This window comes from Python bivittatus, unplaced genomic scaffold, assembly GCF_059951505.1.
Source record: "Python bivittatus isolate LINGU-HERP-01145 unplaced genomic scaffold, Pbiv_v1 ctg000060_np1212, whole genome shotgun sequence".
In the NCBI taxonomy this organism is placed as follows: Eukaryota; Metazoa; Chordata; class Lepidosauria; order Squamata; family Pythonidae; genus Python; species Python bivittatus.
The window spans coordinates 3,599,622-3,662,500 of NW_028277044.1; the positions used below are offsets into that span (position 1 = coordinate 3,599,622).

General features: G+C 40.0%; 1 long non-coding RNA gene and 1 pseudogene across 1 annotated transcript; one reads left to right on the forward strand and one right to left on the reverse strand.

Annotated features, from left to right (window-relative positions):
• Positions 1–15,220: 15,220 nt before the first annotated feature.
• On the reverse strand, positions 15,221–33,457 carry LOC148216421 (uncharacterized). The gene is made up of 3 exons (XR_015795422.1): positions 33,319–33,457; positions 24,665–24,844; positions 15,221–16,731 (listed from the first exon to the last, which is right to left on the reverse strand). It is a non-coding gene; the product is annotated as an uncharacterized LOC148216421 (long non-coding RNA).
• A 22,142-nt stretch (positions 33,458–55,599) lies between these two features.
• On the forward strand, positions 55,600–60,627 carry LOC103054553 (uncharacterized; annotated as a pseudogene).
• The last annotated feature ends 2,252 nt before the right edge of the window (positions 60,628–62,879 follow it).

Here is a 62,879-nt window from a genome sequence, read left to right on the forward strand (position 1 = left end):
GTTCATCCCAATAGGTTTGAAAATAAAAGATCATCTTTGACAGTTCCCCCTTCCCAATTCAAAAAGGATAAAGGAAGGGGGGAACCATCTCTCATTCTGCACATTAATATTATTCCTGCTAGAGTAAGAGAAAAATTGGAAAGGAACAATGGGAAAAGGTTAGCAAATATCAATAAAGTATATTATTTAAATATTTAAATTTCAACATTATACTTAAAGTTCATCCAAATCCAGTCTTAGAAATGCAGATGTCTCTACATCTTTGTCTACTGCTGTGTGTGTGTGTGTAAGCATTAAATGTAACTCAAAGTCATATGAATAAAAAATAATGGATATTATTAAGCATAACACCTTTTGCAAGTAAATATGGCTTGAGATTTTTCTCTTCCTACAGTAAAAAAGTATTGCATATAAAATCATCATGTGTTATACCACAGATGATAAAATATTAAAAAATATACGTAAACAGAAGATGGGGTTTCACTGTGAGCTGAAGCTCAGTATTTAAAAATCCCATTTTTCTACCTCTGTTTTAGTTAAGCCATTAGTTTTCCAGTTCATCAACCCAATTACAATCTTTATAGGATACCATTAAACTTTCCTGGTGTAGTATTTGCTGGCCTAGCATAGTCCACATAACACTACCATGAATCAGAGTTCCACAATCAGTCACCTCAAATGGTAAAGATTTCTTTTATTTACAGGAAGACATCTAACCACACATAGCAATCGGCACATGTAAAATAGCAGTGAGTACCTCTCGGAAAGGGATACTGTTAATATATAACAACTTACTCTTATTAAGAGTAGCTATCTACCATACATCTGCTGACTAGCTACTCTTCTTATAATACCCCATGCCAAATCTTCCCTCTTTTAGAAATATGTCAATAGGGCTAATCTACTTTTACATACATGAAGTTATGTCCATTTTACTATATTAAAATTCTTCATAACGGCACTATTATACATTTCATAATCCGGAAACCTTATTGATTTCACCCACTTTGGGTGGTACAAGAATTAGGTCAGCTGTCTGAATGGAGTTTCAACAAGTGCCATGCCTTGGTCCAAATCCTCTAGGTCTTGTATACTAATTTCATGAGATACAAAAACTTCTGTAATCCAAGTCACTGCCATAGATTGATCTTGCCTAAGATATCTTTGATTCCTCTGATATCTCTTGCTTTGTCTTCTACCACCTAGGACCAAGAAACCTCTCCTTTTTGAAAAATAGAACCTGGAATCCAGCTGTTGTCCATCCAGAGTTTAACTGATTCACCCAACCTCAACTGGATGAAATAATTAATATCTTTGTTACATTACTGCTTTGGGAGGTGTTTCAGTCAGACTAAGTGAGAATGTACTCCCTTTAGAACCTCAGGAGTCAAGTTGTCACTGTGAGGACAGTAGTTTCTACAACCTGTCCATTCATAGCTGGGAGGGAGTGAAAAGATGTGTCCCTCAAGTGAAGAAACATGAGGTGTGGATTGGTGCCATATAGAAGAGCTTTATTCACATCGGTTTCACTTCTGAATCATTCTCCCTGCTTGACTGATGGACTGCTAGAATTAGGGCTAGCATGGATTACCTTTATGGGTAAATTCCTGCATTGCTCAAATTGTAAAAGGGATATGATCACAAACAAGCTCAAAGGGAATTCCATGTTGTACAAATATGTTAACTTGGCAATAACTTCAGCAGAAAACGTATTCCAGAAGCCTAATATATTTGATACTTAGAATAATAATTATCTACCAGTATAATTGAGTGTTGCCTTGTCTCAAAAATATAGTTACTTTCATCCAGGGTAATCCAGGCATCTTACAAGGAAGAATAGGTTCTCTCACATTGCTATGTTGAAGCAATTGACACTGTGAATAACTTGCTATAAATTGCTTGATCTGTTTATTCATGCCTGGTACATGCCTTCAACTGCTGAATGTTTTGATGTGCTGGGAAAGAAATTTCAATATTTCCTTCCTGGTGCTTAAGGAGACTATTATTTTAGACCCCATAAAACATTTGCCAATAGCCATCTTGCTCATCTAAAATTATGACCAGTTTTTTCTCTGTAGGAAGGTTCTGCACATCATGCACCACTGGTAGAGTAAAATGCTGTATAGTTTTATTAAGTTATTTGGGATCCAAATGAATGCATAAAAATCCATCTTTTCTGTGTAATGCCTAGTCTGCTTACCCATGCTGTTGGAATAGTAAGTTGAGATATAACCCTTGATGCCTCTAATCTCTCCATAGTTGTTTTTAACTCTTGAAGGATAATCACACCTATGAACTTCAGCAACTCTGTACAGTATGCAATAAAAAACCAGGAAGGGCCCCAGGCTTTCAAAAACATCTAGGAGATACTTCAACATGTTCTCCTTAGTAGCTAAGGGAGTTTGTGTTAGTTTTATTGTTCTTTGTAAAACTTTTAATAAAACGTATTAACAAAAATAAAGTTCTGCATGCTGTGCTGCCTTGTCTTCTAATAGCATAGAAATCCAATCCAGCTTATTACATGCCTATTTCAAAGTGGGTTGTAACCACAGTCTCCAATTTAATACAGCCCCAACTAAATACTACCAGATTCACCAAGGGATGTCTCCTTTGTACAAAACCTGGTGATGATTTTGCTATCTGTTGAGGAACAGCATAAGCCTCAGCTTCCACATCGAACGTGAGTAACGCTGGTACTTTAGCCACAGGTATTGTGGAATGCCTCGGGCTTTTCCCATTTGTTGTCAGCAGCTAGTACGCTCCCCTGTTGTTCTGAATATAATGCCCTCACCAAAACCATATTTATTTCTTTTGCCGACTTTTTATGCAGACTTGGTTTCCTGAGTGTGTTTTGCAAAAGGATGTTTGTCAAAGCTTTGTAACACACAGCACTAAATGCTGGCCAATATCTTGGGTGTGAGCAATTCCACAACACCTGCACATCTGACCCTCTCCCGTTTATGCTGGGAGCTTACTAGCTGCTGACTTCGCCAGAAGATCTCAACTTCTTCAGCCTAGAAAGCTAAGTAAGGTGTCTGTTCCAAAGCCAAGTTAAGCTGCAAGGGATACATCTCCTTCCCAGAGGCACCCAACATTTGCATCTGAGATGTCAAGGTTTCTTCTGCTCTGTCTCTATCTACTGCTTTATCCAGAGACAAATCACGCTGATACAACAGGATCTTCTTCAGCTGAACACACACCACACGTAATCCGATCCTTTATAAGTGGCTCACAGAGTTCAAAAAATGCACATGTGTCAGAAGTCTTTTTAACTCCCTAACATATGAATCAACACTCTCCTCTGATCCTTGAGTTCTCAAAAAAGGACCTGTGTTTCTCAAAAGTAATGTTCCTCCTAGGGACAAAATATACAGCTAACTTTTCTAATATTATTTACTAACATTATTAGTTTGTTTGTTTGTTATCTTATCTTCCTCTTCTGAAAACTGAAGCATGCAAATCCCCCATGTCTCTTCACTAACAAGATCCAGTACCTGTTAGCAATCATATGCAATTGAAATGCCTGGAAACATTTATGTCAATTCTCCTGCTGTTATAAGGACACTGGGGATTAAAAGTGAAGCTATTTAGAATTAGCTCACTTCTGATACAGTATAACATTTGCTGGCCCAGCAGCATTCCTGGGGCTCTACCCTGAATCTGTGGATCCACAATCAAGTGACCTTGGAAGGTAAACAGTCTATCTATCTATCTATCTATCTATCTATCTATCTATCTATCTATCTATCTATCTATCTATTCATTCATTTAAAGAAGTCAGCCCAGCACACATAGCAACTGGACACAACAGTGAATACCAGAAAGGGATACTGTCAATATATATAAATTACTGCTCTTAAGGACATATCAGCTGATATGGTACCTGCTACGTGACCATGGTGTGCCTGAGCTACTCATAAAATGGGTCTAGATGCTCTGTGAAAGTTGGCATGCAGCGAGGCTTGGCATTATCACCCTAGCCATTCTTTCTCAACATGGACACCATCATATGAGACCTGTATCACAGTACCCTCTGGGTCTTGCTCTATTCTGACGATGTCCTGCTCACAGCTACCACCAGAGAAGAACTGCAGCGTTGTGTCCAGTCATGGAATGACTGTCTTAGCCAATTAGGGTTGTGTCTCAATATCAAGAAGACTGAATATTTAGAGACTAGCCCGAGTACCTCCACCATCCAGGTCAGTGGAGAAGATCTAGTGAAGACAAACTCCTTCCATTACTTAGGATCCCATCTGCAAAGTGATGGCAGCATTAATGAGGAAGTGCACATCAGGGTGAATGCAATATGGCTGTGGTGGAAGGAGATCACTGGAGTGCTTTGTGATAAGCTTATGCTAATCCATCTAAAATTGAAAGTGTACAGAATGGTGGTCCGCCCAGTAGCACTGTATGACACTGATTGCTGGCCAACCACCAAAAATGTAGAAGGCCCTCTACATGCCATGGAGATGTACATGCTCCATTGGTCATTAGATGTTTCCCTTCTCACCCACATTAGCAATGATACAGTCTGGCAGCAGATGGGCATTGCACCAATAAAAGAGAAAATGTGGGGAAAAATGCCTACAGTGGTATGGTCATGTTCTATGAGCCGCATCCCACACCGTCACCTGCACCACCTACCGCTATAACACTGATCAGAAATACCTGTGTGGAAGACCAAAGAAAGGGTGACAGGACACAATTAATGTGGACATGAAAAGTATACAGTTGGACCTGGCTGCTGCATTCAATCGCATGAAATAGCATTCATTGATCCGACAAGTGGACCCTGTAGCTGAAGAAGAATGCTGTTAAGGACAGCTACCTGGCAGGCATCTACTGATCAACAATTCTTCTTAAACATATATACCCATAGGCCACACCCAGAGCATGGGCTTCCTTGGGACTTAGATGCACAATCTTTACCTTTTGTCTCAGACAATGACTAAAATCTATCTTTCTTTTTATTACATATCGAAATGGGCAAAAATAAAGTTGCAAAATTATTTGAACATTGCACAGCATTCACACAATCAATTAACTGAAGCATTTCACATCAAGGCTTGTGAAGTAATTACTTAGTCTATCTAAACCAACACAAGCAATACCTATAACAAATCCAGTTGTCCATTTGAAGTAACTCCAGAATGAAAGTTTTTAAACCTTCCTAATCTAAGTGGACACCCGGAGCTATAGACAGTCTTTTGAAAGCCGTTCCTGGATGTTTAATGATTTCTTTGCAAAGAACTTCAGAAATTTATTTTGAGCTGGCTCTGATGTGTCTTTAAACTTTGTTTGTGGGGAAGTTCACTATAGTGAGGAAAGCTTATGTTTTGAGAGTGCCCCAATCAGTCCTGGTTGTTGAATAAAGTACTCACGCAACTTGTTATCCCTTTAATCTTACTGGCATATTTGTTCATTTAGGCTTCTTTTATATATCTATGTGACCTACATGAAGCTCCCATAGCAGTCAGCAGCAAAGAGAGAAGAGAGAGAAACTCCACAGAAAGTTAAAAAAAGCTGAATAGTTTTTCGCAGAACTGTATAGCCCGCATAAACCTTGGTCATGTTGACTTTTCTAATTTGCATCCTTCAACAGCAATCTAAATGAACCTATCAGGAATACGCAGACTGAATTCAGTGGCAGTTATCATTCCATAGACATACAAAGGATTGATCCGCAGTATCAATAGAAATAATATATTAATATATACTTCCATTTGGTTGGCTCTGCAGCCTTTAGAAAGGCAGTTAAGGCAGTTCTTTCCCCATGTGCTTGAGTCAGGATGAGTAGGATTCCCAACTGGAGAGGTATAGTGTATTTTAGTCCTGATTGCCATTTAATTGTTTTAGTTTGCTTTAAAGGCGTGTGTTATTTTTCTTCTGTGTTTTTGTTTAATGCTTTTGTACACTGCTAGAGTCACATTGTTTGAGCTGGGCAGTCATATAAATATTCTAAATAAATGAATGAATAAACAGATTTTTTTGGCATCTAACCCACAATAGAGACCACTAAAAGCTCTTTAATGCAGTTTAATGAGTAAAATGATCTTGATAAATACACATTACATTTGATGTCCGCCATGGATAGCAGTAACATATTTCAGACAACACTTAAAATTCACAGTCATACACTGGTAGCTCCATTAGCAGAAAGAAACTCATGGAACTGTCATATCGTCTGTCAAAAAGCTGTTTCATTTTCCTCTTTCCCATGTGTTAAGTTATGATTATTGCCAATATAGGTAAAAATGTGTGTATGTGTTATATGCTTCCATGCTGACTACAAAAGAATTTGTAATACAATGTTTTTCTTTTTGAGATAGTGATAGCTGGAGGATGTGGTCTGGCAGAGAAGTTTTATGATCCACTCACTCATTTGCAATATCTCAACTGACTTTTCACTTTAACAGTGAAAATTAAACCACACACTGTTGTCATATTTTTGCCTGATATGCCATATTCATTTCTAATAATGGCTTCCTTCAGAAGAAACATGAAAACCTTAAATGGCACAAAATGAATGCTCATGGAAAAATGGTTAACAGCTATACACTGTCTCAAGAATAAAGTTTAGCAAATATGGTGGTTCTTGAGTTATGTCTAACTTGAACTGTTTCTTTCTTTCTTTTCTTGAAACTCAACTAATGCAGAAGCCAGCTCTGCTAGATCAGTTGTTCATGCAGGGAGAAAACATTTTCTTGATATATGGCTTGATTACCAAACCCAGACTGTTAAGTATTCAAGCATGAATTGCAATCTGAAGATAAATCAGAGGTGTCAGATAACTCACATGACTCTACAGTGAATGTGAAGGGTTTTAACAGGATGAAGGGCTATGAAGACCTTTAACTTAAATTAAACAGATGTTATATCTGATAGAGCTTCTTTGGTAAATTTAAGTGGCTCACAGGTTAAGATCAGTGAATGCAAGGGAAGCTAAAAGTAATGATACAGAGTATTAAAGGGATAAAACTTTCCAAGGCCAATTGGTAAAAATAAGTACGTAAGTAAGTAAATAAAAAATATAAAGAATGGTAATGAACAATTTAATTAAGAGTGATAAAATTTGATTATATCTTAAGTTCCAGTAGTGAACTAATTAATTCCACATTTGCCAAGTGTATTAACTGAATTACTCCTTGGGAAATACATATATATTTTAACCATTCAAACAGAGCACAGAACGTATCTAGATTATTCTTGGATTAAAAAGGAATTTTGTTTTCTCCATTAGTTAATCATTTGTGTTCCTGCTAATTACATTAGCCACCAGTTGCCTTGTTTAGCTACCTTACACATATCCCAAAAGGGAAACTGACAGATCTACCTCCAGATTCTTAAGGGATTCAGGGGGAAAAAAATGCACAGCAGTATTCAGAGAAAGGATAGTTTTCTTCAGAACAGACAGATATTTATAGAGAGACTTCCAATAATCTGTCTCTATTGCCTGAGCAAGTCAGCTTGTAAAGGGGGGGGGGGGAACCCTTTATTCTGAGGAGTAAATAATCAAAACAGCCATTTTGTCATAATTCTTCATTATATAGTCCTCAATTATTTTATATTTTACATTATTATTTTATATTTTTTTCAGACACAGAATGGGAAGGACTCTTCTAGATAACCTAGATCAAAATTGCTTCAAATTTTGATATTTTGGAACAACTAGTCAAGCATGGAATTTAGTCAAAATCAGAGTAATCATGCAAGTAAGAAAGCTTGATGTTTTGCCTTCATCTTGATTTTAAGATTAATTTGTATCCTAGTGTGAACTAGTACATTCCTGGGAGGGATCAGATCTTACTTCCTGTCAATTTTACAGTACACTTATTTAAGTTTGATCTCATCACACTTTAGGATCCTGACACTTCAGTAGAGTTGGGCAGTTTCATGAGTTCTAGTTCCATGCTAGATTGCATTGTGTCATTAGTGAATATTAGCTAAGGGGAAGTACACCTGATGCTACTACAAAGATTTTGATTATAGGCCATCAAGTTGTTTTGACTCCTGGCAACCACTTAGATAGATTTTCTTCAAGACAATCTATCCCCAACCTGTTCTTTCAAGTCTCCCAGTAGTGCAGTTATCGCCACTGTAACTGAGTCCATCCATCTTGCTACTGGGTGTCCTCTTCTTCTCTTTCCTTCCACCTTTTCCAGCATTAGAGCCTTTTCCAGAGTGATGGGTCTTCACATTATGTGTCCAAAGTAGAATAATTTGAGCTTGGTCATTTGTGCCTTAAGTGAGAACTCTGGGTTGATTTGTTTGATGATTCATTGGTTTGTTTTCTTGGTTGTCCAGAGCATTCTCAGGAGTCTTCTCCAACACCAAAGTTCAAAGGCATCAATACTTTTCCTATCCTGCTTCTTTAAAGTCCAACTTTTGCTTACATAGAGTGTCACATTCTGATCTTTGTAGGTATAGATACCTCATGGCATTTGAATATCTTTTCCAAGGCCTTCATGGTGCTCTACCAAGTGCTAGTCTGTGGTGTATTTCCTGATTGCTTGTTCTTTTACTGTTGATGGTTGATCCTAAAAGGCAGAAGCTATCCACCACTTTTATATCTTCATTGTTAATTCTAAGGCTGGTTGTTCTACCTGTAGTAATTAGTTTGGTCTTCTTTATATTTAATTTTAGTCCCATTTTTTCGCTGTGCTCTTTGACTTTTAGTACTAGGGCTTCTACATACTTTACATTTTCAGCTAGCAAGGTGGTGTCAACAGCATAGCACAGGACATTGACATTTCTTCCTCCAATTTTAAAACCATACTCATTTTCTTCTAATCCAGCTTCCTTTAATATATATTCTGCATATAGGTGGAATAAATAAGGGGAGAGTTTGCAGCCTTGTCACACTCCTTAGCCAACCTGGAGCCAGTCCGTTTCACAATGTTCTGGACTGTGGCTTCCTGACCTGTACATAGCTTTCTCAGGAGGACAATGAGATGCTGACACAATCAAAGGCCTTTCTATAATTGATGAAACACATACTGATTTCTTTTTGGTATTCTTTGGTTTTCTCAATTATCCAGCATGCATATTCATTCAACAATAATGTCTCATGTTCCTCATCCTTTTCTAAAGTCAGCTTGAACATCTGGCATCTTTTTCCATGTGGGCTCTAATCTGCATTGGATGATTCTAAGCATTATTTTGCTAGCATGCAAAACCAAGAACACTGTACAGTGGTTTGTACACTGTTAAGTATCCTTTGTTTGGTATTAGAATGTAGATTGACCTCTTCCAATTTGTTGGTCACTGTGTCATTCTTCAGGTCTGCTGGCATAGCTTGGTTAGAACCTTGACTGATTCTTCTTCTGTCACTTGTCATATTTCAGTGGGTATTCCATCAGTTCCTGTAGCCTTCCAACTTGATAATGATCAGAGTGCAGAATAAACTTCATCTTCTAGTACTAGAGGTTCTTGTAAATAAGGAATATCCCTAAGGTATCTTAGATGTTGGCACCCCTACTGTATAGAGTTTCAATATACTCCTTCCATCTTCCTTTGATCTCCTTTGAATTGGTTACAATCTGTCAACTGGCATCCTATAGCATACCAATTTGAGGCTGGAACCTTCTTTTGAATTCAGAGATCTTTTGAAAGACTTTCCTTGTTTTTCCATGTCTGTTTCCATCTTCAATGTCTTTATAGATGTTGTAATAGAGCCTCTTGTCTCTTCTAACAGCTCTCTTGAAACTCTTTGTTGAGTTCGTTTCTGAGATTTTTCTCTTTCTTGGTTTTGGCTTCTGTTCTCTTCTCTTCTTGGCAATTTCCATGGTTTGTTCTGACATCCAGTTTGCTCTCTCCTCTTTTTTTCATTTCTGGCAGTCTCTTTTCACATTCATCCTTAATGACTTATTTATTCCATAATTCCTCTAGTTCTCTATCAATGAATTTCAGGACTTCAAAGCAATTCCTGATGCTTTCGTTGGAAATGATGGGTATATATTCAAGATCATATCATGGAAACTGGCTTTCCTATTCTTCTTTAGCTCAACTTGGAGCTTGCACATGAGCAGTTCACAATCTGTTCCACAGTCAGCACCTGGACATGTCTTTGATGCTATAATTGAGCTCCTCCACCTCCTTTTAGAAATAATATAGTCAATTTGATTTCTGTATACTCCATCTGGTGATGTCCATGCATAGAGGCATCATTTTGGTTGCTTACTACAAAGAATCTGATGAAATTTAAAATATTAACAAATCCCCCCCCCGCAAATACTTTGTCTGATGAAGAGTTCAGGACCATAAAAGTTTGCACGTATTTTGGTGGTGATCTTCAGGCTGACCTAATAATGTTTATCTTAAAATAGATTTTGAGAACTTTGCTTATGCTCAAAACATTGTATTTTTCTCCTGCAGGCTGTCCAAATAACATTCTAAGAAAATTTTAAATCAATCAGTAAAATCAAAAGGTGGTTTAGAATCATTTCAGCTTCAGCCGTCAATATTTCTGCCAGATGTTTTTAAGCCTTATTAAACATAATTTAAACAAAACAAAACCAAATATATCAGAAGAAAATCAGAAAAAAAAAAAAATCTAAGACAGTAATACTACACCCACTTGGGGATTACTAATGAGTAGACATGCATTAGGATTTCAGGAACAAAAAACACAGACTGAAAAGTCAGTTTGCCACACATCTTTCCCTAATGTATTTGGTGTTTAAATATAGTAGGAAGTAATAATCTCCTTCTGCTGGCACTGAACCATTAGGACTAGGCATTTTCAGAGTATACATATCCACATTTGTACACAAAAGCAAAATGCTCAGAAAATCCATACACATATCTATACGCAAATAGATTTAACCACAAGTCTAAAAAGCAAACTTGTGGAGTTAGCAGCATAAAATTCATAGGAAAAACAACAGACACTAATTTTAGGTTCAGCAACGAACAATGTGTATCTTCCGATATAAGGGATGACAGGAGCTTCAGTTCAATGACTTCTGAAAAACTACACATTGCCCAGTCTTGGTTTAGATATGCAACTAGCATTGTAAATAACCTCAGCAGTTTTTACTCGGGCAAAGGTGGGAGGAACGTTCTCACGAGCCACACTTCTCAATGTTCCTCATGTGGTGGGTGGCCTTTTATATGTTAAACATAAGGTGTGCTGGAAATTATGAGTTCTAGAAGCACTTACAGACTAAATATTCAATATTCTATAGTACCACTAATGACAAACTATTATAGCACTATGATTAATGAAGAGTTAAAATCTGTAGGAGGACCCATATTCTTGCATGAGGCTTCATAGGTATCTTGTTATTGTTAAAATGGCTATTTGGGATTGTGTCTGTAGACTGATAAAAACAGCCGAGCTGCTTTTCTAAGAAACATTTGAAGACTTATAGAGAAACTAGGGATATGACAATATTGATATATTTGCACTGGGAACTTGACTCCAACATTCTTACACCCCTCGTATCTCCAAGCATAAAATCGCTAAAGGAATGAATCTATATATTGTGATGTCGGGAGTAACTACAGCTTTTATCATTAGGATATCTATTTAAATTAGTAATGTAATCTGAATTGGTTTACACAAGACACTGGATGTCCTATCAGGTATTAGATCCAGGCTGCAAGAATCTAGATGACCACCAGATGGCAGCAAGGAGATACAGAAAACTCTTAAATTTAGTGGTCGTCCATGTATTTATAGTTCAGAACTGATAGATCTTCTAGAAATTCTCACCTCTGTTGATGTTGACAGCCCTGGATACACATGAAAAATCACATGTGCTATTTGTCATAGCAGAATATGCACGAGTCATCTTGTTTCCAGTGCTTTTCCTAACAGAAAAAATAATTCAGTATGTTTTTTTTTAATCCAATCTTCTGTGTCTATGTTTTTACTTCTTTCTCTGCTAAATCAGCAGTACAGAACATAAACCATGAACAATACCTTTCAGATTAAGATATAAGCAAATTCCTAACTCTCCTTTAGGAAGAAGGGATGATTTCATTTGCATATATGCTTCAGAAATAAGCATGCAAGCCAAAGATGCGGCTGCTTATTTTAAATCATTTTGCACCATTTTGTTTGTGCACCTTTTATAGAGATGTTTGAAGAATTAAATCTTTGGGAAATTCAATTAGAATATATTTTATCCACAACTGGACAAAAGTACAGAGAACATACTTCTCTAATAATATACTTCATATACAGGATGTATATGTATATGCATATGTATATGTATATACACACATACACACAGAGAGATACATACGTGTTCTGGAATAAAATTTAGAAATGTATATATTGAATGAAAACCTATTTAGAAATTGGCATGTTGAGAAAGATAGGCAATCTGTGTGTGTGCATGCATATATCACACACATATATCTACAACTGATTATTTTAATGCAGATGTTAAAAATAGAAATTCATAATGCAACAATGTAGTGGAAGACAGTTATGGATGAACGCAACTAGAAACTGCTGTTCCATATTTTACATTTTTACTGATTTATAATATAATAAAGAGAAGTTTTAAAGCATTGTTGAAATAATTGACTTATGCTATCCAGAATAATACAAATTCTCCCCATGGTCACACAGAACAAACATCCAACAAAATTAAGGCAAAATATTTCTTTCTGATTCATTTTATCATCAGGTTATGTGTTTGTCAAGGGAGTCTGCAAGAAGGGGTTAAAAAAGTCAAGATGGTGATTGCAGCAACACACTTCAAGTCTATCCCTTTTGTATGTGCAGGTTTTGCAAAGAATAAGGAGGAGGAGGGGGAGGAGGAGTTGTTTTCTACTTCCTACATTCCTATATTTCCACTTCCTATGTTCTGGATGTGAAGAGTCCCTAACACTGCAAGGCAATGATGAAAGCATGATTTCAAAGCTTGTGCCCTAGACATTGTCATAGACATTGTCATCAGCATTCCCCGACCTCTTTCTCTTCAGATATGCTGGACTACAACTTCCAGAATTCTCAGGCAGCATGGCTAAACCCTATTCTGACTGGGAATTCAAGAAGTGTAGTCCAATACATGTAGAGAATACAGGTTAGAGAAGGCTACTCTAGTTTTACAAGCTATGAATGTCTTGCGTAAAGTCAGTGTAAGATCATACTTCATGAGAGATTACAGGAGAAGACAGTAATTAAGAGAAAATAGCTAATTTTAGTTTAAGGTAAATCTGATCAAGTAATATATTAGTGATATAGCACATACAGTACTTCTGACTAGAACAAGGAAATCTCTCAAGACAAATTTAGCAATCTAAATGTTAACTATGTATCTCTTCTCAGTCAAACAGATTGCTAAATTCATATAAAGAATCAGCCTACCTGATTTTCATACTGAAATTCAAAACATTGCCAGTTTTTTCAGTTTTATCATGGAATGCATAATTCTTTGACACAAGAAATGAATAACCAGATGGTGTCTCCCTCCCTTTGTTCTTTTATCTTTTTATCATTTTTTTTCCTGATACACAATTAATTACAAAGTCACTTCAAGTAAGACTCTGGCAAATAAATTCAAAATCTTATTAAGAAACTTTCTTGTAGAGGCTGAGCAACTAATTAAAACCCAAAGGATACAGAAATCACTGAATATAAATATCTGATTATTACACCCCCCCAAAAATCTAGTAAATCATTAATGATCTTTTTAAAATTATGAAAGTTTAAAACTAAACAAGACACACATACGTACACACACACAAGCAATAGCTAATTTTCCATTTTTCCCCCCACTTATTGTACAAACCTGAGTTTTTGTTGGAAGTAGAAGCATTCTGGGTGTTTACATTAGCATTCCTAAGAGAAGAATGTAATTTGAGGAAGGATTCATGAAGCAGGTGTCAAGTCCACAAAGTCCAAAACCCAATTCAGAAGAATTCTCATGAAACCAGGCCTGGTTCAGATAAATGCTCCTTTATTGTGTAGTACATGCAGCTTGAAACAAAACATTGCTAAAACTAAAGCCTGGGTAAACTTCCCTCTATTTATCCCCCCTCCCCTTGTTGCCATGGCACCTCAATTCCTCTTCACCTGGTGGTGACCTCTTTCCTTCCTCCCAAGGATACATAGCTCCTTCCTGGCCATCAGGCCCCCACTGGCCTTGCCTGCAATCAGGTCGGGCCTCATTGCCCATATTCGGTTAAGCTCCTCACCATCTCCCAGTACTACTCCTATTACAACCATTAACTACTAGCCCCCCTCCCTAGTCACAATTGGCAGAAGCAAATCAATCAAATTCCCATTGACTGCTATGCTTTGTAAATTAACAATTGCTGGTGGATGCAGGTTCTGACAGCAGGTTTATAACAATAACAGATATTATATTTATCTCCAGGGAGTACAATACAGTGATATCTTTCTGATGCTGGAAAAGGTTGAAGGAAAGAGAAGAACAGCAACCAGGTGAATGGACTCAGTTACAGTGGCAATGAGTGCACTGTTGGGAGACCTGAAAGATCAGATTAGGGACAGATCGTCATGGAGAAAATCTATCTATGTGGTCGCTGGGAGTCGAAAATGAGTTGATGGCATACAATCAATCCATCAATCAATCAAATCTATATCCCGCCAGAAGGAAAGTTGAAGTGCATATGCTCCCATGTGGAAAGACAAAAGGAAGTGACCTCAGATTAACAATCTCTTGGACCAAGAGCAGGCAGAGAGATAGACAAAGAGGGGACCCATTTTGCTATCTATTCATTCTGCCCTTGTAGTCAGTAGGTCATGAAATGCTGAAGAGTTATTGCCATTGAAGTTGGGCCTCTGCAGGTTTCTGTCTTCTAATGTGCTGGTTTTAATACTGATGTCTTTTCATGATTCCTAACAGGTACTAAATTACATTCAGACATATTTGTGGTTTGAGGCTAAAGATGCAGATATTCTTACAGTGATAAAATATTAGCCTATTACTATAAAAGTTGCTTTCTATCTTCCTGGACAAATAAGAGCATCTTGGGTGGCATTTTTATTTACAGTAAGTCAGTTTTTCTCTTTCTCACTGTTACACTCTTGATTTTATAATTGTGGAGTTCCATTCACCTACTGTGCGAACTGAATAACAAATTCAGTTGTCCATTTTGGACAAAGCTGAAGTAACTCCAGAATAGTACTACTTTTACACCTTTCCAATGTAAGTGGAGACCCAGAATTTTAGAAAGGATTTTGTCACCCTTTCCTAGATGACCAAGAGAGAGTAGAGATCATGAAGCCTTTGGAAAATCAGGTTCTTTTAAGTCCCTCCACATGTAAAGGAATGGAAAAGATAATCTTGACAAAGGAATGGATGAATAGTTAATAGAAAAATGAGGAAACAGATTACAGGATTGCTACTTTATTGCATTGGGGTATAATAACAGTATCTTGAAAGTTTGCCAGAATTTCCCTCTTACACCTTCCCTTTCCCAGGACTGAATTGTCTTTTTCCCCTTAAGGGTCCATTGAGATTTCCTCCACATTTCTTTACAATTGCCCAAAGCAGCACTTTTGCTCCCAATTTTTAACTCCTAATTGAAAGGACCACTTCCTGATGTTTGTTTATTTATTTATTTGAACAATTTATATAACAATTTATAAGGTTGCTCATCTCATAGCCTGACCCTGGACAGCATACACGGATTCAAAGCAAAGAACAACAAATATAAGAATACAATACAATCAGCATAATACATGCTATTGTCACTCAGTAAATTCTGGAACCTCTGGATTGGATTATCCTGGAGGGTAAGTGGCCCAGTTCCCAACAGCTGTATTTGCATTAAGGATGGTAAGGAAGTCCAATTCCATTTATTATGCCTATCTTCACTCAGGTAGTGTTACTGCCAGTCCAGATAGGTGGGCAGAACTCAAGGGAGGGGGGGAGCAACTATGCTCTACTTGCCTCCTCCCAAGGCTAGAGTCTTGTGAGATTCATGCATCTGGCTTTTGACTCAAGTCAGTGCCTCATCTGAATCCACAACATACCTGGAAGCCAGGGAAAGAATAAGATACTTGCCTAGGTCATGACACCACAAACTCTGGACTTGCTCCTCCTTTCTCCATAGACATCCAATTCAAGGTTACAGAGTGAAATTGAAATCTAAACACATTGTTGTGTCTGTCATCTCAGCTGAACAAAAGCCATCCTTTTCTTGGCCTCCTTATATGAGGGTAGAATGAAAAAATAATGCCTGCAATGTTATAAGTTGCTGACTGATGGCAGTACTGACATGCTAGGATTATTTTCCTGTTTTATTTATTAAAACATCCCTATTTATACTAAAATTATGAAGGCATTATTTCTCATAGAACTCTTGTACAAAAATGACATTTACAAGACTAGCATCAATTTCCTGTTAGTTCCTTGGATCATTTGTCTTCCTTTCTCTATAGCTGTCTCTATAGCCACCTTCTTACTTATGCTATTGCTGCTGTCTACTCATCTCCCCATAGAGGTGAACATGCATGAAAACAAGTATTGGTGAAAAGCTTCTGAGAGAGCTAGTGATAATCAACACACCAGTGCGGAGCCAGAAGTAACCATCCTGTGATTTAGTCATAGGCAACTTCTTTTAATCCAAGCGGATGGAGATGATAATTAAGGGACAGGTCCAAGGATTCTCAGGGGGCAGATCTTTGGGTTAAGTTGGGGGACTCTTGTTATCTCTCCAAGGTTGCAGACCTATGATGATTTGTTAAATGCTAGGGCTGCTATGCATTAAGGAGACCAAGGTAGATATGCTGAATGTCCAAGCCTATTGAGAGAAAGAAAAATCAGTTTTGAAACTGCTAAGATGAACAATCTACTTCAGTTTACTTTATGAAAAGTGGGTTGCATACTATTCAGAAATAGGGAAATGATTCTGTACTTCTTACATCCCCAATTTCAAGCAAGCTGCTCTCTCCCATTTATACATTAACTTAATTAGCACTTAATTTGTGATTTCTGCTTACAGCCAAAACAGAATAAATGCAAAACCATATACCCTTTATATGTTTTTTTTAATAATAATGCATTTGTGTACACATTTATGTACAAGATTTTTCTTATACACTTAAAAAAAAAATAATGCCTTGGGATAATGTGTTTCTTCACAGAGTTATCTCCAAAATAAACATTCTTGTAGGGGTTATCTGAACTGAGAGCTGTATCAGAGAACTCTGACAGAGACATATTGACACATATTGACATATTCCATTTTCACTGCACATATCAGTTCTGGAATTTGTGACCCAGCTCAGACTAAACAAACTCCTCCACTATTACTATGTGTTGGTCTTCATATCCAAAAAGTGTGACTATAACAATGCTTGTGCAAGAAAACAATTTCTGTTCTTGTCTTTCTTCACACCATCTTTCAATAAGTTGAGGGAATAACCAAAATGGGATAAAATAGTGAAAGTGAGTGCTGAAAGTACACCCTGGAATGAACTTGGAATTATTTAGTCAATGATTAGACCTATGATATGCATGTACATAAATATACAAGGTTTGGTGGCATGGCAATCACTATATATTTGTTGGTCTTGAAACCTTTGCTTCAGATGCACAGAACTTGCTAGCAAGAAGTGGCAAGGCAACTATAGATATTAACAATATAATGGAGTGAGCAAACACTCCCTGGTGAGGTGCCATTGCACTGCAAGTGAGAGGCTCTCTCTTTACACTAAAGCATGAAGGTGGGTGGTGGGTTTACAAGGAGCAGAACCAGGCTTCCTTACTTTCAGCCAGCTTCTACCATGGACTGAGGCCAAGATGGATGGTTTGAAGTGATATCAGAGGAAAGCAGGCAACTCCAAACATAATCAAAGCCAGATGAGTTTAAGTGAAGGCATTTGATAGCAAACAAGCAAAAGAGGAAAGATGGATAAAACCCTCAGAAAGGCAATTTTCTATACCAGACCAACTCTTTAACCATGCCACTCAGGCAGTATTATCAGACTCACTTGTGAAGAAATAATTTTTAGAAAAGCCTTTCATTTCACTTTGATTTTTGTGTATGTTTGTATGAACAACAGATGGGCCTTTTAAAAAATGCCTTTTGAGAGAAAACTGAGCTTGTCTTTCAGAAGTGCTTCATTCATTTACTCTGGGGTCAATTGCCTTGAGAATTTGACTACCTATTGCTCTGAAGCACAGTGTTCCAGGAACGCTACCCCCAACCACCATCAATATATACTGTACTGCAAAGAGGTATTGTGAACATGGCTTTCATGCATTTCAATGGAATGCATTTGTGAATCAGAAATTCAAGAGTAAAATCTCTCATTCCATTCTCTCTCTTGTAGAGGACTCCTCATTTAAATAAATTGAGAATGATTCTACTCAAACAAAAGATGACAAAATGTTAGTACATTGATAAAATAGTGCTTAATGTCTGTTTCCAGCATCACATTACTCCCTCTTATTCTATCACAAATGGGAAAAAAAAAAAGACTGTATTTCATAATAGGCTGTTATTCTTTGGTGCTAATAATGATGCCTAGGAATTAACTGTGGACTGCCTTTTTCAAGAAATGTTGTTCAGATGTCTTCTTGTTTCTATTTTGAATGTGAAATCTCAGCCTATTTGAAAATGATGGGGTATACTTATGTAACAGGATTAGTCAGCTCAGTTTAATTTTTATTAGAGCAATCAAAGTCCTACAAAGTCAATTTGAATCAATACCCCCAATTTATCTTTCTCTGACATGTACTTCAAAGTAAAAGGGTGGAGGGAGAGCTACCCTCTGAGGCCAAATCTTCATCTTGACACTTCTTGAGAGACATTTTGTGTCAAGAAGAATTACTTATTGCCACTTCACATTGCCTGCTTTTCTATGTAACCCTGACTTAACAGCAGACATGCAAAGCACTGCAATGTGACAGAAACGTTGTGATAGCCATAGAATTTAACAAAGAAAAGTGGTATCTCTTGGAAAACTAGAGATTTTGAATTAGTGCTAGTGAGCAGAACTGAAACAGTTGTTACTATCTTCAAAATTATTCTTGCAGAAAGCTTATTTATAGCAAAAAATAGTTATTTACATAAATTCCCCCCCCATCTTTAATGAGCTAAAGATTTTTTTTAATGATAGTGTGGATACCTGTTCTGCCAATTTAATCCTGTTTTTAGCCTCTTGTGTGTCCTAATCTATAAATCTAGCAAATAGATTTGTGAAGGAGCTTAAAAAAGCTTTGTCTGACTTTCAGCTCAGTAGTCTGAACAAGCATACACTGTGGCTTCTCAGCAGATGATCTTTTTTTTTTTTCCATTACAGAAAGGCAAGAAAAACAAGATATCCATAGTTTCTGATGGGCCACATAGCTAATGGACCCCTGTTTGATGGAACCCAAATTGTAACATCCTGGTCTTAGAATTTATAAGTGGAATTGAATTCATTCTTACAATCCAAAGCTCGAAAGATTCTTTAAGTGAATGAGAATTCAAAGTGGATGGAAGCTGGCAGACAAACAAAAAGTCATCTGAGCATGGGTATCTTTGGAATACTTCCCAGTACAATTGATCCAATCCTTTTCATGGATTGATATCAAGGGGAAAAATTATTCTGCTCTACCTCGCCAGACAGAACTACTTTGTTTCAGTCTGGAATCTCCCATCTATCACTTTCACTCCAACATCTCTACTTTGCTGGTTGCATCAGTCCCAACTAAAAGGAAAACAATGCCCCTGGAGTGAGGGGTGGGGGGTGGGGTGGAGAGTGGGGGAGGGACAATTTGCAATCTCTGTAATTATTCCAGCCCCAACAATCTTTAAAATGGTTTTTCAACATTTTAAGACAGGAATTACAGGAAGGCAGTCACATAATCCTCAAAATAATAAATTTACCTTTATTTGAGAAACAAAATACCCACCCGCCAAACCTGGTAAGAAATCCCAGCCCTAGCTTTGTTTGTGGCATGATCCTGCTCTCTGGTGTTCATTGCCTCAACCCTTGGCCTTTGTCTCATCCCAAAATGTTAATTCAGATCAACCCAAAAAGTGTTCAACTCTGTCTTATATCAAATCAAATCAAATGTTTTATATGTTGTCTGCATACTGGGTACTTGTTATTCTTCCAAGTCCAGACAGTGTCATTGCCTGTCAATGGGCCACCAAGGTCAGAGGTCTCACACAGCTTTCTGATAGTACTGCATGGTTCAAAAATACTTTGGAGGAAGTGTTGCATGCTGCAGCCCTCACAAAAGAACTACCCTTCTTTGCTGTTCATTAAACTTGTTCAGGCTTCCACATCAGCCTGAGATAGTCTGTATACATATACAATATACAGACTGAGAGACATCATATTGTTTTTGTAAATTTGCTGATTCTAAAATTCTAAGTGTCACATCCTTTCTTTAAAGCCCTGTGGGGAGCTAACGGCTGTTATTTGCTATAAATTAGAGACTGTTTGGGGAAATTCTATTTTTTTCCCCTCTTTGGAAGGAAAGCTTTGGAGCATTTTCCATCTCTTCCTGCCTCTTTTTTTCAAATTATTTGCAACAACCCCCATGTTCTATTATTTCTACCCACACACTTTTCAAAAAACGCAGTCTGTCAACACTCTCAAAATGTTCTTTCTTGCTTTCCATCTTTATTTCTTGTTCATGAACTCATACAATACCCAGATGGTTGCTGGACCTTGAGTGTGTGCTTAAGCTTTCCATTCTAAAAACACTTTTGTGTTAAATGGATGGTGAAGTGTCTGAATTTTCATTTATAAACAGCTTTTGTTGCCAACACTCTAGCTTGCTGAAAGTGCAGCTCAGAATGCCAGATAATCTCCTGATGATGACTGATCCTGAAAGGTGGGGTTAGCAAAAGTGGAAAGCAAAAAATTCTTTATGGTATGACTCCTTTCAACAAGGCAGCTGAAATGCAGAAATGACTATGTGTGATTTTCATTATACAAATAGCATTTAATAAGGATGATTAAATCAAAATGTAATAATTCTCAGTGATAAGACGTCTTTGTGATAACCAAAAGGGGTGTTACTTTGGTCTCTCAAAATTGTGTTTATAGAATACATAGCTTTTGCAGAGTGCAAAAATTAAATTGAGGCAAGAATTTGGGTTAAGCATAAAAATTATACTGTTGCAGTAACTAAAGATCTGTGGGATCACTGTGAATTTCTGGAAACATTCTAATATGATTGTACCAAGGAACCAGTCAATTATCTCCTATTGTCTACAGAAATACCCAGTTGTCACTTCACACACAAATGATATCTGACCGTGTAGGACTAGAATCATATATTCATCAGTAAATTTTGCTACAGCCTTGTATGATGGTATTATAACATTCCCCTAAAATTGTAGAAGTGGGTTAAAGTTGAAAAAATAATTTGAATGTGTGGCTAAAATGAGAGGTGAACCATGCATTTACCTATGCATTCCTTAATATCATTCTCAACCTCTTGGCTATAACCAAAGATTTATTGTTCCTGAATGTTGAAAATTATTATGGCTAAAAAGAGCCACAGTGACTATCTTTGCACCAAACATGTGCAAAGACTGCATAAGCTAAATCATATAACAGGAAAAGTGGTTATAAGATGACAATGATACAATAGAGTTTGTTCCCAGTGATTAATTTTCTTTTGCAAAATTCTTGACTACTTTCCTGAAGAACAAAAATCAATGTTTGTGGTATACTTTAAAAACTGACAAAAAACATAAAATTAAGGGATGTGTTCTCCTATAGGTTTCTTCTACTTTAGAGTCAACATTCTACAGATATCTTTTGTAAAAGTAAAATAAATGTATAGGAAGGAAACATGACTATCATGTGCAATTTAGCTAAAAGTGAACACACTCCTTCACATTCCTCCTATTAAAACAACAACACCAGTAATAACTTTATTTTTTCATGATCTGTCCATCGCTTATATTTAACCCTTATTTTGAAAATATCCTTGCATTTTTATTTTTTGCAATTTTTTGCTTTTGTTTTTATTTATTTTAGCAATGAAAAGACAAAATGAGGGCCAGGAAGCAGATGTCAGCAGAGCTGTTCAGTTAGGGGTTGGATAAGGCTTGGTGGGAAAGTCAGATTAGGAACAAATGGTCTTCCTATAGAAAGAGAAAATACTGTGGCTGGATGCAAGAGAGACTGGAAAGAAAGAAAGAAAGAAAGAAAGAAAGAAAGAAAGAAAGAAAGAAAGAAAGAAAGAAAGAAAGAAAGAAAGAAAGAAAGAAAGAAAGAAGGAAGGAAGGAAGGAAGGAAGGAAGGAAGGAAGGAAGGAAGGAAGGAAGGAAGGGGAAGGAGAGAGGGAGGGAGGGACGGAGGGAGGGAGGGAGAAGGGAAGAAAAAGAAAGAGAGAGAGAGAGAGAGAGAGAAAGAAAGAAAGAAAGAAAGAAAGAAAGAAAGAAAGAAAGAAAGAAGGAAGGAAGGAAGGAAGGAAGGAAGGAAGGAAGGAAAGAAAGAAAGAAAGAAAGAAAGAAAGAAAGAAAGAAAGAAAGAAAGAAAGAAAGAAAGAAAGAAGGAAGGAAGGAAGGAAGGAAGGAAGGAAGGAAGGAAGGAAAGAAAGAAAGAAAGAAAGAAAGAAAGAAAGAAAGAAAGAAAGAAAGAAAGAAAGAGGAAGGAGAGAGGGAGGGAGGGAAGGAGGGAGAAGGGGAGAAAAAGAGAGAGAGAGAGAGAGAGAGAGAAAGAAAGAAAGAAAGAAAGAAAGAAAGAAAGAAAGAAAGAAAGAAAGAAAGAAAGAAAGAAAGAAAGAAGGAAGGAAGGAAGGAAGGAAGGAAGGAAGGAAGGAAGGAAGGAAGGAAGGAAGGAAAGAAAGAAAGAGTGAGTGAGTGAGTGAGTTCAGGGCCTTTGCCTTTGCCTTTCCCAGTCCCCATCCTATCATCTTCTTTTATTGCTCTTTGTGCTGGAAGGAGGAAGAAAATGTGGAAGCATACGCACACGTGCAAATACTTAATGTGTTTCTATATGTGAGAGTGGTTTGTGTGCAAGATAGAAAAATGGTACATGTGGAAGGATGATCAATTATTGTTATAAATTAAGTACTTCTTTAAAAGGCAATAAAGTTTGATCAGTAGTGATTAATTCAATTAATATTAATTTGCTTTGACTGCCTTTTTGGGAGTATAACTTTTGGCAAGTAGATGTGCACACATACCTAAATACAGTGTATGAGTGTATTACATGCACGTATTTATTGTGTTAGGGAGAGGGAAATCTCCAGTACTGAATTTGATTTCACCACAGTTAACAACCCCTAGCTGATTTGATGAGAAAGCTGGGCATTTCTAAGATTGTTGTTTGGGTGTTTATTGTCTGGGATGGAAGTGAAGAATCATTTTAAACTCTCAATCATGTCCTTTCAGTTAAACTTAGGGTATGTTCTGTATGAAAGATAATAATAAGGTGTAAAGAAAATATGCTCTTGGCTTTATGCAAAAAATCTGCATCCTCTGTAGATCAGATCTGGATATTAGCGTTATTGTTTATTCATGGGATTTAGATATCACATTGGAACTGATGGGAGAAGACCTGTGTTATCTCATTCTGCTTACCTGTTGTTACCTCCATCCCACACCTACACATATAACTGTAAATTGCTGTTCTAAGAATTATTAGGCAAGGCCAATGTCCTCTTTATGCAAACAAGTTGTATTCTGTACTTTCCTATACATAATCATATACACACATACCCAGTATTGTAGTGATGCACACATGGAGAATGGTCTTATGGCTTTGCTTGCTACACAGAAAAAAGTAAAGCTCACTCCTTCTCTTACCACTATGATGAGATGGGATTAAAAAAAAAAAAAATCTAGTCACAGAAATCCTTCATTTCATGTATGGTTAATATAATCAATGGAGTCATCATTATGTCCCTCTATCTGTGGCATAAACAAGTCCCAGGATTTGTATTTTTATTTCATAGCCTTGTGATATTGCATTCATTTGTTTTCCAGCCCACCAATGATACAACATAAAATCATTGTTACTGCTGCCAGTGTTTTCCCTCTTCTCCTAATACAATTTTTGCATGGGCACAATATAACAATTTTCATCAACACCGTGGTCAGGAGTTGGGATCTGCCCAGCTCTTTGGCAGTTGTGGGCACCCTCTCTCCCTTCCAGTCCCTTCTGCTTTGGCATAGCTGCGGGAAAGACTAAGCATCTGTTCACATAATGCCTAACCCGTGCTCTCTGAAGCCCTTGTCAGATCGTTTATGGGCTCCTCATATACATTTGAAGAAGCAAGATAGAAGGAATATTGAAGCTTTTGAACTTTGGTGTTGGAGAAGACTCCTGAGAATACTGTGGACAGTCAACAAAACAAACAAATGGATCATCAAATAAATCAACCCAGAGCTCTCGCTCAAGGCACACATGACCAGGCTCAAATTATCCTACTTCAGACTTATTATGTGAAGACCTAGCTCTCTGGAGAAGGCTGTAATGCTGGAAAAGGTGGAAGAAAAGAGAAGAAGAGGACACCCAGCAAAGGGGATGGACTCAGTTACAGTGGTGATGAGTGCACTATTGGAAGACCTGCAAGATCAGTTTAGGGATAGATCATTATGGAGAAAATCTATCTATGTGGTCTCTAGGAATCAAAAATGACTTGATGGCACATAATTGATCAATCATACATGAGCTTAGCATTCTCTGGAAAGAGCACTAGCTTTGTCTTGAAAGAGTGCTAGTACTGCACTGCACAGGTCAGTTTCTGTCATCAGAAAGTATATGACAAACCTTCCTCTGCTTCTGCCAACAAAGAGTCATACATGACCACACTTTTAGATAGTGTGGTCCCATTCTGTCTCCTCTACAGGCTACCTCCAGGTACTGGCCTTGGTCTCGTGTAATCAGCACCATAATTCTCTCGCAGCATTAGTTGAGAGTAGTTAAGGAGAACCATTGATGGTAGATCACCTGTTGGCAGGGAGGAGAAAAAATGAAGCTACAGAACTCTATCAAGGGCTGTCCTTAACGTATCCTACATTAAAAGAATTAGCAGAACCTTTTCCTAGTGATCCTGAAGCAGAATAGGAATGGCAGTGAAGATACAGTAATGCAATCTATGCTAGCATTTTTTTCCCCCAGCTGGCTCACACAGCCCTTTAATGCTGCCCCCGCTGTTCCCAATCTATCCTTTTTTTCCTGTTGCAATGGCTGTAACATTTTTGGCTCCAGTTCTCTCCTTTCATTTTGAATGCCAATCCCATATTCCATTTTCAGTGTTTTTGTATTATAGTCAAGTTTTCCCCTCATTTGTTTCCATGTACCATTTTTACCTTTATCGAGCTATTTCTCAGACCTATATGATTTGTGTCTTTTTAAACCAGCCAAAAAGGTTACATCTCAGGTGTCTCTGAACTACTGTGTTTTCTCCTGTCTCAGAATATTTGTCACCTTTTTTTTCTTTGCATATTTAACATCAGCCTTGCTTTATTTGTATATAAATAGAACAATCTTTTTAGTACAAAAATGAATGAATAGAATGCAAAGCTTGAACATATGGAAGGAAGAAAATAGCATGAATAGAGTGAGGAAGAAAGGAAAAGGAGCCAAAACAGGCTTCCAAAATGTCGTGAGCCATTCTCAGTGAATCAAAACAGGACTCATTAGTACAAGAAATGTACTAAGAATTTTCATGAGGAGGAAGGAAGCTTTTCAGAAAAGTGGCAATCATATTTTGGGGGAAAAAAGGGTACTTCTTGTCAACATAAGTGGCATCCTATCTCTGATATGAGCTATACCAACTGGTAGTTGCTTTCTCTCACAAGGTCTTCAACAAGGTCTAGCAGGGTTAATTCCCCTTTGCCAGTGTGACTGAAATGATGCCATCTGCCTCAGGATGCTCCCTGATGCAACATAGAAATCTGGATGGAAATTTTATGGATACAACTGTAAATATTTTAGCTCTCATATAGGCAGAGGGCGAGGATTACCATCTCTCTTCTTGCCTAAGCAGCAACCAAGGTGTGCACACACGCATAGATTTTTCACTCACTCTGTACCTGTGGCTGTCAGAGGAAGTTGACAATGGCATTCATCACAAGTGCTTATGCGATGAGTTGTTTCTATTTCGAAATATCTGAATCTGGCTCCTTTGTCATGACACTTCAGAGGTACTCTGTGTCTGGGCAGAAGAAGGAGAGGGCCCAGAGACTGCTAATTATTATAGCAGCAGTGGAACAAATATGTTTTATTTCCTGTTAAACTGTCTATCGCTGAATAGTTTAAGATTTTCTTCTGGTCTTCCTCCCTAGTCCCCCATTTCTTTCATTAAAAAATGTCTCTGTGGAAAAAAAAATGGCTCTACTCTGCAATGAAATGTGTGTGCGTGTGTATGTGTATCTGATTATCTTCCTTTCTTCCCTCCCTGTAAGTATCTTATTTGCTACTGGAGAAAGTTGACATAATAATATTTCTGCAAATCCATGGAAAAAATAACTGATCCAGATTTGTGGAAACAACACTATACAGACTTAGTACTGAAACTGAAAGTGTGAACGATGTTGCAAGTATTAATCACATATTAAAATATTATCATATTTTCCCATGTTGTACTAAGCATAATGTTTCTATGAAATCTATCCACATTTTCAGCTGTCACTGATGTTGTTTGTAGTGGGATTTATGAAACAAAGCAAACAGGGAAGACAGAGTTATCCAATTCATTATTATGGATTTACAAATAAAGTTGGACATCTTCCCATCTAACATTTGATTCAATGAGGCCAAATGAGTTGACATTAGTACACATATGTCTGAGTTCCAGAAGATGGCAGTCTTTGAATAAATTGTCTAGGTGGATAAAATTTTGTTTTTAAAATCCATTTAAGATTTTAGTAGAGGTTTCTTCATAAACACATAAAGAAATATTTTACAAACTGAACAACAACCAAAATAAGGCTGATGAGTTTTTGCATGGTAATAATTGGACCAGAATAAAGTATAATGATACCAACAGAAGAGAATATATGTAGCTCAGGGTTGAACTGTGGAGTCCTTGGGGCTCTCTGAGCTACATATATTACTCATATCATGAGTAATGTTTTGATACATGGCTGTAAAGAGTGATGTCTCAGCCCCCAGAACTTCTCCCAGAACACGTATGACTTTCAAGATGTAGAGCAAAGCCTAGTATGGCCTTCATGCCAGTAGAAGATGCACATTTTTTAATACATTCTACACAGAGGAAAGCCAGAGTCTGAATTCATTGTGAAGCATATATGAAAATGAAAATGAATGTAAAGTAACATAAACTGATACAGGATGGGTGGGTGAGCATACAATATATAAAAATATGCTTATAAACAATAAGAAGGAGGAGGAAATTGTATCAAGGGAGCAACAATACCTCCCTAAATATTGGTATAGAGTCTCTAAGCTATTACCAGGGGAAACAACCTCCCTGTCAACTTCACTAGGGTGACCATACCAGGAAATCCACAGGGAAGGCTAGAACTACTTTTATTGATATTAGCTGCTTCTTCTTCTTCTTCTTCTTCTTCTTCTTCTTCTTCTTCTTCTTCTTCTTCTTCTTCTTCTTCTTCTTCTTCTTCTTCTTCTTCTTCTTCTTCTTCTTCTTCTTCTTTGACTCAGGGAGGCGTCTGTCTGACATAATTCTGAATATTATCTTGTTTCTCAGGGCTTAAGAAAGGTTTCAGCTCCCTTTGCATAGGTAACAATTCTTGTCTATTTCCATCAAGGCAATCTTTCTTACTCAATACACTCTCAAAGGCAGAAAACCTTGTCCTCAAGTTTTTGGTGATTCCATTTTTACCTACTGTAGATGTGAAGATTCAGACTGCAACTCCATTACTTCATGGAAAAAACGTGGCTAGACAGTGGCTCATATTTCAGGGATGAGAAATTATTTGCAGCCTGAGGGCCACATAAAATCTCCCAAGGTTATACAGCAATTACAGGCAGAACTGGATGCAAGAATGGGTAGATGTATGAATCAGAACTGCTTCACATTTATGGCTATGCATGTACATAAAAGCATAGCTCAATTTATCCTCTCTGTTAAGTCAGTCTCTCCCAACCCTTACAATCCCACCAGGTGCTCTCTCTTTCTCTCTCTCTTTAACAAAGGGAAGGGTTAGATATAGGCCATCTCCTTCCACCTGCCTAGAATCCTGACTTCTTTTGCAAGGCACCTTGTCTAGGCTCCGAAGCAGGGTCAGACCAAGGCTATAGGCTAGACTGGGGTGTCCAACAAGTATCCTAGAAGAAGACAGTGGCAAACCATGTCTGTATTATTGCCAAGAAAACTGCATTGTTGATATGTCAGTGAAGTCCCCAAGGGGTCAAGTCTGACTTGAAGACTTTACTATTCACATGAGTTTTATATATCTATGAGGGCACCTGTAATGAGTCCAGAAGTCTATAGTGGATCTTAAAAAGATGTTTGGCCCTTGTTTGTGAAGTTTACCTTGGGCAAAATACTGAAACAGATTATTAAATAGTCACTTTGTCAGCATTTAGAAAAGAATGTTTTTGGTAGGAGCAGGTGTTTATCAAGGACAAATCATAAAAATTAACCTCCTGTCTGATAGAGTGACAAGCTTCTTTGATTAAGGGAATGCAGGTGAATTTAGCTTCAGCAAAGCATTTGGCTAAGTCTCCCATGAGATTGTAGTAGAAACAAATGGCAAAATGTGGGCTGGACAATGCTAGCATTGCAGAACTGGTTAAAAAACCATAGACAACAAGTGCACATTAGGGATTCCATCTCAAGTGGGAAGGAAGTGCTGAGCGATGTAACACAGAGCCCTGCCTATGTCATGTGCTTGGGTGAAGAACTGGAAAATATTGTTATTAAATTTGTACAATGTAAGATGGTGGGCTGACAAACACCATAGAGAACAGTATCAAGATTCAAGGGGAGCTTGACAAGCTCGATAACATGGACAGAAACCAGCAGGATGAAACTTGACAAGGACAAATGCAAATCCTTCATTTGGGTAGGAAAAAAAAAATCAAAGGCATGATGGCATGTTTCTGGGCAGCAGTATGTGGAAAATGATCTGGGTATCTCAGCGTACCACATGCAGAACATCAGCCAACAGTATGCAGCTGACCTCTTTTGCAAGGCACCTTGTCTAGGCTCCGAAGCAGGGTCAGACCAAGGCTATAGGCAAATTAAAAGAAAAAAGAAAAAAGGAAAGCAATAAAGCAAGCAAGAAAAGAGCAAACAAAATCTTGGGCTTCATCAACCAAAGTATAGTGTCAAGGGCAACAGAAGTAATCAGTCTTCTATTTTGCTTTGCTTAGATTGTGCTTAAAATATTGCATCCAGTTCTGGGAACGGCATATCAGGAAGGGTACTGACAAACTGGAGCATGTCCAGAAAACAGCAACCAAGATGATAAGGGACCTGGAAAGAAAAAGAAGGAGGAACACCTTGGAAGTGTTATGTATAATTAGCATGGAGAAAAGGAGACTGTCTTCAAGTACCTAAAAGAATATTTAAAAAATGAGGCCATATTGTTCAGAGTTGTTCCAGAAGAAAGACAATGCCCCCCCCCCAAAAAAAGACTTAAATTACAACAAGCACACTGGTTGGACTTCAGGAAAACACTTCCTAATACTCCTCAATGGCAGAGTTTAAACAGAAACTGGATAGCCATCTGTTGAAGACGCTGTAATTGTGGATTCCTGCACTAGACAGGGAATTGGACTAACTGAGCCTCATGGTCCCTTCCAACCCCAGCATTCTATGATGAATAAAAGAATAGGCTATTCATGCATGTGTTTGTGCAGCCCTATAATACAACTACAAGGATGAGAAAAAAATCCTTTGCTTAGGGTCCAATATTCAGGAATGTGAGCCATTTCAGCACAGAGAAAAGGGCCCATTGCCTGAAATAGACTACAAACACCTTGGGCGTAACACGAGTCTTTTCATTTGTTGCAGAGTTATTTTTCCTGCTAAATGATCAGTATGCTATCTGATCATTGGCCCCTCCTCCTCCTCTTATGCATTTTCAATAGGAAAAAAAAATGCATTGCATTCCCTCCAACGTCTGTTCAGCTGTTCTATGAAATTCATTGGCACTGCAAATTATAGGTGGGAAATTAAAATGTGGAAGAGCAGCTGAAACAGGTGCATTGCTGTCTGTGATGAGTTAAATGTGGAATAATCTCTAAAGCAAGAGATTATGACTGCTTTTTGGACCTGTGCTGTACACAAAGGTCTAAAAAAATTACCCCAAGTATTTGCCAAACTGTAAAATGTCTGTTTTTCTATTGACTCATCTGCATGACACTTACTTCAAAACTGGATAGTGCCACATGGGAAACGCCCAGAGAAAGCAATCTGAATACTCAGTCCGTGGGGGTAGTTGCTTAGTCTAGGAAATAAGACACAGTCCAGCAGTGTCTCTACAAATTTCCACATTTCCTAATTGTCTACTGTACAGAGATGGTGTTGTGGATAAAGCAAGGATGATGATAAAGCAAGGATGAGCTCCCTCTAATCACAGGCCATAGTTTTCAATGTTTGGGAAACATGGGGGGCGGGGGGGCGGGAGAGAGAGAGAGAGGCTTTCCCTGAGTGGTATATATTTACTCTCCCCAACCTTTTAAACTCAGTAATTTGAGAAAGTTATAAACAGAGATGAACCCTTCATTCTTAATTATTAGCTTTTTGAAATGTCCACATAGCTAAATCTTGAGTACCTCAAGGATGATAATCTTTCCCATTAGTCCCAAGCAGATGGTCAAAAATGTTTGTATCTCTAATCTAACAGTATCTGAAAGACCACAGTTGCCCACTCCATAGCTAAATATTCATTCAAAGTAACAACAAATTCTGATTTGGTTTAGTTTTGTCATCATATTGCCAGATACCATCAGCTGCATGTTCTTACATCATCTCCACAGTTGATAACTTCTACTTTTCCTGATATTTCATGGGCAGAGATCTGTGAGAAAAGTGGTGCTAAAACAACAGTAGAAATGTATTTATTGTATCTGTTACAATCAGCAGCATAAAAATAAATTAATCTAAAAATCAACATTTTCAAATGTAAGCAAACGAGCACCCTGTATAAGAGGTTCAAAACTGCTGATTTTGAATACTTCAAAATGAAGTAGGAAATATGGTGTATGAGTCAAGATAACAAAGTTACTCCCTCCCCCAATCTACTTTCCCAGGGAAATATACTGTCAACACAGCCAAAGAAACAAGACACAAGAATGTTGATTAAGGTGTATGGAAACAAGAATAGCACTAAGAAATCAGGTCTTTGGGATAACATACCTTGAGAAAGTAATACATCAATAGCAGCTTTATTTATAGAACACATCCTTTGTCTAAGTCAAGCAACCGTTGCTTTGCAATACCACCCCATTACCACATTATCCTTATCTCATCAAGGCAGAAAACCAATCAATTATGCTGCTATATGCAATCATATGTATAATCTAATTTTCATAATTCTATATAAGGTGTTGTATCCTTGCCCCTTTTCAGACATTTGCTTCATCTGTCTCTGGTCCAGTAACAAAACAACTTGTGTTTCAGTGAAATAGTGTGTCTGATCCCTATTACTAAAGTACTCATTGAATACATTTCTCCTACAAAAGCTTATGTTTGAAAAAGGGAAGGGAAGGGAAGGGAAGGGAAGGGAAGGGAAGGGAAGGGAAGGGAAGGGAAGGGAAGGGAAGGGAAGGGAAGGGAAGGGGGAAAAAAATCTCAATCTGGTAGACATTCCAAAACAGTTATCTAATCACCTAACAGCTTCCTTTTTTACAGCAAACAGGATTATGCTTATTTTCATGTGTCATTTATTAAATATTAGCCAGTTTAGTTTATTTAAATATATGGTCATAGACCAAGCATGATATTGAGCAGGGTGAAATTTGATAAGCATTAAGTAGATTAAATCAATGCAAATCCTCTTGTTTAAAATAAAAGAAGAAGCAAATTTGGTTTTAAAATGAAGTACAGTCATTCATATTGTTGGCAAAAATACTTAAAAAACATTTAGGTTAACATTTTGTACAAAATCCAATGAATTTTTAATTTTCCCATTACATGCACTGATAGTTATTGTTTCTGAATACCAAATAACTGAAAAGAAACCTGTATGTATTTCCTTTTTTGTTTATGTGCAAGATTAGAATTTCTTAACAGAAAAGCAGGATGGGAGGTAATATGCACGTAACATGCTATTCAATCACATCTGTGTGGAAGAGATAGGTACATCTGAAACAAAGTTCAGAGATATCAATTTAGAAACATTCCAAATGGCAAATAGCTATTTAACTCTTCCACTAAACAATGTTAAAATTATACCCTGACTGAAACATGCACAAGGTAGGAATATGCCCCAAACAAAACATTGGGCTGGATTAAGGTCAACTAAGCACAGCCCAATAATGGTGCCCCTCCGCCCTTCCATTACTTAACTGACAAGACTTTACGACTCATTAAGTGCTGAAAACTAAAGCTGGGTGTGTCAGTGAAAGAGTTACGGGCATGATAGCTGAGAGAGGGGAGAGAGAGAACCTATGTGGTGGCCCCCTACCCTTGCTCCCTTAAGCAACATGCTCATTTTGCTTAATGGTTCATCCAGGGCTGTTCTAAACTCAAAACATTCAAAACATTCCACTGGAGCGTTTCAATGTTATTCTGTTCTGATGGACAAAATACTTTAAGTATTTGTCATACATAACAATTCCAGCTTGAACCAAGCCAGTTGAACTCCCTCCCTCCCGCCCTCCCCCCAACCTTTATCCTAGAACCATAAAATAGATGAATTATTGTACATGCTGAATGTTTTCCACAAAACTTCAGAAAAATTGCAGGGCTCTCTGTGTATGTGTATATATTGCTACTCCTATCAGTGGCAAAGAAATCAAAAGTTAACTGAGCTTTTCAGTGTGCCTGCACGAAAGTTGCAGAACAGAGTCAGAAGAAGGAAAGAAAGAAAGAAAGAAAGAAAGAAAGAAAGAAAGAAAGAAAGAAAGAAAGAAAGAAAGAAAGAGAAAGAAAGAAAGAAAGAAAGAAAGAAAGAAAGAAAGAAAGAAAGAAAGAAAGAAAGAAAGAAAGAAAGAAAGAAGAGCTGCAATGCCCTCTTTCAACAAAACCATGAAAAATATATCAACAGCAAAAATACACTTCTCTGACTGTTTATTCATTCACAGGGTACATATTTTGTATTTGGTAAATTGCCTGCAAGGTTACAACAACAATAACAAGGCAACATTATTTTGCACTTGGCAGTCTGAAAACTCCACAACATCGCAACACTATCTATAATGCATACTTCTGCATTTGCCTGGGAAGAAAACAAAACAGACACAGAACATCAAGAGACATTACTGTATAATATATAAAGTTAACTTCCCCATAGCAAAGAATTTAAAAACAGCAATAAATTTACCTTCCAGGCAGGCAGTATTCTAAACAGATACCGTTCCAGATTCACTTCTGCCACAACGTTATATGGCCACAAAGCTAGTGAATCCTGTCTGACACACAATATAATCTGGGACAGCCAGCACTGGGCATAAATGTTTGGGGTAGGCAAGGCCAGTAATCCTGAGCAGGAGGAAATGGGCTAGCCTTTATTCATATGCCAGTGGCAGATTGGAAAGTCAAGCACATAGTACCCATATGGGTCCAGCACAATGCTGTAGAGTGTATGCCAATACATTCACACAATCTAATTGAAATTCAACTGACTTCCCTCCCAATAAACAAGTGGGCCCCATTTTATACAAGATGGATGCAATTTACCACAGTGCACAGAGGTGATGCTGTTGAACTCATTGAGGTATGTCATGTTCTTCTGGCTGCCTTCTCCAACCCATCTAATAACCCAAAGAGGCATTTGTGCATGCCCTAGGTATGTGCAAAGGTTCTTCTGACATTTTCAGTAGCTACTAGGAAGCGCTGGAAGAGGCTCCACAGATGTGCTGCACTTCTACAGAAGCCTCTTCATGCTGGAGAAGGCAACTGGAATGACACAAAGTGAAATAACTTGGCAACATTGTTTTCCTCTTTAGAAGTGGGGCATGTTGCATCATGAAACTTTGCTGAAAGTAAGGAAATGTGCAAAGGAAAGACTTATTTGTGGCTATACCCCCACCCCACCCCACCCCACTGGATTTTGTGTATATCAGATAGAAAGATGAGAAGACATCCTTTATTTCCCCTCTCATCTGAGTGAATTTTAATCTATATATTTATTTTTTTATATTTATTTTTTTATTTTATTTATTAAATTTGTATGCTGCCCATCTCCCCCAATGGGAGAGCCTAAAGGGAATTTTAATCTATACACCCTAAGGGGCAGGTCTACTCCAAATGGCTTGTCTTCAGAACTGCCCCAGAGCTTTGACGTTACAAATGAGCAAATCATAAATCCTAAATTTATAGGGGAGAAAAATCAGAAAATTCCTTCCATGATCATTGGTATGAAAGGCTCCTCCCCATTTACATCATTGCCTCATCCATTGAAAGAGTCATCTCTCCAAATCCTTTTTTTGTTCAGCCTAGTAGCCGTTGCCTTTTTCTGCATGATTTGATAGTACTCCCACCTGCAATTTCATTTCATCAACATAGCTGCTTCTGGGCAAGAAACAAACATGGGAACCCCAGAAGGTATTTCTGCAGCTTTTTCCTTACTGAGTGTAATGAGACTTTTCAACCCTAACAAGCAGTTCTTAGAAAAACCTTCCCAAAAGGTGATGGACTTGGCAGAACATCACTTAATTTCCTAGAAGAAATACCTGAATTACTTTAGGCCAAAATTTCATTGAATTTTTTTCTTTCACTTTCTCCTTCTATTATTAGACAAAAGGACAGAGAGCAAAAGTATTGGCAGCTTAATATCAGAAAATGAATTTCATGGGGTACTGTGATAATATATAAATTAATTTATTTCACTGTTTTTTAAGCATTAAGAAATATTCAATGCAATTTTAACATCAGCCAGCTTAAAAGGAAATATTCCAAACAACGCTCAGAGATATTCCATTTGCAAAACAAATTTGATGTGCATTTCTCTCACCAAAGATGAACTTAAAAAAAAAAAAAAAAGTATCCTACACTCATTAGATACAACCCATCCCTTCTAACTGACTAATTTCTAAGAAACTGGGAAGGACTGCATCAGCCCATAAAAAGAACTATTGGATCAACTATCTGAAGAGAAATGTCATATAAATAGCCATTAGAAGGCCACTGAAAGACTTTCTCATGGAAATGGAGAAAAAAGGAGCTATTAAACTATCTTTTTATTAGAACAGAACATTAAAAAAAGACAGATACCAATTCAAAGATTAGTGAAACAAAATAGAAAAGAATTATCCATGAAACAGCATGTAGTATCTTCCTGTCCTTTATATGCATTTACCAGAACACTAGGGCTATTATGTAATTAAAATCTAATGGACACTGAACGAAAACAGAATTTGGATAATTCATATGCAATATCTAAGCTTCAGTGGGGACAGAAAAAGTACTTGTTACGGTAAATAAGAAAAAAAGTAATAAAACTGGGGTATAAAAAAATATGCAGAGACAATTCTCAAATTATGTGCAGATGGTCTAATATGCATTATTTTACTTGCCCTAGTTTAAAAGTAGGATATTATTTTTCATTCTCCTGAAGGATGTAGAGCCATTCCGCGGGGGGGGGGGGAGAGGGAAGAAGGAAGGAAGGAAGGAAGGAAGGAAGGAAGGAAGGAAGGAAGGAAGGAAGGAAGGAAGGAAGGAAGGAAGGAAGGAAGGAAGGAAGGAAGGAAGACACTGGTACAAGCTATTATTTCTCTACCTGGAATTACATAATGTCTGGGAACATTCTCAAAATTGACAATCCCCAGGAAGGAGTTGGCAATGTTACTTTTAATGGCTGCTAAGAGTAAGAAAAAATTGGCTCAAATTGTTAAGGGAGAGGCTGAAGGTAAGTAACAACATCAATGTGACTTTAATGTGTGAAAAATTTCAATGCTAATGAGGCACTGGGTTGATCACTTTTATGTTACGTTTTTACTGGAAACTAGAGGCACTTTATTTTATACAATACATCATGTCAGACTGCATTCCGCCTCCAATCATGGCTTACTATATGCTCTGTAGGAGATTAATAATTAAAGTAAGAAAGTTCTTCTATTTATATGGATTATCTGGTATAAAAAGATTTGCTATATCAATCTGGAAGCTCCATTTTGAAATTACACCTATGTAAGTAGAAATAATAAAAGTTTTGTGGACAAAACTCTTTAAATGAAGAACATGGTAAATTTCCTAAATTGGACTAACTCCAAATAGGTACAGAGTGACAACATAACTTAAACATAACACTTTGATCCCCAACAGTTTGATCCCCAACACTTTATATGCATGATTGTTACTTTGTCAAAAACATTCCAAGTGTTGTACTACAAAACCTGTAAGAGCAAAACCATTGATTTTTCACTAACCTAAGAAGGAGAGGTCTAAAGTGCCATCTGGCAACTTGGACTTCTCATGGTTTTGTGATTTGCACACACAGTATTTTTTATTATTACCCCTTTCCCCCTGTGCTATATTAGATCCTACCTACAGTATCAGTGGAAAAGTATGTCTTCCTAGAACTCTGAAACTAGAGGAATTTCAGAGAGAGACTGACAAAACATATACTTATGATCATTGGGTTTTATGATTTACAAGGAGTTCAGGACCAGTATTGCCAATAGTTCGTTTTTCATCACAATTCAGAGCTTTTTTTTAAAAAAGGGAGAAAAATGTATAAGGCACTTCTGAGCTTTGTGTCTCTCTCTCTCTCTCTCTCTCTCTCTCTCTCTCTCTCTCTGTGTGTGTGTGTATGTGATTCCTAGAAGTGATTATTTTTTTCTCCAATACATATGGGAAATTTGTAGCCTTTCAATAATGAGAGTTGAAGCCAAAAGCCATATTAAAGTCTTATTTATTCAGTAGCTGTCAGAGAAACAAAGAAATTGTTAAAAATGCATAAAGAATAGGTTAATAATACCAAAAACTTGCAATGCATTTTGTTAAATCAATAGTTTAGCCTTTTTCCTGGAATACTAACACATAACATTTCAAAAATGTTTTTGTCGTATTGTGTGATGGCAGAAAAAAATAATAATAACACTGCACTTCTTTCTTTTCACTGTTCATGACTCAATATTTGCAAAATAGCCATCTTTAGACTTTGCTTCCTTTTTCTCCATAGGCCCAGCATTGTTGTTGAGTCTGTACATTCACCCTATCACACAACTTGTAGAACTGGATTCTATTTGATCAGGCTAAGGCTTTTGTAAATATCGCTTTCACACTCCACTATTTTTACTAGAAGGCAAGCTATAATTTTATCCTTAAGGTTAACAGAATTTGTTTATGTTCTTCTGAATGATTTGTGCAGCTTTCAGTTCAGTTGCCTGTAGACCTTTTCAGACAGTTAAAGTACATATATTAAAATATAGAAATAGACATATGCACAACTGCAGTAGTAAATTCTGAGTTGTCCCTGAGTTGAAGGTGGAAAATTATCATTACAAGTACAACTATGGTCACACAGAACATTAGTTTGTGCACATTTTCTTTTTTTTAAAATTCTGCCTATGGGAACAGCCCTAGATGGTAAGAGTTAAACTTTGACCAACTGAATGCACTTAGGTCAAGGAATGGTAGAATCTGGTCCTGCAGTCTATTTTTATTGTCCCTTTCTTCTGAAAATACCTAGAGGCTAAATAAGGCCATCCAACTGTAGTTCTGTAAGATCCTCTAAGATAATCCGGCCTCTTGATGATTATAACTCATCAAAGTTACACTAGTAGAAATACAATGATTCCTAAACTTGTTCAGGATGTGTCATCTACACAGTATTCTTCTATAGTTTAAAAGTAGAAATGTTCAAACTAGGATTGTGAAAAATTCATTGTGCCAGGAACAAACTATGCTGAACTTCCAGTGGATCATGGTTTTCCATGGGAACACAAATTTGGTGGATTTTGGAGGGAAATCTTGAAAATTTGTCACTGCCCAGAGTCGCTCTGCAGTGAGATGTGCGGTGACAAATTATGAATGTATGAATGAATGAATGAATGAATGAATGAATGAATGAATGAATGATGTATTGTCGAAGGCTTTCACGGCCGGCATACGATGGCTGGTGTGGGTCTTCCGGGCTGTATGGCCGTGGTCTCGAAGTTTTGTTTCCTAACATTTCGCCAGCACCTGTGACCGGCATCTTCAGAGTGCAGGAGCACAGACAGGAGCAGTTCTCTCTGTGCCCAGGGTGATGTGACTGAATGATGGTTTGAAGTATTCCCTGGAGGAACTGGCCCCTGAATAGGTATGTTTTATCCAGAATGTTCTATCTGGAATAAATCAAGCCACTTCCAATGTGGAGAATCTTTACTTTCAGAAACTGCTGAGCCATTTTGTCAGAAGGGCATGGTCCAGAAGAAGATATACTTTCCACTGTTCTCCAGAATGGCTGTTTCAACACATTTTGCATATCCTTACTGCAAAAATGTTGTTTATGGGACAGAGCATTCAATTTGGCTGATCCCACAATGGTCCAGAGTTTTTGGAAATTAATCCTCTGAACTAGAGCAGCTTGTACTTTTCTGGACAAAATGATGTGTAAAAGGAATTTGTACAGGTGGAGCTCATTAAAAAGAATGTCCAAAATATTGCATTAGTATGTATGGGTAATAACTCATTAACTAATAATTCAGTGATAGGGAAGTTTTCACAATCTGGTATCCTCCAGAAGTTTTAGATTTCAGAACCTTTGAGCACCAGCCACCATGGCCATCTGTTGGACCATGATGTTGATGTTGATCTGGAGTCCAGTAACATATGAAAGGCCACAAATTTCCTACCTAGTGTTGATTTTTAGTATATATAGACTTCTGTATATTTAGTAACTAAACTCTCATGGAAGTTCTATGGATAATTTACATCAGGGCTAAGTAGACTGATGCTGTCCAGATATTTGGGGATGCAACTCGCACAGACAAGCCACTGGCAGCACTGAATGGGACTGATGGAAAAGTCCTGAAAATCTGAATAGGAGCTGATTGTCTGTCTCTTTTATACACCACTTACTCTGTAAAACAGAAACTAATAAAGCTGGCTCTGTATGGAAGCAGAATACAACTTTGTCCACTACCTACCTGAAGTATGTTGTTTCCTTTCCTTCTCTCCCACACTTTTAACTTTTTTTAAAAAAAATTATCCCACCTTTCTTGTTTTCATAAATAACTCAAGGCAACGAACATACCTAATACTCCTTCCTCCTCCTATTTTCCCCACAACAGCCCTGTGAGGTGAATTGGGCCGAAAGAGGGACTGGCCCAAAGTTACCCAGCCAGCTTTCATGACTAAGGCGGGACTAGAACTCACAGTCTCTGGCTTTCTAGTCTGGTGCCTTAACCACTAGACCAAACTGGCTCTGAAATAAAACTGAAATAATTTTACAGTTATTTCCAGGTAAGAACACATTCTATTGAACTAATATAATTGCAAAGTTTCTAAAAGCAGTCAGAATTCTGAAGGACTGGAGATCATGCCCAATAGAACACCATATCAATGATGTTATGGTATGGGTTTATTTCTTTACTTATTAAACTTTTACCGGACTGTAATTAAAACAACTCTTGTAATCAAATTAAAAGGTAATCAAATAGAGTTTTTGTTTCATTTTATGTCTTTGAGTCAGTGTTGATTCCTGGTGATTGCCTGGACAAGTCCCTGAAATTTTCTTGGCAAGATTTTCAGAAGTAATTTGCCATTGCCTTCTTCCTAGGGCTGAGAAAGTGTGACTGGCTCAACATCACCTAGCTGACTTTGTACCCACAGTGAGACTGGAATTCACAGCCTCCCAGTTTCACTTAACTGCTACACCACACTGGCTCTATTTGCATAATATAAAGACATTAAAACATACAATTGAGAACAACAATAATATCATAATCCCCATTTCCCCCGAATGGAAATCATACACAAATAACAAATGAAAACAGAAAAGGAATAAAAGAGCAGCGGTACAATGCTTAAATTATGAGAAAGGGGGTAGCTTGTTTGGAAACTATTCCAAAATATCAGCATTGCCACAGAGAAGTAGTGGGTTAGGTCTATTTTGGTTTGAGCAAATGGTTCTGCAAATATCTAGGTGCCAAACCCTAAGACTTTATAGGTTAACATCAGCATCTTAAATTGTGCTTGGTGTACAATGTGCCAAATGCAATATTAAAGCAAGTGATACTTAACTCACTATAGGGGAGGGGGAATGAAAACTTACAAGCCCATTCTTAGTGTTTATCTAAATTCACCAGTTAATTAACTCTTTGGAAAAATAATAATTTTGAAGAAAAAAAAATGAAGCTGATTAGCTTTTGAACATAAAAAAGTAAAACAAAAGTCATTTGAGAAGACTGTGGAGATACATTTGAATTTATAATGTAGATCTTTTAGCAGATGTGCCTTGACAAAGAATTCATAAAATGAAAATCAAAGTTGTTGTGTCTTTTTATAATGTGGCTGCAGACTGATAAGACTTTTCAAATTGATATCAGAGGCTGCCAGAGAGATGTCCTGTGGGTTGTGAATAATGGACCAAATATTAGTAATGCTGCTCAGAAAGAACAGAGGGACAGCATTGCTCAATGATGTAGTTTCCTAAAAAAGAAATTTGATCCACTGTGAAAACTTTTGAGTGGCTGTTCTTTTGATGATAATTAAAAAAAAAAAAGAATAAGATCAGAAACTGGTATCAGATGTATGCAGCAGCCTATCAGTGTGAAGAACATAATGTATGAACTAAAAATTCACAATCTCTGTTGATGTTTAGCCTGCCTTCTAGTTTTTTTAAGACCCTACAGACAAAGTATAAAATAAGTTATCAGGGGATTCTTATAAGAAAATGAGACAACTAGACACTGATTATTATTCCCAATCTGAATATTTTTCTGTTCTCAGGAAGTCTTTATGCAAAAGGAAGGAATTTTACATGGGTATTTAAGCTTTGTTATTTAACAATAAGCAAGTACTGTAAGTTCAGCTTACTGTTTTCAGCCATCATCCTCTGCCATGTAGGTGGCTTAAAAGTGTAACTCTGGAAGAGAAGGTCTGGTCTTGTTTTCATCTCATTTATCACCATATAGACAACTTTTGATAAACCATACTTTTTCAGTCTCAGCCATTAATTTGCAATGAGGAACAAATAACAATGATGAATAATAACAACAGGGTCCTTAGATGAATTACCTACTTTTGGAATAATAGGTTTGACTGCAGTATCCTCTTAAAACAGTGGAAGAAATAATCTTCTTTTGGCCTCACATACAGTTAATCCAAATTGCTACATTTTGTTCTGAAATTCATAGGACTGTGAATATCAACTTTCAGTAATCACTGTCTATCAAAGATGCACATCCCCAGTATTTAGTATTTATAAATACTATGCCTTATGAATGGGGCAGCCAAAGAATGATTGTACATATGATGTGCAGCAATTCATTCTTAGCATGTTTATTAACAGTTTGTCAATAGTTGTTTGTTCTCTTCTGATAGAGTAACGTAGTTGGTTTTCAAATCTTTTGATCAAATATTGCTAAATTATTATATTATTAAATTTCCAAGCAAGAAAATACTGACCATACATTGTTGGTAGCTATTTCTAGACATCTCAAAGCACATGGTTTAATAAGAAGTAATAGTAGTGTATGAATTGCCTCTGATCAGCCTTGACAAGGCACTTCATCAGTCAGCCTTTGCATTGCTCCACTTTGATGAAAAATCAAGATGGAGCAAATCAGACTTGATCAGGCACTCCAACTCGCTATCAGCAACTTTTTTGGATGTTTAGAAATTCCTGGTGCAGAAATAAAGTGCTGATTTATTTAACAAAGAAAAGTGACTATGTTCTTTGTGTGACTTTGTTGAGGACCTGAGCCACTTTCATGAGCAGGGTCCCTTCAAAGATCTTCATGGGTATCTTTGGGAGGTGGTGAGATGTTTAAGGGGACAAAGAATGAAAGCAGGACTGCCCCATTGCCACAAAAAATCCACCCCTTTTCTACATGCATCACGATATCACATGTGCGCACGAAAGGGCAGAGATTGGGTCACGATAGTACAAATGCTGCTTTCAGCATTATGATTAACATCTCTAATCCTGTGGATGCTTCTGAGTGCAGCTATGAGTGTCTGCAGAGGGCAAGTGTTGAAATGATGCTGGCAAGCGTGTAAGGGTGGAGCTTACATTATGACATCACAATGCACATTTCATTATTTTGATCAAAGCTTCAGTTGCTGCAGAGACTATATATGTTGGAACTATTTTTTTTTTTTTTTTGGTTGGTTGGTTGGTTGGTTGGTTGGTTGGTTGGTTTGAAGAGATTGAGTAAAGCAGGGAAAAAAAAATTCCAAAAGGAACGTAGTGACATAAAATAGAGAAAATCCTGGAATACCTCATAAAGTGCCCCTGTAGTCATAATTAATTCCTAGTGACTCTATAGACATGTTCATATAGTTTTCTTAGCAATAATATGGTAGTGATTTGGGGATTCTTTTTTAACTTTTTTTTTTTAACTTCCCAATACAGCTGCAGTTCCAGGATTCCTCAGTAGTCTCCCGTCCAAGTATTTGCCAGCTGTAATTCTACTTAGCTTTTTCAAGACCAGCCAAGGACAAGTAGGTGATCCCAAGAAATAATGCGCAGCATAAGCCATAAATCTGCTAGCTGGAGTAATATTCTCCTTAAAAGCATAGCTAGGTCTGAGAAGCTGGAAACTGGCAAGGGGTGGAAGGGAATAGTACTGGGAAAGAAAGGAATGAAAAACACGTACGATAATCTAGCTTGTATTTGAAAAGGAAGAGTAGTAATAGTGTAGAAAAAAGAATAGCAAACAATGGTTAGGGTTCGTTCATTTATTTTGGTTTGATTTCTATTTTGAATGCCATTCTGTTGAGTATTATGAGGTGCAAAGTTATCTGCTACATTTTCCACACTGATGTATTAAGCTTCCCATCTCCTATGAGACCAGCTAAAACTGCAGTTTGTATGTCTAAATGTGACAGAATGGCAGATGAGGCTTATCTATTCTGTCACAATCTAAACATTAAAAAACCAAATAAATAATTTAAATACGCATTTTGGTATACATACATTCTATCTTTTTTTACTGTGGTGGGATAGAAATGTATTTAATAAAGAAAGAAAATAAAGCACACATTCATTTTATTAAAGTGTAATAATCATCACCATTAAAACCTTCATAATTTTCAAAAACTCCATAACAGAAGCAAATAGAATTTTAAATCTGTTAAATATCGTTTACCATGGATATTTCCATAAATAATGAACATTGCAGTTATTGGTCACTTTCCTCTTAATGTTTTATGTGAAGAATGATAAGAAATAGCAGATGTGAAATTAAACAACTTGACTGTTGGCACACTGACCCATTCATTCTATAATGCTATATTTTTACTAGGAAATACTTGAAAGGAACAAATTATCCTACTTTGGGCATATTATGAGAAGACCTAGCTCTAGTTCTGGGAAAGGTGGAAGGAAAGAAGATGACCAACACCAAGGTGGATGGACTCAGTTACCGTGGTGATGGGTGCACCTTTGGAAGACCTGAAAGACCAGGTTAGGGACAGATTGTCATGGAGAATATCCATCTATGTGGTCACTAAGATTGGACACCAACTTGATAACATTCCTATAATTAACTGATCAATCACTTGAAAGGAAAGATTGTTGATTTTTTTTTTTTTTTGCTTATGAATGATACAAGTACTTGTTCAGATAATGCAATCTGTATCTTTGCAAGTGAGCACTTTTGGTACAGAAAATATAACTGAAAGCAATAGAACTACGTACACTATGCAAAAGATGTCTAGTATGACACTTGAAGAAGTAGCTTTTGAAATATTTTTCAACAATAGACTATTTCCAAATGAAGAACGTAACATGTGAATAATGGAACATAACACTGTAAAAATATAGGCCACCCAAGCACGTTCAAGAAGAAAACAGAATTTGTAGCAAGATATTATTCACTGTTTTGTGGTGCAACATATGGCCAAAAGACTAATACCATCAGATGTGAAATCTGACAGCTTAATACATCAGTGTGGCAAATGTAGCAGATAACTTTGCACCTGATAATACTCAACAGAATGGCATTCAAAATACAAATGAAAACAAAATAAATGAACAAAAGGCTACAATTCAGTAAATAACTTTGATTGGTCTTCTAGGGTTAAATAATTAATTTTAGTTATTTATTAACACAAATTATATTCTTTTGCTTTAATCTAGGGAAAGTTAACAGTTCCATTCAAGTCAATGAGCTTAGTTACAGCTAAATTAAATTCAATTGATTGTAATGGGGCTTAAGTACAACCATTAAGATTGGATTGGGACTTATAAGGGTGCAACAAATTGCTGTGCAAGAATTTGTAGGAAACAATTAGGCATTGTAAAGCTTAATCCTATATGCTAATTCATAAATTCAATTGGGAATCAATCTTGAAAAAAAAACATTTTTCAGTGTCTGCTGTTAGATGCAAGGGTAGAAATTGGCAAGGTTGGAATCAAGGAGGACCATCATCAAAATATGTTGCATTCCTCATTCAAGGCTGAGAAATAAACACCAAGCCCATTACCACATAAGCGTGGGAGAAGGACATGAATGAGTTAAAGCCTGGGACTATAATAAATAGAAGGCTTGAATATGTGAAAGAAAGTGTCAAGGTCATCATACCCTGTTGATATCTCTCTCTTCAAAAAAGTTCAAAAAAGGATCTTCTTAAGGCTATGAAGTCTCCATGCAGGACCAGAAAAAGGCACAAATTCTTTAAGGTGGCACTAATAGGTACAGCAAGTGTGCCTATGTTCCTACCCCAAAGGACTTTTTCTACTTCAGATATGAATAGCTCCACATTCATATGTCAACTAATTTTAGCTTTTTCCTTCCCATGCTTCTCTGGCTTAAAATATTTGTTACCCCTTCTCTTCACTGTTCATGTCATTCATTATTTCCCCTGAATGGTTAAAAAGAAAAAGTGTGATAGATATGCCCAGGACATCTGGAAAATACCATGTTTGAGTACCAATACCTTCGGTATTAAATATGAGTATATATACATATTTCTGTAGAATAGTAAACTCTGCACACAACTTAATGGATTTTCATCAATAGCTTGTAAGAATCTTGTTGGAATTTGTGGACATTTTTTGAGAAATTGGTAATTTGATTTCTTCTAAAAAAGACTTTTTAAAAAGAAATACTAGGCAAAGAATAAATGAAAACGTTTAAATATTTGAAAATGCAAATAAAGAAACTAGGAATAGGAATGACCAAGCTGCTACCTTAAAACAGGAGGTTGGGTCAAGGTATGAAGAGTTCCTGGAATAGGAGGTTTGGAATGAACTTGGCCATTCTCATGGGTGCCAAGTTGGTGTTGAGATGAGCTCATCCATTGCTAGTCGAAAAACTGTTTTTTTACTCTAAGGTTCAAGACTTTGCATCCATTGACTGACTGAACCTTATGGCCTTTCTGTACCTTTGTGTCAGAGCTATTAATCAGCAGTGTCTGCAGGGATCAAAAAAGTCAGTGGCTGTAACTGTGTGATTAAAGGCCCACCTTTTTTTACATCACTACAACATATATTAAATGGGGTGGGGCTTCAATCATTATCTTGACCTTTTTAAACCCCCTACCATGGATGTCCCTGGTTGGTATGTTTCTTACTGTAATGTTTTAAATTCATTTATTTTTCTTCATTTTACTGTTTTATCTAGCTTATATGGATAGGAATCTATCATGCAAATCTAAGGGCAGAATATAAATATTTTAAATAAATGAAAGTATATTAATAAAGGGTCATTTTTACATGTGGCATAGCTGAAATTATAAATCAATTTTATTTCAGTCATAGACCAGCATAGAATTAATAACATAACAATTATGCTAAAATAGAAATAAAAAAAAAATCATATTGATAGAATAAAATAAGGTAAAGATAAAAATTTTAAGGTAAAATTACATAATAGAGGTATTAAAACACAAAAGAACCTATAAAATTACAATTAATTTTAAAACAAATAATCTAAATATTATAAATAACTAGGACAGATAATTATAAAAAGCCATAAATAATATTAGAATTTATAAAACACTATGACAATGTCAAGCTACACCAACTTACATTGAGTCTAATACTTCCTGAAGCCCTGCTAGGTTTTGTTGGGATCAAGACCATTATGGTCCAACCAATTATAACAAAGAAATAGCAAAATAAAACATAGAGTGATATATGTATATTTAAAAGGAGAAGGGGGGGGGGGAAGAAGAGGAAAAAAGGGGGAAAGGGGAAAGAAGGAATACTGTGGTTTCTCTTAAGATCATATAAATCTTTCACCCTTTTAAAGCTGAAATTAACTGAAAAAGGAGGAGGAGGAGGAGGAGGAGGAGGAGGAGGAGGAGGAGGAGGAGGAGGAGGAGGAGGAATAATGCCATATAGATGATAGATAGATAGACAGACAGACAGATGTAGGTTTAGAATTTGATCCAAATCATTCTACTTCTATGGCTTTAGATTCTTTTTTTTTTTAACCTCCATGGCTACATTTTAGATTAGCCCCCAATCATCACACAAGAGAATGTACCAGAATTTTCATCATAATGTTCCAGGCATACAGAAGGGTTGTCGGAAGGTGCTCATCCAAAGTGAAAATTGGCTTAAAATTGCTTTTTTCTAATTAAGCACTTTGTCAGTTGATGGTTTCAGCTTCAGACACTGGATCTGGCCTGCAGGCTAGCTTTTGCCAGCTGGAATAAACTGAGGGATGTCTGAGAAATTTGATTTGTAAATTCTGATACAAATTAACCTAATTTGCACCTCTCAAATAGATTAGAGTTCAGTTGTCCAATGGATTCACACTAGTCCAGATGCTGTAATGAGATTGTAGCACCCCAAACATATCTGCATAATCCTTGCTTTGTTTGATTTGCCTTGCTTTGTCTAAATCTATGTTTAGGTTATGGATTGGGCTCAATTTTTTGCAGGATTGTTTTTTTTTTTAATTGCAGTTTAATGTAGGATTGCTTTCTCTTATATAAGCAAGTGGGAATTCACATCAAACTTTTGAAAACAAATTGAACAAAGACTGCAATCAAGCAGAGGGCATTAATTAATGTATGAGCAGACAGTTGACACTGACATGCAATAGACTGATTAGTCTGTTTAGACAGACTAGCTCCCACAGAAATCTTATCTATCCTATTATGGATTTTCTGAATTCTGCATTTTACTTTTATGATACATTTTCAGTTAAGTCAAATAAGCATTAAAATCTACGTATGGATTTCAGGCTCAGCCACTTCCATGAATTTTACTTGTTCTTCAGATATTCTCTTTTCCAACGGGCATCATGTCCTGGGGTTAGGAAACAAGTAGTGCCTGCGTCATTTATTTGGGCTCCAAGATCACCGCAGACGGAGACTGCAGCCATGAAATTAAAAGACGCTTGCTCCTTGGGAGGAAAGCTATGGCAAGCCTAGATAGCATATTAAAAAGCAGAGACGTCACCTTGCCGACAAAGATCCGCATAGTCAAAGCTATGGTTTTTCCAGTAGTAATGTATGGCTGTGAGAGCTGGACCATAAAAAAGGCCGAGCGCCGAAGAATTGATGCCTTTGAACTGTGGTGCTGGAGAAGACTCTTGAGAGTCCCCTGGACTGCTAGGAGGTCAAACCAGTCAATCTTAAAGGAAATCAACCCTGATTGCTCATTGGAAGGATCGATAATGAAGCTCAAGCTCAGATATTTTGGTCACCTAATGCGAAGAGAGATCTCTTTGGAGAAGACCCTGATGCTGGGAAAGATTGAAGGCAAAAGGAGAAGAGGACGGCAGAGGATGAGATGGTTAGATAGCATCACTGAAGCAATGAGCATGAAACTGAGCAAACTCAGGGAGGCAGTGAAGGACAGGAAGGCCTGGCGCAATATGGTTCATGGGGTCACGAAGAGTCGGACACGACTTAACGACTAAACAATAACAGTGCCTGTGTCATGAAGTCATTGTACAAATGATACAAATTGCATCCTTATATCAAATATGTAATTTGTGTCATAGTGTTGTTTCCACTATGATATCAGGATACAGGCAATATAACTATCAGATCATAGTTTCCACCAGATACCTATGCTAAAGAAGTGATTCATACCACCAACATCTATACTTGGGATGAAGAAGAAATGTTCATTTTAACATGAACCTACTCAATTCATAGTGTCTCTAAACTGGAATGAACTAGATCTCTGAATCTGTGCTTTTCATATATTGCTATTCAGTTAACAATTTTTTTAAAATGCTCATATTGAGGGGACATGTACATCAAATGTATATACGTACTATAAGGGACACAAATAAAAATGTTAAGAATCTTTGTGTGGATATCTTCAAAGAAGCCAATTTAGAAGCCAATGTAGCCACAGGAGCAAACAAACATGAAGTCGGATAAATGATAGCCTAGGTAAAATAACATTCAACGACTTCACCCTATCTTTATCTGTTCCACTCAACCCCTTATAAATATGTAACTTGAGTGCCTTCTCCCACTAAACATGGTTTGTCCTACCCTATTTTAGTCAACCAAAATGTGCTCTCATTCACTTTGTTTTATATCAATGTATAATAAACTAAAGACCAGAAAAATAAAAGCAGTAGGATAAGCAATCCAATAGTGAGATTTGTAAAGCAAGGGAAGTGATAGTATTTAACACCCTGGATGTTTACAATTTATTCAGTTCCCCCTCCTCTTCACATTATTCATTTAATTCCAGATGCCAGGCACCTTCAGTGTGACCCTATTTTCTCTGTCTCTTTCATTTCGAAATACAGCCTCCCATTGTCCTTGACTGCTGCCCATTAACAGCACTCTCCATAAATCTTAATTGAACACAGCAGTGCATCACAGGCTTATCCTGTCTACACAGTTACTTAACTCTTCAGGCACGAGCCTACAGCAGGAAAGATAGATGAACAGGTAAAAAGGATATACAAGTGCTCTGATGTCATTTACAGGTTCAGGGTGTCAGGTTCGGTCAGCACGAGGCTTCAGGGAAGCACGGGGCTGCAGGGAAGCTCGCAACCAGACCACGCGGAATCCACCGGCGGTAGCTAGCGGGGAAAAGAGGAACCGAAAGCGCCGCTAATTAACGAGCCACCTGCGGCCAGCTAAACAGGAAAACCACAGCGGAAGCTTTTAACTATGAACTGATAACGGCGCGAGCATGCAAGGAACGGGGCCGCAGGGCAGCGAAACAAGATCGCAACGCAGCACAGAACCCGCGGGTCTGCACGTAGCAGGGAGGGACCAACCCAGCCGGAGGGGGACTGGCAATCAAGGACAATGGACTCTGACCGACCCTGCCATCATGAACGATCAGGGGGGACATTGGGGGGCCTAATAGCCCACAGTCGCAACGCGATCACGAGGCGGGAAAAAGCGCGGGAAGGGGGGAATATAACAAGTGATGCAATTGTACCAAGCCAGTCCTGGCTTTGCTTGTGACTACTACGTTACGCATGAGTAAACCTTCTTTGTGAACAACACGTGTCACGAGAGTTTCTCTGTCGAACGGGGCAAATCTTACATAAAGCCAGGACTCACCGTCAGCACTACCCGGTACCACCGAGGAGCGTTTTCTTTCTCAATACAGGCATGACCAGCGACGAGGAATCCGTGGGTCAGCTGGAGCGCGAGGGATCCAGGCTCGCGGAAGGGCGGTCGGAGCCGCCCGGGAGCGACGGGGCAGCGGCCAGGGCCGGGCGCACTCCATCCGAGCGGTGGTCGATGGGCGTGAACCAAGGACCAGACGATTCAGGCGTTACGATGACCCGGGGTTCAGGGTTCCGGAACCGTGAGTGGAGCGAGAAATTCGCCCGACTAGAGGAGAGAGTCGAGCGACGCCTAGACGCCGTGGAGGCGATGCTCCAGACCCTACTACAGAGAGTGGGGCCACCGGCGGTGAACGAGGAGGCGAGCGACAGGGGGGGCGGTCCGACACCCCCGCCGGCACCACCCACGGCGCCCCGGTCGGAGGACCAACGGGCGGCAGACGCCCTGAGACTTCGAGGTATCACTGGGAAGTTCTCAGGGGACCCCGAACAGCTTCCGCACTTTCTGACGCACGTCAGGGGGTTCATGCAGAGGGGTGGTCACCTATTCGCTAGAGACGAGGACAGGGTATCCTACGTGGCCGAGCTGCTAGATGGCCAAGCAGCCAGCTGGGTGATCGGGCTGTACGATGCCAACGCGGCGGAACTACGGAGTTTCCCGGACTTCATGCAGGCGCTCCGGGACAGATTCGAGGACACATTGAGCGCCAAGCGGGCGGAGGACGACATCCTACAGTTCAGACAGCGGGGCAAATCGGTATCGGAATATGCCCTGGAGTTCCGGAGGTTGGCCGAGAAGCTCGCGGACTGGCCGGAGTCCCTGAAGGTGAAGTATTTTAAGAGGGGACTCAACCCAGAGATCCTGGAACGGGCACTGGGGCGGGACGACCCGTCCACAGTGAAGGATTGGATCTGGCTGGCTGGAACGGCGGAATCGGCGTGGCGGCAGATCCAACAGAGCACAAGACGACGGGACCAGACGAGGGACCGGCCGAGGGAGAGGACCCCCGAGGAGAGACGGAGCGGTCGACGGCAGTCCACCAGGAGGCGAGAGGCGACCAGAGCCCCGAATCTGTGCTTCCGATGCGGAGGCAGAGGCCACCGAGCGGCGTAGTGCCCGACGGAGCGGGAAGGCGCCCCACCACGGCCCGAAGTCAAAACCCCGCGTGCGAATGGGAAAAGGACCGGTGACCGACCGCGGAAGGGGGCAGTGGCGGCGGTGACCGAGAAAGGACGCAGGGGGTGGTCAACCCCGGAGACAGCATCCTCCGGAGAGGACTCGGAGCCGGCGGGAAACGAGAGGCGCTCGCACTGAACGGCGTCCCAGTGCGAGCAGGGGAGTCGAGGCGCGCGGACCCAATAGGAGACGAGGACTGCCCACCGTTCCGGGTGAGGATACACGTCCGGGGGGTGAGATCCGGAGGGGAGGCGCAGCTACGGGCGCTACTGGACTCGGGCTGCGCCCACTGCTTGATGCACCCAGCGGTGGTCTCGGGGCTCGGGCTACAGCTGAGGCACCTCCGGGAGCCCATTTCATTCAGCCAGTTAGATGGCACGCTGGCAGGGGGGGGGGCAGCTCAGTATTACACCGAGCCGGTCCAGATGACGATCGGGAGTCACCGGGAAGAACTGAGGTTCGTGGTGGTCCCGGTGGCCGACTACGTGGTGGTACTCGGCTTGGCGTGGCTGCGGCGGTGGAATCCACGAGTCGACTGGACGGCGGAGGCAGTGCGGTTCGGGGTCGACAGACCGGCGAGGGGCGAGAGCAGAGGGGACCGAGCCGTGGAGACGGAGGCAGCCGCAACCACCAGCGGGCAAGCGGAGGGTCCGGGACACCGGGAGACGGGGCGAGAGCAGATGGGGCCCGAGACCCGGGCGGCAACAGCAGCAGCAGCAGCGCCGGGACCCCGGAGACCCGCCACGATCCCGAGGCGAGGGGAGGCAGCGGCGACTGGCGAGGCGACCGCAAAGCGAGGGGCCGGACCCGGGGAACCCCCAACGGGCGGCGGAATCCCGAGGCAGTATCGAGACCTGGCGGCAGCGTTCGGGGAGAAGGAGTCCGACCAGCTCCCACCACACCGGCCCAGTGATTGCGCCATCGAGCTAGAGCCAGGAGCGACCCTGCCTAAGCCGAAAATGTACTCCCTGTCGAGGAGGGAGATGGGGGCCCTGCGCGAGTTCATAGACAAGAACCTAGCGCGGGGATTCATCCAACCCGCGAAGTCACCATTAGCGGCCCCGGTGTTATTCGGGGAGAAGAAGGACGGCTCGCTCCGTATGTGCGTAGACTACCGGGGGCTGAACGCAATCAGCACGGAGTACAAATACCCCCTCCCCCTGATGAAGGACTTGAAGTCGCATCTGTCGAAGGGGAGGGTGTTCACAAAACTGGACTTGCGCGAAGCCTACTTCAGAGTTAGGATCCGCGCAAAAGATGAGTGGAAGACGGCGTTCAACACCCCGCTCGGAAGCTACCAGTTTTCCGTGATGCCGTTCGGATTAAAAGGGGCCCCGGGGGTATTTATGCAGCTAATAAATGAGGTGCTGCACGACCTACTCTACCGGGGCGTCCTGGTCTACCTGGACGACATCCTCATCTACACCGAGACCCTGGCGGAGCATGTGAACCTGGTGCGCACGGTGCTCCAGAGACTGCTGAAGGCACAGCTGTACGCAAAGCTCTCGAAATGCGAGTTCCATCGAGAGCAACTAGACTACCTCGGCTACCGAATATCCAGCCGGGGAATTGAGATGGACCCGGCGAAAGTAAGGGATGTCCTGGGCTGGGAAGCGCCACGAACCCGGAGGCAACTCCAAAGCTTCCTAGGGTTTGCGAACTTCTATCGTCAGTTCATCCCGAACTTCGCCCAAATCGCCCTTCCCCTAACCAACCTGCTAAAAACCAAGGGCATTGGGAAACCCCCCAAGCCCAGCATGGCACTCGCGTGGACTGCAGAATGCCAGGGGGCGTTTGAGGAACTAAAACGGCGGTTCACCGCGGAGCCGATCCTGCGCCATCCCGACCCAGACCGGCGGTTTATAATCCAAGTGGATGCATCAGACGTGGCAACGGGAGCAGTCCTGCTCCAACCCAGCCCGGAGGGGGCCATCCACCCGTGCGCCTACGCCTCCCGCAAATTCACCGAGACGGAGAGGAGGTGGATGGTGTGGGAGAAAGAGGCGTACGCGGTCAAGTGGGCGCTGGCCACGTGGAGGCATCTACTGGAGGGGGCAACTGAACCGTTCGAGGTGTGGACGGACCATAAGAACCTCGAGGCCCTGAAGACCCCGCGTAAGCTAACCCCCAAACAGGCACGGTGGTCCCAATACTTCGGGAGGTTCAGGTTCACACTGAAACACATCCCCGGGAAGCGCAACTTCCTAGCGGATGGACTGTCTCGCATGCCCCAACACGCCAGCCTACGGGAGGAGATCGTGGACTCCGTCATCCCCGCCAGCAGGCTGGCTGCAAAGGCGGTGACCCGAAGCCAGACCAAGGGGGAGCGACGGGACGCGGCGTCTGAAGTAAGGCAAGGGTTCGCGGAGGCGGCGGAGTGGGACGCTTGGCTCAAGCAGAACCGAGAGGCGCTAACCGGCCAAGAGGGGTTGTGGTGGCACGAAGGAAAGCTGTACGTGCCCGAGGGTTGCCGACGGGAGGTCATGGAGAGAGCCCACGACAGCCGGAGCGCGGGGCATTACGGCTTCGTAAAGACACTCCACTTAATCCGGCGGCAGTTTTGGTGGCCCACGCTCCGGAAGGACGTGGAGGCGTACTCGGGGGGTTGCCCGGTGTGCCCAACAGCGAAAGGAGCCAAAGGCAAACCTAGAGGCCTACTCCAGTCGGTAGCGGAACCCGACGGCCCTTGGCAAGAGGTTGCCATGGACTTCATAGTGGAGCTCCCGGAGAGTAAGGGGAAGACCGCCATTTGGGTGGTCACAGACTTATTCTCCAAACAAGCGCACTTTGTAGCGTGCCGGCGAGTCCCCACGGCCGAGGGGCTGGCGAGACTGTTCGTGCAACATGTCTACCGACTCCACGGCGCACCTCGACGTATCGTCAGCGATCGGGGCGGCAACTTCATCGCGCGATTCTGGCGGGAGTTCCTGAAGCGGGTGGGGACGAAACAAGCCCTATCCTCCGCGGCGCACCCGCAGACGGACGGAGCCACGGAACGCCTGAACGGGGGGCTCGAACAGTACCTGCGCTGCTACGTGGGGCACCAACAGGACGATTGGGCGGAGCTACTACCATTCGCGGAGGTGGCATACAACAACGCCGTCCACAAGAGCACCGGGTTCTCTCCATTCAAAGTAGCCACCGGGAGAGATTTCGTCCCCATGCCGGAGCTGCCTCAGCCGGAATCCCAGATCAACTCCCTGGACGCCTGGTTCGCCCAAATCGACGAGACCCGGCGAGCGGCGCACGCGGCATTGCAAAGAGCCAAAGCCGACTACAAGAAGCACGCGGACCGCAAGAGGCTCCCCGAGGAAAAGTGGAAAGTGGGGGACCAGGTGTATCTGTCAACCAAAAACCTAAAGACGCATCAGGCATCGAAAAAACTCAGCCCGAGGTTTGTGGGGCCGTTCCCCATTTCGGAGGTCATCAATCCGGTGACCGTCAGGCTGACGCTCCCGAAAAGCCTCGGGAAGATCCACCCGGTGTTCCATTGCAGCCTGCTAAAGTTGCACCAGCCGGGGAATGCCTGGCACAAGGCGGAGGGAGTACCACCACCCATCATGGTCGGGGGGGAGCAGCATTTCGAAATCAACCGGATACTGGACGCCCGGAGGCACAAGGGGCAGACCCAGCTCCTAGTGCAATGGAAACATTTCCCCAAGTCCCACAGCAAATGGGTGAGTAAAACCCACATAAGGGCGCCAGACCTAGTGCGGGACTTTTACAGTAAATACCCCGGGAAGCCGAAATAGGACCGAGGGGGGGGAGTTGTCTTCAGGGGGGCGGCATGTCAGGTTCGGTCAGCACGAGGCTTCAGGGAAGCACGGGGCTGCAGGGAAGCTCGCAACCAGACCACGCGGAATCCACCGGCGGTAGCTAGCGGGGAAAAGAGGAACCGAAAGCGCCGCTAATTAACGAGCCACCTGCGGCCAGCTAAACAGGAAAACCGCAGCGGAAGCTTTTAACTATGAACTGATAACGGCGCGAGCATGCAAGGAACGGGGCCGCAGGGCAGCGAAACAAGATCGCAACGCAGCACAGAACCCGCGGGTCTGCACGTAGCAGGGAGGGACCAACCCAGCCGGAGGGGGACTGGCAATCAAGGACAATGGACTCTGACCGACCCTGCCATCATGAACGATCAGGGGGGACATTGGGGGGCCTAATAGCCCACAGCCGCAACGCGATCACGAGGCGGGAAAAAGCGCGGGAAGGGGGGAATATAACAAGTGATGCAATTGTACCAAGCCAGTCCTGGCTTTGCTTGTGACTACTACGTTACGCATGAGTAAACCTTCTTTGTGAACCACACGTGTCACGAGAGTTTCTCTGTCGAACGGGGCAAATCTTACACAGGGAAGAAATGTTTATGGATACCAGGATTAAGCTATAGAAACACAGTTAATAGCAGACTTAACCAAGCAATGTATGTGTCTCTATCAACAGAGATCATGGAAACCATATAAGTGATCTATCATGTAGGGACAAGGAAGAAGAAACACAATCAGCATTTGAAATATTTCTAAGATACAGTGGTACCTCAGGATACGAACTTAATGCATTCCATGACTCTGGGCATATCCCGAGTTGGTTGTAACCCGACGCAAATTTCCCCACAGGGTTCAATGTAAATCCAGTTAATCCGTTCCGTCCTCCGAATTTGGTCGCACCCCGAAGCAAATTTTCCCATAAGGTTCAATGTAATTACAGTTAATCTGTTCTGGCGTCCGCGGACCACGCGTCAGGGGTGGGAGAACGGCCAGGCGCGGCGCAGCGTGGCGGGAAAAAGGCCGGGCGCGGTGCGGCGGGAGAACGGCCAGGCATGGCGCAGTGCGGTGCGGTGGGAGAACGGCCGGGCACACCGCGGTGGGAGAACGGCTGGGCACTGCGCGAGAACGGGTGGGCGCTGTGTAAGAATGGCCAGGTGCTGCACGGCGTGGCGCAGCGCGGCACGGCGGGAGAACGGCCGGGCATGGCGTGGCGCGGCGGGAGAACGGCTGGGCGCAGTGGGAGAACGGCTGGGCGCGGTGCGGCGCAGTGCGGCAGGAGAACGGCCGCGGACCACGTGTCAGGGCGGAAAAATGACCTTACACCGAGGCGGAGTTCGCACATCGAGGTAAATTTTTGCGGCCGGAGCTGGTCGTAACCCGAAAGTTCGTTAGTAGAGGCGTTCGTATCCCGAGGTACCACTGTATCTTTCTTAGTAATCAAATAAGGCATTTCAAATTGTAGATGAGAAATTGCATGATACAGCACATTCCATCATTTTAATAACAGTTCACATAGCTAGGAAGAAAGTAGTAGATCAATGTTTGTCTGAACATAAAAGGATAGCAGGAAGCAAGCACTTTAATCTGAATTAAAGGATAGAGACTGCATGCATACTACAGTACTCCATGGTCTGTAGTCTACTCTACTCTACATATGATACTAAACCAGGACTATCAGATCTGGGATGCAAAAATCCCAGCATACAGCAAAGGCATACAGAAAACCTTAACCCTTTAGACCCACCTCTAGATCATCTGGATTTTTGCAGCCCAAATCAGGTAACATATTCCTACATCATTTGTTTTAACCATGGATTGAACAATCACTAACTAGGTTCACACAAAAAGCAGAACTATAAACCAGGGTTTACAAACCACATTGTCAGTGTCAGACCAGTTATCTTGACTGCCTCATTTTTTTTTCCTCTCACCAAAAAGATTACGGTTAAGGTTATCAGTTGAGGGTTGACAGTTACCTCTGCAAATTTATGTACCCATGCTATATTTTAAGAGTAGTATCAGGCAAAAAAGAAACAGACCAAAAGGTTATTGCCACATAACCAACTCTAGGATCAAATAAGGGTCTATCAGTGAGTATAAACTATGATGGCAATGAACCATGCAAATGCCAGGATCAACATTAGGGTGGAGCTTCCCAGGGGATTATAATTAGCCACCACTAAAAGATTATCTTGGTTTGATGGATATTGGTCCAAGTGCAATAAATGAATACATCTTTACCATATTTCAGAGTTCATAAATGTATTCTTCTGTCAGAATGTCTTCTCTCTGCTTTCATTTGGGAAGTGCCAATCCTACTTATAAATCAGAATGGGAACATGTGAGGCAAATGTGCCAACTTTACAGAATTTCTTCACTCTTCCCAGTTTCTTCAAATGAAATGTGATTACTAACTCTTTCCCATCTCAGTCTACTGTAATGGGTGCAATCGGTTCCTTTGGAGCTGATTAGGGATTTGTCAGTGGGACCTTAATAGTCTTGGAGCTGAACTTTTTTTTTTTTCCCTTTCTGCTCTCTCCATCATAAAATGCTTTTCATAATCAGCTAATTTGAGAAGAAAGGTTACTTGGAGGCTCTGGCCAGCCCTGGATTAACAATTAAGCAAAATAAACCCATGCTTAGGGCACCAAAGAAAGGGGAGCACCACAAAGGTTTTTTTCCTCTAGTTATCCTATCCTTAACTAAACCCCTCAACTTTAGTTTTCAGCATTTAATGAGTCTTAATGTCTTGTCAGTTAAGCAACGGAAGGAAGGAGTGGCGGCATTGTTGGGCTGTGCTTAGGGCATCAGTGGGCCTTAATCTGACACTGGCTGTGGCCCATCAAACCCAACAGGATCAGAGGGATCCAAAAGAAGCCAATCAATTCATATTTAAACTGAGAAATCAATGAAGAAGACAAGGCAATGAAAACAATGTTATTAATCCATAGAATTTGGAGATTGATTGATTGATTTAAACAGAATCAGGTCAGTGTTAGCTTTTAGTGACCACATGTAAAGACTCCCCCTGGGATGATATGTCCTCAGTTGGCCTTTTAGGTCTCTCAGTGATGCGTTTATTGCTGCTGGTCAACTTCCTCTGCTCTTCCTTTTTGCTTTTCTCACCATTATGGTCCTCTCAGTTGTCTTCTGTATCTTCCTGATGTGTGGGGAAGTAGTAAAGGAAAGTTGTTTAAATATTCATTGCAGAATTTTAGCTAATATAGTCGTGGTCCTTACATTCAACTTTTGTCTTGAATTTTCAATCCGGGGGAAGGGAGAATGATTAATCTTTGAAAAGTAAGGGTGTTTTTTTATTTGTTTTTTGTTTTTGTTTTTATCTTACGAGCTATGTGAACCTTTTGTATCACTCCCTGTAAAAGGACCAAGCTTTTATGAATATGGATTTCTTCTTCACTGTATGCACAGTACCATCTTGATTCCTTTGTAACAAAGTTGTGGATATGAGAACCAGAGTACAAGGAAGTGACCACTGGAGGCTGCTGTTGCACTAGGGAAAAATACCATTAAGTTCATTAAATTGGCTGTAAAGCCAAGGAGGCACCAATAGAGAAGTTCAGAAGTGGCTGGTTTAGGTATTTTGCTTGCTTAATTACTTTTAATTATTCAAAGACAAGTGCCATATTTTTCCCCAAGTAACTGCAGTTCTCTCATTCTTATCAGTCATTTTGATTTTCCAAGCACTAAGGCATATTCCATGTTAAGCTTCATTCTTAACAGGCAAAGGACGGCAAAAATTGCTGAGGTTTCATGATTTAAGGTTCTTCTGCACTTCCCTCTAACTGCAGCCTCATGACATTGCCTTCATCTCAGCAGTCCCAGAAAAGTGTTTCTGCTGCCCCACTCCTAATTGTCTCCCTATACTGCCATAGGCATGTCTCCTCTACTCCAGTCACTCAGCACTTCCCTCCATGGTTATTTTGGCTTCATCGGAAGGACACACCAGACACCTGGCTTCTGCAGATATATTCACCCACATAATGCCTGCCTGCTGTTTTTCCTAGTGCTTGTTAAGCCTTAACTGCGCTCCTTATAAAGACTAGTTTAGCTCTCTTTTAAAAAATGTGTTGATGAAGATTCTCAGTTATCTAGGTGGAATTATCTGGAGGTTGAGTCATGCCAACTGGACTTCTTTTCCTTTGGTTTGATGTGTTTCGCTGCTTGTCCAAGCAGCTTCTTCAGTCTAGAAAGTTGGTTAGGGGGGACCCCATAAACGTCTTCCAGGGTGGCTGCGTTTCTCACTAACATGATGGGCTCATTGAAGGGACTGATGAAAGAGCAGCATGAAAAATGGAAGACAAGTTGTGTCTGAGGCCTCCACTTCTATTGAGGGAAGGATTTTCCACTTTGGCATAAATGGATTTATGGATTCATCAGCAAAGATGAAACCATTACCATCCTGCTGGCCAACAAAGGAAGATGCACAGCTGTCCTGAACTCTGCAGACTACCACAATAAAATTAATTCACTCTTGGATGACCACCACACATATGAAAAACTGAAAAGAGACTCCACCAGCAATTATAAGAAAAAGGTGACAGACAGCTTGAAACGATTGGAACAAGAGGGCGCCATCGATAGGGCAACCTACCACCGCCTGTATCCTGGAAAAGCCACCCCCTGCCTCTACGGACTACCTAAGATCCATAAGGAAGGAGTGCCCCTCAGACCCATTATCAGCAGCATTAATTCAGGAACATATAATATTGCTAAACACCTTGCCACCATACTAGCACTTCTGGTTGGACACACTGACCACCACATTCATAACTCTGAAGAATTTGCTTTTAAAGTAAGAGTCCTGAAACTGAATACAGATAAAACCATGGTATCCTTTGATGTCACCTCACTCTTCACCAGCATCCCCATTACTGATGCCCTAACAGTGGTTAGGAAGAGACTAGAAGATGACAGCACCCTCGACAGGAGAAGCAACCTCAACCCAGACCAGATCTGCCACCTCCTGGACCTGTGCCTCAACACCACTTACTTCACTTCACAGAGGTGACTTCTACAGACAGAAACACAGCTGTGCCATGGATTCCCCTGTGTCACCCATTGTTGCCAACCTATACATGGAAGAAGTGGAAAAGAAAGCTCTCAGCTCTTTCCAGGGAATAGCACCAACCCACTGGTTCAGGTATGTGGATGACACCTGGGTTAAAGTCAGAGTCCAGGAGGTACAGGCCTTCACAGACTGTATAAACACTATAGACTCAGTTCACTAGGGAAGACTCCAAGGACAACAGGCTGACATTTCTACACTGTGAGATTCTAATTGGGACCTGTGGCAAGCTAGGAATAGGGATCTACAGGAAACCCCCACACACAGACCAATACCTGCAGTTTGACTCCCACCATCCACTGCAGCACAAACTAGTAGTCATCAGGGCATTACACCACAGGGCAGAAACCATCCCCACCTCCATGGATGCCAAAAAGAAAGAAAACAGACACCTGAGGACAGCTCTTAAGGCCTTTATTAAATCTGCTTCTAGATCCAACAAAAAAAAAAACAGCAGACAGAGCTGAGTACCAGAGTCAAAGGAAGAATTTTGTCATTCCTTACATGGCTGGAGTGTCAGAGAAGATAAAACGGATATTTGGAAAACACCATATACCTGTGTTTTTCAAACCCACTAACACACTGAGACAGAGGCTGGTACACCCTAAAGATCAAACATCAAAACATTAGAAGAGCAATGTAGTATATGCAATCCAGTGCAGTGAGGAGTGTTCAGAGCTCTACATTGGGGAAACCAAACAGCCTTTACACAAGAGGATGGCCCAGCACAGGAGGAGCAACAACACAGGACCAGAATCAGCAGTTTACCTTCATCTAAAGGAAAAAGGACAATAAAGTTCACATTTTGGACAGAGAAGATAGATGGTTTGAGAAAGGAGTAAAGGCCAAAGTGGAAAATCCTTCCCTCAATAGAGGTGGAGGCCTCAGACACAACTTGTCTCCCATTTTTCGTGCTGTTCTTTCATCAGTCCCCAGGAAGATTAAGACCACAACTTCACCAGGGAGGCAGCACATAACGACCCATTGGGGATGAGTGCGGGATTAGGGGTAAGACATCCACATCCCAAAGACTCTACTAATCACATTTCCTATTGTCCCTCCAATGAGCCCATCATGTTAGTGAGAAATGCAGCCACCCTGGAAGACATTTATGGGGTCCCCCATAACCAACATTCTAGACTGAAGAAGCTGCTTGGACAAGCAGCGAAGCATATCAAACCAAAAGAAAAGAAGTCCAGCTGTCATGACGCAGCCTCCAGACACTCTCTTTTAAAAGTAGACTTGACCTATTTTTCAACCACAAGTCTAGCACTCCTGTGCTGCGTGGAAGGTAAGTTAAAAGAAGGAAAGAGGTTTCTAGTGTTCTGAAAGCTGTACATTGCTAGTTCTACCACACTGTGTGCATTACAACATTTCTGCTGGCTCCTTCTCACAACCAGAAGGGTTTCCCTTCTGGGAACTTTAGTTTTGAGAACCTGTGCCCAAATGCAGTCAGTCTCATCCTAATCAGTCAGTGTTCCTGAGACTAGTAACATGCAACAGCCATTCTATAACTGTATGTTCAATATAAGTATCTCTATTTTTTTGGGCGGGGGGGCAGCAGCACCATTTTATACTGCATTCCAGATTTGGTGGCACCAAGTGCAAAAGTGAGATTGTTGTTATGTTCCAGCCAAGTTGGGGAAAAAGCTATTCATTATTGATTGATCCCTCCTTCTTTATTTCATGACTGTCCCCCATATCTGTTACTTGTCAGCCAGGCTATTATTATTATTATTATTATTATTATTATTATTATTATTATTATTATTATTATTATTTCATAGAGGTTTAGCATTCTCTCAGAGGACTGCTAAATTTGTGTTTCAAACTAGACTGACTGTCACGGCACAGATGAAGGGTTGTCCCGAGCAAGGGCATTGGGATTTTTTTAAATAGTAATTTTATTACAAGTTCAATTAGAAACATAAAAAGTAATAGAAATTAAAAAAAAAAACTAGAAGAAAATAATAGAAAGTGCAGAAATTAAAAAAAAATAGAAAGAAAAATTGAAAAAAAATAAGAATATAGTAAAGAAAAAGAAGAGAAATGTATAAAGAAATGATTTCCGTCTTCATCACAAGTATAAACAGTTTTAGTAACTTATCATCTTCTCTTAAAATACAACAAATGATTTCTTCTTCTTATATCCCATCTCTTATCTATAAACAAATCCTTAAAGCCTCGTCATTTCAGTCCTGATCAGCAAAAGTCCATTACTCTAAGGATTACCAGAGATAACAGCATATCTATTTTAACTTTGATCAAATAAAGTAACTTTATATTCTTTTCTGTTACTTTTAACAATCTTGATCTTTAGTCCTTTCAAATAATGTCCTGGAACTTGAATTCTTTTCATTTTTTTCTTTGTCTCTTCTCACAAGTTGCTTCAAAACATTTTGACAAGCCTCTTTTGTAAATCTAATATAGGGAAATTATCCATGTCACTCTCTTGGTTTGTTATTTGTACATCCCTTTTAATTATTAATATATAAGATGGCTTCTTTTTATGTCCAGCATAGCAATTTTTTCCATATCATTCTTGTAGTCTGTCATTTTTAAATCCACTTTCGCATCAGTCCCAATCTTGTCAGATATAACTTGTTCCTCTTTCATAACATCTTTTAAACACAGTCTATCTATAGAGGCAGACACTCTTAAAATCAACTTCTGAAGCCATTGCTCAAAAATATCCTTCAATATGTCCAGTGTTAAAATATTTTGCTTCATTCTGTATTAGTAAGTCAAATTTAAGTGTTTTTCTCCTTTGATTGTAATTGTTAGTTCCTTCTACTGTCCAACCTTCCAAGTCTCATCCTATCATGTTTTTGTTTGTTTGTTTTTAAGAAAAGTTTTAAATATAAGTTTAAGGACTTTTTTTTTTCCTTTTGGAATAAACAACAAAAGGGTGATTAGAACTTTGATTTTGGGAAGTTGTAAACAGACTAAGGGTCCAGATGGACTTGAAATAAGATTTTGGAATTAATTCTTATACTGTTATTCTTTCATGCAGAATTTTGTTTTGTTTTGTTTTGTTTTGTTTTGTTTTGAATTCTCTTTTTTAAAAAAAGGCATTGGGATATGTTGATTCCACTTCACCCCGTGCCCCCCATGGCAACCTCCATAGTCATCCAACCCCAAACCCCCTCACATTAAGGGAGAGAGATTGGTGGCTGTTTCCTGCTGGCAGGTGATACTTAGAGGGAGTTCAAATGAAGCCAGGGAAATCCAGGCACTGCTTTACTT